The 72,089-nt window shown below is 35.3% G+C and overlaps 1 protein-coding gene across 1 annotated transcript; it reads right to left on the bottom strand.

The window, feature by feature from the left end:
- Nucleotides 1-29,485: 29,485 nt before the first annotated feature.
- On the bottom strand, nt 29,486-33,076 carry GGS23DRAFT_589654 (AAA-domain-containing protein). Its single transcript, XM_051517639.1, has one exon. It carries the CDS (start codon nt 32,942-32,944, stop codon nt 29,807-29,809), a length of 3,138 nt encoding a protein of 1,045 aa, XP_051367272.1. The 5' UTR covers nt 32,945-33,076; the 3' UTR covers nt 29,486-29,806.
- Between the last annotated feature and the right edge of the window lie 39,013 nt (nt 33,077-72,089).

The raw sequence follows: 72,089 nt of genomic DNA, 5'->3' as shown, positions 1-72,089 counted from the left end.
CCTACTTTTAAAGCTACGTTATATCCCTCGCCCGTTACGTTTAATCCTTTTACCGTCGGACGTTATTTATAGAAATTAATAATAAAAGGCCGGTCGGCGAGTATTTCCGTCGACTAACGACGGACCTTCATTACGTCGTTAGTTTATTCGTTTAATAATATAAGGTACCTAACGAGGTATCTTATTAATACTACGAACGCCGGTTCGCTTCTTTTAATACCGTTAAGTACGTAGGTATATAACCTTTCTTTTCTTACCGATCCCTAGCTTCCGATCGTATCTTTAGGTACTCCTACGGTATCTATCTCTTTTCTATTAACGGAATACGTTATAAATTCCGGGACGAGCGGTTTACTTATTTACGGATAAGGATAGATCGTAACCCTCCTCTAGTAGAAGATCTAAGCTAGGCCTTATACCCGCTTATAATACGGGTAACGGAGGAAGAGTTACTAGTTATAATAAACTCGAAGATCGCTACGTTCCGGGGGTCGGGAAGTAAATAAGTTTTTAGTTTTCTTAGTAACTAATAAGTAAGGAATAAAATAAAGGAATTAAGAGGAAAAGAGAGGTATTAATCGGCGGATATATATTACTTCTAGCTTATTTTTAAACGCGTATTTCTTTTCTTTTCCTTTTTCTTTTACTTTTATTAATATAAATTACTTTCCTTACTTTTCCTTTAAATATTAAAATATACCTATATTAAAATATAATAGTTACGTAATATTAAGATATTAATATCCCGGATTCCTAACGATAAACGTAAAGGATAACTTATTTAAGTATAAGAACGCGTTAATCAGCGTTAATAATCTATAAAAATATACTTTCTTTTAAGGTAAGAAATAAAAGAGGCGTATCTATTAGTATTATAATTTAAGGTATTAATTTCGTATATAGGCTATCGGTTTAATAACTATATAACGATAACTTCTTTCCTTTCTTACTTAAGAAAGCGATTATATATTAAACTCTTAGGCTTTATTATTCTTCGATCGGTATAGGTAGGTTATTTTAGGATACTATAGCCTTATCGTATTATAGTAAAAGGGTTATTTATTAAATCGGATCGATCTTTTTAGTCCAGGTTTATTATTAGGTATAACTTCGTATCCTTTAAGCTTCTTATTTAATATTTTTATTATAATTTATACCTCGTCGTTCGGGGCTAATTATTCTTCTTCTTCGTCGTCGATTACCGAGGATATAGGCTCTAGGCCTCCTTTAGCTTAAGGATCGTTAATAATCGTCGATTCTTAGTTTTTATATTTAGTCGGTAGTAGGCGTATAGTTTATTCGTCTTCCTCTAGATTTTCTAGCTCCTAAAACCCGTTAATATTTTAAATAAAATTCCGTAGTTTATAGCCTAAAACCGGGTATAATAACGTAACTTTATCCGGTTCTTTAAGCTTATAACGACTATAGCCTAGATCTTCGGCGATTAGGTACGGTTTCTTCTAATAGTACTTTAATTTTACGGCTATCGACTTATTTATATATCGTAACGTATCGTATAGTAGTACGAAGTCGTCGGTTTTTAGTAGCTCTTTTCGTATCCGGTAAGCGTTTTTCTCGTTTTAATACCGGGTAGCTTCCTTATATTTAGCCGCTAGAACCTTAGCTACGGCTAATATATCTTCCTAGCGTCTTTCGATTAATCGTATACGTATAGCTAAAAGCGATTCTCGGTCCGGGATATTCTTCTAGTTTATAATACGCTAGGTTAGGATAACGGTTTCTATCGGGATAATAGCCTTACGCTTATATATTAATTCGTATAACGACATTCCGTATAAGCGCGTCGAGGTCTTATTTACTTATATAATTACCTTTAATAGATTCGTTTACCTCCGATCGTTATCGTTTATTCCTTTTATAAAACCTCCGCGAATTATTTTATACCTAACCTCGATTATATCCTATGATTATAGGAAATAAGTAATACCGACTTTAACTTTAATACCGACTAGCTTTATTACTTTACGGATTTCCTTTTTATTTTCGGAATTACTATTATACTTAATTACTAAAGATACGTCGTACTATAGGAATATCTATTCCTAGAGAAACTTAACGATCGTTTTAAAATCTATCTTTCTAATAACTCGGGCTTCGAGAAAACCGAATAATTCGTTTCGTACTTCGATTATTACGATAAATGCGTTATTTATTAATATATACTATACGTTTATTACCGAATAAGTAAGAACGTTAATTAACTCGTTATATAAAACGGGGTCGACTTTCCGGATATTATTTCCTTTTTAATATCTAGGATATAATTTAACCTCTCGGGCGACGTATTCGAATATACCACGTTAGTAATATAGTTTAACTATCCGATCGTAGGTTAAAGTACGTTCCCTATAGCCGAAATCCTCGTAGTAATCCTTAACTATAGCTTTACGTAATTTCTCTTAGTCGATAATTCGTCGTATACCTTTATATTTCTCGGGTTTCCTTTATAAGATACCTTCCGAAACGACGTATTTAAGCGCTTCCTTCTTAAACCGGGTTTATCGCTTTTAATATTCTATTAATCGGTTATCTCTTAATCGGATAAGTAATTAAAATCGCGTAAGAAACGTTACTATCTCTTACGACTTTATCGATTATTCTTCCGGCGGTTATAGCGGTAAGGCTTTATCGCTAAATTATTCGACGACGTTAAGTAATACGATTATATTCGCGTATATTATATTAAGCTATATATTAATAAAGTCCTTTATATCGCCTTCCTATTAATCGTCGTCGTCGTCGCTTAGGCCGTTAGGTTTACGTAAAAGACCGTCCGTAGCGGAGTATTTCTTACCGGGTATATATTAAATATCGAAACTAAATATCTTAATATAGGCTATCTACTTAATAAGGATAGCGCCCGAAAAACTAAAGAATCCGTCGTTAAGTTAAGCGATTAATACTTTAGCGTCGGTTTTAAGTACGAAGTAAATACCGTAAAGGTAGTTTCGAAGCCGTCGTAAGGACTTAACGACTCCTAGATACTCTCGTTTCGTAATGTCGTAATTTAACTCCGTCCTTTTCTAGATCCCTAACTCGTATCTCGAAGGTCTAAAGTTACCTTTATTATTATCCTAACCTAGTACGTAACCCTAACCGTTTCTTAATACGTCGACTTTTACTCGGATTAGTTATTCGACGATATAGTTTAAAATAATTAATACCGATACGTTAATAAAGATAATCTTAAGCGAATTTATAGTATATTATTAATCGATACCTTAAATAAAGTATATTTCCTTATGTATTAATATTAGGAAAGGTTTAACGACTATGGCGTAATAATTAATCCATATCCTAAAGAAAACCGTAACACCGATAAAAGACCTTACTTCGTTTATATTCTTATATAACTTCTACTTTAATATCTTTACTATTTTCGCTTCCGAGGCCTTCCTATCGTTTATACCATATAAATATCCGACGATTACCGTATTACCTTTATATTAAATAGACTTAACGGCGCTAATAATAGTATCGGTTAATTCGAAGTTTAGGAAAACGGCGTCGATATTCTCTAAGTATTCTAAGATAAAGCGTCGTATTCCCGGAAAAGCCTCTTAATTATCGTATCTCGATACCGGCCCTTTAATATTAACGTCGTCGAAGAAAGGCTCATACTTAATAGGAACTAAATCGTAAAGAATTCGTATAACGGCTCGGAAAAAAGCGGTAATTAAATTCGTCGCGCCTTATAATAAAGTCGTTATACGTAAAAGGCTAATAAAAGTAACGAACGTAATTAGGTTACGGTTCGTTTCCGCTAGCGTTATTTAGTCGTACCTAAAGAAAAAGTCGACGACTATAAGGATTAGATATATAACGAATTCTTAGGCAAAGAAGTCTTTATCTCGGAATAGGAAGGCGTTACGAATAATTTAGGCGTTAAGTTTTATCGTAGAATTAATAAGTCGTAAATTATTATCTTTTTTCTCGACTACGAACTACGTATTTCGATAAAGGCCGTAACTCTCTTCTAGGATTTCGTTCTTTAGTCGTATACGTAAGACTTCGATTACCCGTTCCTTAAGGGGTATTAGGATAAGGATATCCTTAGCCTACTAAGCGTTATATAGTACCGTCTTAATCTCATAATCGGAATAAACTTTAGGTCGGATTTTCCCGATTTTAGAGAAATCCTAAACTAAGGCTATCTCTCTTCGGTATAGGATCTTAATAAATACGTCTTTCTCTTAATCGGTTAATTCCGTATCTAATAAACCTACTTTAATAGCGTTAAGCCTTTCCGTTATTAATCTAATACCTCGGGAGTTATTAGCGAATCTTAATATAATATTCTTATAAGGTTTATCGCGCTATAATACCTCTAATAGTTCGTACTTCGACTTAACCTCCCCTAATGCTTAATCCTTCTAATTAAGAATTCCTAGCGGTATCTAGCCGTCTAACGGTACGTTATCTACGGGTTAAACTTTACGCGACTTAGGCTTATATATAGTATTAACTAAAAACGTACGTTTAACTTAATAAGCTAATTCCAAAATAAAGGCTAGGTTTCGCCTATATTATTTCGATTCTTACGTCGCGTATCGGATTACCTTCGTAACGGCTTTATTAAAGACGTAAAGGAATTCTTCGTCGCTTAATCTAACGATCGCCTTATTTCCCTTATCTAAACTAAGTTTAAAGGCCGATAAATCCTTAGCTTCGGAGATAGGTACTACCTTTATATCGTCGTTATAAAAGCGGGTATAATTAATTTTAACTTAGAGGTTAACGTCGGTTTCTAAGTACTCGGCTAGAAACGCGTTTTTAGGCTTATATACGCTATTAAAGCGGCCGAAGGTATTAATGGTATTTAATTTTCCTAATCGCCGAATATAAGGCTTAGTAGCGTATCGCTTCTTAAGTTAATAACGAAAGGAACCATTATCCGGGCCGAGCTAAAGTTAACGGTTCTTATAAAGGTACTTTCGTCGAATTCGAGTTTCATACGGGACTAGAAGATAAAGTTTATATTAAGTAATAAGGGGTAATTAACGAACCTATTTTTAACGACGTAAATCGATAAGCGAAGGTAATAATCGGTAAGCTAAATAAGACCGTCGATTATTCCTATATATAGGGTCTCTATAAAGGATCTAAAACCTCGTTATATCGCCTTAATACCGGTTATAAGGAAACGCTACTTCTTTACGTAGCTTTTTACGATCATATTAAACTACGCCCCTATATCGATTACCGTAGATACGAAAGCTTCGTTTCTATTAGGTCCTACGTTAATTATTAGCTTAGGGAAAAGCCGGATATAGTTTTTAATATCCTTTACGATAATAAAATTTACTACTATTTCATTCGAAGGATTAATAAACGAGGCGGTAGTTTACGGTACGCTAGGTATTTTAACGCTTTCTTTCCGATCCTTTTATACTTATTCCTTTATAATCTTAATAACCTTAGGCTAACCTTCGTTAATTTCTATAGCGCGTATCGTAAGGTACTTTATTACTTATTCCGAAAATCCGGGTATGAACTTAATTAGGTCGTCCTACGAAACCTCGAAGCGTTTCCTATTGTTTTTATTAATTTTATCTAGCTAAAACTTTCTTAGTAATTCGTTAATAGTCTTCGCTTTCCTAGCTAGGTCGTTCGAATTCGAAGTAGCGTTTTTACCGGCTTTAGTCGGTCTACGCTTAGGCTATAACGATAGGACTTCTATATCCTCTTAATCGAGTACTTCTCTTTCGATATATTCGCCGTTAGGACCTTTAGCTCGCTTTACTACGTTAACTTCGACTAGATCCGTTTTAATAATATCCTTATAATAATTAATACCTTCGTTATCGATAAAACCCTTAGTTTAATTATAACCTAAGATCTTAATCTCGTATAATTCGTAGTTATATTTACGTTCGATTATTTAAATAACGTTAATTTCCGATATAGCTCTAGGTATTTCTTCTTACTTCGGTATTATATCCTCGTTCTTAAAGTATCGTAGGTCGAGGGATATAAGCTTTAGCTTTTCGGCTAAATAATAATATGCTATCTTACGTACTTACTCTAGAGATTCCTTACTTTAATATACGTAAAATAAGATATAGTAAGCGATCGGTTCTCCTTTATGCTTAGCTTAGGTAATAATCGATCCTAGGATTAGTATTAACTTTAGCTTATCCGGGTTTCCGTTCTCGAGGTAATATAGTCGCTCTTTATTTCTATAGAAGAACCGATTCTAGGTTATATTTATTAGTAACGGGTAACGGATATAATTATAAAGCCGATCGAAAGTACTATAAAACTAATATTCGAATTCTTTATAGTTATTCGACTAAGTTAGTAAAATCCTACTACGTATGCCTCGGTAGTTTAATATAGTATTACGTTTAAAGCCTACTAGGGTTCTCTCGCCGGTTTATAGGTTATAAAGACTTAGGTTCCGAACCGCGTTTACTAGGAACGGATTTTCCTATTAATATTATTAATCGGCGCCGTACGTACCCTTAAGGCTATAAGAGCTACTTTTTTAACGGTAGTTCTACGAAGTTATCTTTATCTTTAAAACGTTAAATCGGTTATAGAAGGCTTATATACTAGCTTCTTAACTAGTACTTAAGTAGCCGTAAGAGGATTTAGGCTATAAGGAAGGCGGTAGTAAAGGTATTTAAAGGCTAGGAGTCGTTAATCGTTATACTATCTATATTATAAGCTTCTCGGGTTTTTCGAAAGTTACCGTTTTTTACTATCGTCGTTCTTTAGCTTAGGTCCTATCGGTAATTTATACTACTATACGACGTTCCGCTTACTTATAAAGCTAAATATAAAGAATCCGATAGTCGATATCTCCGATCTTATTATGGTTATAGTCTTCCGTTTTATAGAACTTTATAATTAGGAATATCCGGAGTTTATCGGTTAGGTATCCTACTTTTTAAGGAAGCTTTCCGTTATCGTTTACGAGCTTAGAAAGACGTTTATAGTTTATAAAATACGTAAAAATCGACTTAGGATCGTTAATTACGTTATCTCGTTCTAGCTATACGAGTTTACGTTTAACGTTAGCTTAGCTTAGTTTATCGGTAATCCTAAAACGGTACTTTAAGGCTATAACGATAACTCTTTAGATCGTTTAATCCTTCGTAACGTCGTTAATACGCTCCTTAATAATCTTAATCGTAATTTATTCGCCGATCTCCTTAATCTTATCGTCGTCGCTTATACGGTAGCGGTTAAATAATCGATCTATCCTTTTTAGTTATTAGGTTACGTTATATTTATTAAACTTAAGCCTAAGGTAATCGGTAGGGTTAGGGAATCTAATAGCTAGTATTACGATAGTCGGGGTAGCTACCGGTATATTCTAATTACTAAAGGCCTTATTATTATTATTCTAAGATAATATTATAGGAATTAGCGGGATAAGTATAAAGCCGCGGGTAAGGGGTAGTTAAGTAGGAGTTTTATCGTCGTCCTCCTTTTCTTCGGGCGGATATAGTAGCGGAAAGTTAGTATCGACTCTTCAGGTTTTTATTAATAATTTAGTCTTTACTACTTCGGGTCTTAATAGCGATTTACTCCGTTTCCTAGCTATAAATTCCGTTTAGTTTAACGATACGAAGTATAAAGTAAAAAGGGGAATAATAAAGGTCTTATTATCTAATATAAAGGTAAAGGTAAGATAGCTATTATTTATATCCTAATACTATTCTTTTAGTATAGGTATGTTATTATTTATTATATTATTCCGATCGATAGGATCCGGGTATTATACGAGCTTCTCTAGTCGGCTAACGCCTAACTAAAGTACGATACGTATTCCCTGGATTAAAAGTTTAACTATTATAAATAAGTCGACGATAATCCCTCTTATTAAGGTCTAGAACTTCTAACGTATAACTTTCGTTAAAGTAATACGTATAAGGGATAGATCCCGAGTAAAGAATCGTACTAGATACGATACCGGTTATAGCCATAGGCCGGTTTCGATTTAACGGGGGTTATTTAATAATATTAACGGTATTACCGCTAGGCGCCGTTTTACGCCTATATTAATACTTCTCGCTATATTAGTTATTAATTAATAATATAAGGCTAGCCTATATATAGGTATACCTATTAACTCGACTTTAGTTCCGTTTCCTTAATCCTTTATATCTACGTAGTTTTATTAATATTAATTTCTAGTTCTCCTTTGAATTATCGACTATTAGTAGCTATTAGTTTATTAATCTTATCTATGCTATTAATGCTAATATCTATATTATATCGTATACTATATCGTCGAGTCGCTATGTCTAGGTATATTAAAATACCTTTAGTATAATAAGTTATTAGTATTTATATATTTAATTTATATTAATTAATAGGTTTAGAGGGAGAAAGAAGCTATTATAAGTTCGGTTAAGGTATAATTATTATTAGCCTTTATTTCTTCTTAATATTAATAAGAAAATAATAAGTCGTAAAGGTTATCGTAATTTATATTAAGGCGTTCGTACGTCCTCTATATAGTAAATAAATAATTATAAAGGAGCTACTCTAATCGCTATAAGCGTTATCTATTCGCGCGAAATATACTATACTATTAACGGTTTAAGGGAGCGGTTAGTATTAAGGGCTAAGTATTATCCCTAATAATAGTTAATATTACGACGAAAGTTTCTTAGGTTTTATAAGTCCCTTTATATAATAAATAAATAACCATACGAGGGTTATCTTAATCGGTATAAACGCGGTTTAGTCGTCGTATTATATCGTAATATCGATAGCGTAAAGGCGTTATTAGTAATTAAAGGCTAAGCATTATTCTAGTAGTAGTAATATCGTTACGAAAGTTCCCGGGCTTATACGTACCTCCTTATAATAGATAAATAACCATAAGGCGGGATACTCCGTTTAACGTAAAACGCGGACTACTTCGCGGGTTATATAGCAGCGCTAACGGCGATCGGTATCCTTTAAATCCTAGTAGCGTAATAGAAACTCCGTAGACTAAGGATTAAGGGGTCGAAAAGTCATAAGGTAGTCGCTACTAAGAAGGAGTAAAGTATACGCGATATTAGAGGCCCGGATAGGTTTACTCGAAAGTATACTCTATTAAAGACTATAATACGTACGATAGTCTAAGATAAATAAAACTAATACCGCTATACTAATCGAAAGATAAGGAATCTAATGTAGTTATTATATCTTAGCTATATCCCTTGGTCGTAGAGATATAATAGTCGCTAGCCCGAAGGCATAAGAGGTAAGGGGTAAAAAGGTATAAAACGTAAAAGTTACTTATTCGGCTATAGCGGTACGACGAAGAAACTTAAGCGCTTATAATTAAAATAAATATACTAATCGGAGAACGACGAATTTAATGGTAAAAACGAATCTTTAATTAAGGTAAAAATAACAAAGATAGTAATCTAGCTAGGTAGTAAACTCAATAATAAGCATGGCATAGCCCGTATTTACGGGAGCTATAGTTACTCTATATAGGCATAAGGCCTATCGTAACGTGTTACGTAATGCATTAAGAGGGCATGTCTTACCGCACCACTACAGTACGGTAGCTCTCGTTCCTATTAAACCCAAATAACCTAATTTCGATCAACTCTGATTAATTAAAAGCTAATTAATTTAATTAAAGGCTAATAGAATAAGTTAGGAAATTAAGCTAACTAGAAGCGATTGTAATAGTAATAAGTAGGTGGTAGGGTAGGTAACTATAACCGTACCTAACTATATCTATGTTACGGAATAGTTAAATAAGCCTTATAAGCCTACATACCGTAAATCGTAAATGTAGTTGTCTACGTTTCACGCGACAACCTAATTAATCCTAAACCTATTTAATCGCTGCTAACTAAGAACTAAGCTAGTTTAATTAACAATTAATAGGAAATAATAGGAAAGATTTATAACAATTAGGTTTGCGGAATTATAACTATAACTAACCTAATTAACCTATTCTTAATTAACTTTAATGAACTAAGAGTTAGCTAGCTTTATTAGGGCTATTAAGAAATAATAAAGATTAATAGTTAGGAAATAGGAACTGTAACGGGGTAGGTAAAATAAACGTAGCTCCCGAAAGAAACGAAATAATAATCCCGTGAAATAACTAATGTAATCGCAATCCCCGTCTTTCTCGTTCATAACTGCTTTACTGATCCTTTTCGTTTGATTCTAATCCTATAAACCAACCTAATATATCTTATTTAAAGCCTGACTATAATTCATTTCTAGTTATTATTCGTCTGGTAATATCTACCGGGCTTCCCTTAACCCTCGATCCCTCCCCTATACGTAGTTCTAAGGGCTCTTAGAGCTCTTCCTACTAACCATTGTAGTGGTGCGGTGGATCTAGCCTACGTAGCCTTTTCGATACGTATTTATATAGGTCGCGTACTTATATTTTCATTAGTTAGACTTAGACCTATAGCTATTACAGCCATTAGCTATTTACTCGTTTCTTGCCATGCCTTTCTAGCTATCCTCGTTGCCCTGCCATTCTAGTCCCCCGTTTCCTAGCTGCCGTTTTAACTGGCCGATTAACGATTATAGCTATTTATAGCTGTAATCTAGGTTGATCGGCACTGGGCTAGTTGTTGGCAGTTGGGTAGCCGTTTCGTGCCTCCGTTAGCGTGCCTACGCTGCTCCTGTTCACCATATATCGGTAAGGGCGACAAGAGGGGTCTCCGAGTAATATCCTATAACTCGTTCCTATCTTATGATTATTTTCCTAGGCTGTTTTATTTAATATCTATTTAATTTCATATCGGTATCGTTTATAGGTCTTCGCGTTAATCGGTACGCTCCCGATTAAGTTCGTAGGTACAAGGTACGTATCGGTTATCTTCTTATAAGGGCATTGTAACATCTGTCAGTTAGAGAGGTAAGGAGAGACCTCCTTAGGTACCGTAACTAATTAACAGGGATAAAATAAGGACAATCGAACTATCAGTAAACCTTTCACGGTTAAAATAAATTAATTAATAACGAGCGGATGCCTTTAAACGCGTACGAGGTTATTGTTATAAAAGGGGGGGGTTAGCGAAGACGTAGTTAGATTAACTAAGGGCGAAAAACTACTATCTAGGTACTGTTAAAAACGAAGACGAAACCGGGTAAAAACGAGTATAGCTCCTCGTCACGTAGGCATACACTCCTAGTAGGAACCACCTAGCTTACCTAAGCTAATCGAGTACTACTATATGTACCTATAGATTGCTTTATACTCTCTAGTAGCTTTCCTTCTTTTCTAGTTAGTTAATATATACCTTCTTACCCGTATTTTATTACTCCTTCTACGAATAACCTATTAACCTAAGCTTAGTTCTCGTTAGTTACGTAATAGTTATAAGCCCGGGGTTCTTCTAAGGAGCTATTATTATTTAGGTTATTCTAGCGTAAGTAAGTAATATATATTTATTTATCTTTTAAATCTTACGATTATATTCCCTTCTTATTTCTATGCCGGTACTTTACTTCCGTATCTAATAATAAATAATCGCTTACTTATTTCGCTATAACGATTAATACGTCCGAATTCTCCTTAGATAAGATTCCTATTAACGTTTATTTACGAGCTTACGATAAGTAGCTACGTTAGTTCCTTACGCTTAAGTCGATAGCTACTTAGTTCGGTATTTAGAAGGACGTTAATCTAGATGAAGCTAAGTTTAACGCTATTCGAGTCGTAATAGGTACTCTTAAGGAGTATATTACTTAAGAAAACGAACTCCTTAAAAAAAACTATAAGAAAGCCGTCTACGAATAGGCGTCGATCCTAACCAAAGACCGAGGAGATTAACTACTAAGGCTTAAGGTACGAATTCGAGAGTAATAAACGGTAGCGTATAATAAGCTCGTTTCTTAATAGATAACGATCGAGGCTTAGGTTATAGTTATTAATAAGTAGCATAAGGTCTTTTATAGCTAGATTCTCGTATTAATTTCTATAGGCTTTCTTAAGGTAGCTAATATAGAGATATAGTTCCTAGACCTTAACCCGACTATTTAAAACCTTATAAAGATCTTCCGTAAGTAAATTACTCCTACCGAAGCCGCTATTAAGACGCTCGTTAGACGAGAATACCGTAAGGTATTTTAAAGAGTAAAGGTAAGTACCTATAATCCCGAGTAGTTCTACGTTATATGGTAACATACCTTCCTTTATATTCGCGCTTATTATATTAACGAAATTAAGGGCGTCATAAGAGTAAAGGATTTCCTCGAAATAGTTAAGGCTAAGATAGTAATCGACTAGGTTATATAGGTATTAATCGCTTTTACGGAAGCTAATAAACTCGGCGAATAATTAAAGATCCTTAAGTAACTAAGTATCGTATTTAGCGCTTTCGCTACCGAAAATAAATAAAAAGGTAAATTAAGTTATAGGATTTTCGTAATAGCCTATTAAGGAACGACTCTAGGAGCGAAGTTAAGTAATAATAGCGGCTAATGAAAAATAACGAGCTACGAATATCCTTATAAATCTAGAAGTAAATCATACTTATAGGTAACTCGCTTTTATAGAATCCTATAGAAGTCCGTTACTAGTTAAACTATACGTAACCTAAAGCCGATTCCGGCTAATATCATACGAAAAATTAAAGCTAAATACGACTTACTTAAGTACGCTAAGCTCCGAAATTAAATTAACCGCTAGGGGTAGGACGTTCCCGTAAATAATATACCTAATAATCGCTCCGGAAACGGGGGAGGAAATAACGCTATTACTTAGCTAGTTAATATTAACGTAATAATAATCGACCTACGTATTATATACCTATTTACTTAGATTAGGATTTACTTTATAATAAACCTAATCCGATACTTATTATCGGAAAGTACCGTCTTCGATAACTATAGAACTATTTACCTTATTAATAATCGCAACCTTCTAATAAAGGAATCGTTCGTTTCCGTTAAAGACAGATAAACGGTCGAAGCTAGTATTACGAGCTTTCCTATTATTAATACGGGTCGTAAGATTATCGAAAAACATATCTTATATTAATCCGGTAAGCCTACCTTTAATTTAAAGTTTAAAGACATCGTACTTATTAAAGATTTTTACGTTAATATTATCTCTAAGGCGAAACTTCGTAATATAGGTATTTAGCTTTACGGTTTAAATTATACTTTAAGGAATGGAACCCTCGAGAAAAGTATTATAATAAGGAAGCTAGAGCGACGCTTTAACTTAGTCTTTTTCGAATTTAAGTAATTCTTTTCTTATTCGTAAGTCTTACCCGTGATATTATTTATAATATTATCGAATATTCTACGTAGCGTAACGTCGATCGTAATAATATCCTATTTCCCGGAGAGAAACGTCCGGTAAAAAAGATCGAGAGATATTACTAAACCGAAAGAAGATTCCGAGGTACTCTAGTATTAGCGAGTAGGGTATCTTAGTCCTAAGGCGCTTAGAGCCTTCGTTAAAAACGCCCGGAACGTTAAGATTAACGGTATACCTATAATTAAGTACGAGTATTATAATTAAGCGATAAATAAGAGAGTAATCTCGCGCCGTTTATTAATATATCGCTTGCTACGTTCTTTTTAAAAGGTATATTAGGATTTATTTAATTACCCGGAAGGTTACGACGGATTTAAGTAGCTTATCGTAATTAGGGATAAATTTAACGAAATGTTATAGGTTAAGACCCTAAAGAGTAAGTAAGGTTTATTAGTAATAAGAATTCTTCGATTCTTTAAAAGATAGGTTCGGAAGTAATTCCGACTTTTAATTTATAAAATACGTTACGATAACAAGCGTTTAATAATAAGTATTAAAGGTATATCCGGATATAAAATCTAGGTAGTAAAAGAAGGTATTAATCTCGAACTCCCGCCGGTTAATACTAAGGAGCTAACCGGTAGGGGTAAGAAAGCTAAATAAATTATTATCGTTAAGTCGATTAAGATAAGGATTAGAGTAAGATTACTAAAGAAACTATAGCCGGAAATCGTTAAAGCCGTAATATATTTAATTAATATTAGCCCTAGTTAAGCTTATAATCTTTATATACCTTAAGAGCTCTTAAATACTTAGTTTAAATAGTACTTTAAATAGTATACTCTAGAGGTAATAAGGGAACTAACGAGCGACTTACGACCGGATTAAAACGGTATTTATATATACGGATATCGCGCGTATCCCTTAATAGGAAAACGTATTTAGGATCTTAATAGGAAAGGGTTTAAGGTAAACCTACGAACTTATATCGGGTATTTAGTAGGATATTATGCTAGTAACTTATACCGAATTTAGGTTCCTAAGCTAGGTAGAGTAATCCTAATTAAGGATATAATCTTTAACGAAGAGACGTTTTATAGCTAGATAAATAAACTAAAAGCTTAATAACTCGAACGGGAAGAAATTAATCGAATAAATCTTTCGATACGTATAAGTAATAACGTTACTTAATTAATTATCGAAGTATTAGATCTATAGGATTCGTTTGTATTATTTAATCGAGAGCTAAGTAGCGAGTTAATTCCCCTCGGGGGTAGCAAGCTTACCTCGGGTAACGAGGATCTAAATACGACTTAGTTCGCCGGTCCTAGCTCGGGAAAGAGGCAGCCTTTAAAAGAAGAACTAGAGATAGATTCCGATAATTTAAAATACGAAATAGCTAGGTTTAAAGACGAATAACCGTAAGAAGTAATAAAATTATTCGAATTAATCGAGTAGGAGATATAAAAGTAACTCGAAGCGGAAACCTAAGAGAAATTAAATAAAGAAGCGGATATATCCTACGGGCTCCCGAGTTTAAGACTTACTTTAATCGTATCCGCGGAAGCTACGGGAAGTAAGAGTATTCCGATAAAGAGTATAAAGTAACTAAAGTTAGGTACGGTTATTAATAAAAGTACCGAAAGTCCGGAGCGGCGAGTATACTTCGCCGGCGGAATAAATACTCGGGAATAGTGAACAGGAGCAGCGTAGGCACGCTGTAATGGAGGCACGAAATAAGGACTACCTAACTACCAATAACTGGCCTAGTACCGATTAACTAAGATTATAGCTGTAAATAGCTATAATCGGTTAATCGGCCAGCTAAAAACGGTAGCTAGGAAAGGGGACTAGAAAGGCAAAGACGATGGCTAGAAAGGCATGGTAAGAAACGAGTAAATAGCTATAGGTCCTAATGTCTATAGGTCTAAGTCTAGCTAATGAAAATATAAGTACGCGACCCATATAAATACATATCGAAAAGGCTACGTAGCCTAGATCCACCGCACTATTACAGCCTCCCTAGTTCAATTAATCCGTAAGGAGTAATTAAACTCCTAACAGCAACAGGTACGGTAGCTCTCGTTCCTATTCAACCTAATTAACCTAATCCCGATCAACCCTAATCAACTAAAAGCTAGCCAGTTTAATCAAAGGCTAATAGGATAAGTTAGGAAAACAGGTAATCCTAAAATAATGGGAGATAATTGCAACTGCAATAAGTGGGTGATAGGGTAGGTAACTAACTACAGCCGTACCTAATCCTAAACCTAAACCTAATTAATCCTAAACCTATTCAATCGCTACTAACTAGGAGCTAAGCTAGTTTAATTAACGATTAATAGGAAATAATAGGAAAGATCTAATAATAAGAATAACTAGGCTAGCGGAGCTATAACTTATAAACTAACCTAATTAACCTATTCCTAATTAACCCTAATTAACTAGGAGCGAGCCAGGTCTATCAGGGCCATTAAGAAATAATAGGGATTAATAGTTAGGAAATAGGAACTATAACGGGCAGGTAAAATAAGCGTAGCTCCCGTAAGAAACGAAAGAAACAATCCCATACGATGCAACGTAATCCCGTCCTTCTCGTTTATAACTAGCTTTACCGATCCTTTTAACTGATCCTAATCCTATAAACTAACTAATATATCTTATTTATACCCGTTCCTAACTCGTTTCTGGTTGTTCTCGTATAACCGTTCTTATATTCGTCCGGCAGCATCTACCGGGCTTCCCTTGACCCTCGATCCCTCCCCTGTACGTAGTTCTAGGGGCTCTGGCTCTTCCTACTAACTATATATCGGTAAGGGCGATAAGAGGGGTCTCTAGGCGTTACTATTCCTATGGCTATTTCTAGGCTGTCTTGTTTAATATCTTATTTATCTCGTATCGCGGTATCGTTTATATGGGTCTTTGATCCTAATCGGTACGTCCCCGATTAGGCTTATAACGTAGGTATAAGGTCTATCGGTATCTTCTTAGTAATTAAGGGCATCGTAGTACCTATCGGTTAAGGAGAAACCTCCCTAGGTGCCGTAACTAGCTAGCAGGGATAAAACAAAGGCGATCGGAGCTATCGGTAAGCCTCTTATAATTAAAATAAACTAATCGGTAAAGAACGAATGCCTTTAAGCGCGTGCGAGGTTGTAAAAAGGGGGTGGTAGCGGTAATAGAGTTAGGTTAACTAAGAAAACGGCTATCTAGGTACTTGAAAAACGAAAACGAGACTAGATAAAAACGGGTATAGCTCCTTTAAAAGAGATAATTAAGAAACGAGGATAAGATAGATTTACTAATCGGCGAACGAGCTTTTAGGTAAGCTAATCAAAAGCTAATGGGAGGGCGTGGTTATTAATGGTCGCTATGGTTATCTGCCCTCCCGTTGATCCTAATGCCTAACCTAAAAATTCAGACCAAAAGCCACGAAAACGGCTCTGAAGCCACGAAAACAGCTCCTGATCAATTGAAAAACAGGGAATCTCCTAATCGTCGTATCCTAAACCTATTAACTACAAAAACGGTCGATCAAAAGGTCGCTCCTAAGGCTAAGGTAAGGTTACGGCTCGAGCTACTAGATAGTCGCTACTAAATAGGAGCAGCGTAGGCACGCTATAATAGAGGTACGAAATAAGGACTGCCTAACTACCAATAACTAGCCTAGTACCGATCAACCAAGATTATAGCTATAAACAGCTATAATCGGTTAATCGGCCAGCTAAAAACGGCAGCTAGGAAAGGGGACTGGAAAGGCAAAGACGATAGCTAGAAAGGCATGGCAAGAAACGAGTAAATAGCTATAGGTCCTAATGTCTACAGGTCTAAGTCTAGCTAATGAAAATATAAGTACGCGACCCATATAAATACACATCGAAAAGGCTACGTGGCCTAGATCCACCGCACCACTACAATAGCCTTTAGAATAATTAACTAAAAAAACTTATGCTTCCTCCGAAAAAGAGGAGTAATATAGCCTATCCCCGTAAACTACTTAGCGTAAGTAGCGTAAGAAAAAGGTCTATCTTCTTATTATTCGTTATAATAAAAGAAAGAGAGGAGAAAGCCCGGAAAGGAATGAAATAATAAGTAGCTTAAGTACTAAAGTTTACGTAACATCGGATAACCTAACGGCTAAGAGTAACCTCTTAAAAGATCGCTAGCTTAACTTCGTAATAGCCTTTTAGCTTAATTAATTAAAAGGATAGTAAGTAAAAAGCTACGACAAATATATTACGCTATACTTAGTTTTCGTAATAGCCGTTAATTAAACGAAGGCCGAGCGATTAGGCGTATCGTTTAATAAGATAAGAATTTATCGCGACGATTTACTTAAACCGCTAAAGATATAAAAGGACCTAGATAAATATTTATTAAGAAAGCGATTTAAAGAAAACGCTAGATCTAAGATTAAGGCCTTCCTACGTACTAAATTATAGCGTATTATTAATCGCGAACGGATAAAAATAAAGCTAATTTTATTAATATAAGTCTTCGATTATAAATTCGACGAAGATAATTTCCTTACTACCTATAAGTCGCGTTTAATAACGCGAGGAAACTTATAGCCTAAAGAATTATTCGAAAGTACTTACGTAATTACGTTAATAACGAAATCGTTCCGTATAATAATAATTATCGGATTTTAATTCGACCTTAAGTTAATTAATATAATATTAAAAACGCGTTCCTAAACGCTATAAGACCGGAAAGCGATTATATACCTATAGAATTACTAAACGGATTTAAGGAAGAGGGAAAATACGCTCTTGTTATAAAAGTAATATACGGGTTTAGAGATTTACCCCTACTTTAATTTAAGGAGATCGAAAGTACCCTTAACCGCCTAGGACTCTAGAGTTCTCTAGAAAAGCCGTACTTATTTTATATAAAAGAATAAAAAGTCTTCGTATTAATATACGTAAACGATATATTAATTATAAACTATAAAAGCTTAGAGGCGATAGTATAAAAGGTAGCTTAAGGATTAAAGGATACTTATAAAACGAAAGAACTTAGACCGGTAAAGTAGTATTTAAGGATTAAGGTAATACGTAATCGTAAAGTACGAACTATAACCTTAATATACGACGCTTATATCGAAGAGATTACTAAACGCTTTAAACTAGCGAATAATAATTAATTTCTAATAATATTATTACTAATTATAGAGTTAATAAAGTATATAAGCGTTACTTTAAAATAATAAGTTAAGGAATACTAGGAGAACGTAGGGTTACTACTCTATAGCGTAATTATAATACGCCTAAACGCCGCTTTCGTAACGTCCTAACTATCCTATTTCCTAACTAATTTAAGACCTTAATACTTTAAAGCGATTAACTTAACGATTAGATACCTATATATTACTCGCTTCCTTAATATTAGGTATAGGGATAAGAATAATAACGCTTAAGTACTCTTAATTAATAATAACGTTTCGTTTATAAACGATTCTAAGTTAAGAAAGTCGTCTTAAGGATACGTAATATCCTTATTTAAAGGTCTAATTATATAAAGAGCCGTTCGCTAGGATATAGTATTAATATCGACTACTAAAGCTAAACTACTTACTTTAAAGTATACGGCTAAGGAAACGATAGCTCTTAAACGTTTCTTTAAGAATATTACCCTAGAGCTAGGAGAACCTTAGAAGGTATATAGCGATAACTAATAAACGATAAAACTAGTAATAAGAAAGAAAAAAAGGATTAATACTAGGCTACGCTATATAAATATATAGAATATATAGCTACGCTAGGAGTATTAAAAAGGTACCTTCGAAGTAATTTACCTCCTTATTAATTAAATATTAATAAACGGACTTACGAAAGCTTTACTACGTTAATCGTTCGAGTACTTTAAAGTATTACTTAACCTATAGAATACTCGCGGAGAAATAATTACGATAATACTTAAAGAGTCGCCGTAAGTACTACCGGTACGTAAATTCTTTTTTTAATTAATTAATATATAAATATAAAGCATTACCGCTATATAGAAATAGCTTTTCTTACCGTTAAATACCGAACTCGTATTATTCTTAAATTCTAATATAGGAAGGTTACTTTAAGATAAAGAATTTAACTACGGGAATAATAAGTAAGGCTAAACTAACGGGATACGTAAGTATTAACCGGTTCGTTCTAGTATTCGATAATTTCCTCGTATAAGCGGTCGGTTTATCGATATAATACTTCGTATAGGTATTATTCGAAAGAAATAAACGCGTAATCGCGAGCGATCTTAGATATTACTTCCTTAGAAAATTATTCCTCGTTCTTAGAAGTTTCTTTTCTCTCTTCCTTTCCTTTAACGTCCTTTATTTTTACGTTTAATTCTTATTCGGAGGCGACGGCCGACGAAGCCGCGCTAGGTATTACGGTCGATAAAGTAACGGAAACGTTACTCGCGTTAGCTAAAGTAATAAAAAGGCTAATAAGTATAAAGCAAGGAGCGGATACGGCTACGGTAATCGATAGGTTAATAACGGAAAGGCTTACGTTTAATTAAGTAAATTAACCGGAATTAACCGCTCCTTAGCGTAACTCGGCGGTTTTAAGTACTACGAATATTTACTTTCCGTTTTAATAAAGCGTAAGAAGCTCTTTTATTATCGTAACGAGCTTAAGGACTTATAAATAACGTTAGCGAATATTAATTAACGTAAAATAAAGCTTATATATTAACCGAGGACTCGATATAAGCGACGATAAAGTAAATAGCCGGTAGAATAAAAGCGTCGGTCTTATATAATATTAACTCTAGACCTCGACGTATAAAAGTAAGAATACCTATAAGAATACGTAGGTCTAGCCGGATAAGTAGCGGTAATAACGGCTCGTACTTTAAAAAGAATCGAAATACTTCCTAATAAACTTATTTTAAGCCGTATTACGTATATAAGCTAAGTAAAGAATTACGCGTCGAGCTCCGTACTTTCGATTACGGAAAATCGAAGTAATTCTTATAACGGAGGTAATAAGAGTTAAAGTAACCGACGTTACGGAAGTATTAAACGAAACCGCTAGAACGGCCGGGTTAGAGGAAGTAATAAGAACGGTAATAATTCCGAGAGCCGAGAAAGCGCTACGGCTTCGTCCTTATCCTCGTTTTCGTTTTACGATATTATTACGGATCGGAATAATAATAATAACGATCGCTTAGGTTATGCGAATAATAACGATATTATTAAAGAACGTAACCTAATATACGCGAGTTTAGGCTCGGGTTTTACGTAAGAAAACCTTACGAGTAATTAATATAACCGGACGGTCGTTTTTCTCGATTATTTCTTCGTATAAAAAGAGGAAGTCTTCCTCGGAAAACTCCTCCTTAAAAAATTCGTCGGTAAAGACCTTAATAACTCGGGATACGGTACCCTAAGGAATACGAATAACTAAGGCTTAGATACGTTACGTTAAAGGATTAAGTACGATTATATCGACGTCGCTTTCGTCGATAAAAAGATCCTTAAGAAGTTAAGCGATAACTAAGGCCCCGGACCTGGGAGTAAAGGATATCCTTCCGCGGTAAGCGGGGCTATCGGCCGAAGCTTTAATATTATCCCCCGTACGAATACGAAAGATAAGCTAAGAACTCGTAGCGGAAAAGCCGAATATCTTCCGCTTTAACGAAGCTACGATATTTTAAAACGCTAATATAATCTTACGAAGCTCTTAAGTATCGGATATATTAAAAGATTATTAATTACGGTATTATATTACTTCCGGTAAATAAAGAATAAGTAATAAACGGATTATCTCGAATAATCTTTTATTTATTAATATAAAGTAATTAACGGTCGCTTTATTATCTTAAAATACTTTAATATTAAGAATAATATATTAATTATAAATAATAACCCTTATCGTAATAAGCTAAGTTATTATCTTACGATCGCTTAATAGAAGTATATTACGATTTATATAATACGCGAGTTACGTTTTACGTAAACTATAAAAGAAGTAAACTTATCTTACGATAATAAATTAATAAAGCTTTATTAATTATATTAACTTACGATCGTATAATTAATAGAATTACTTAATTATAGTTAAGTATATATACCTATAATAAATAACTTAGGGAAGAAAGGAAAAAAGAGAGATACGTTTAATTCGAGAGCGAGAAATCCTAGATATATTTATACCTAACCGCCTTCGTAAGAAAAACGACAGAATCGGTTAATATAAGTAACGCGCGCGAGCGCGCGCGATAGTAATAAAGGAGATTAAATCCTAGTATTAATACTAGAGCGATTATTACTATATTATATATATAACTAACTACCGCTTAAGCGAAAGCGAGTAATTATACGAATAATTATACGAGTAATTATTTTCATTTATAATAAACTATAAAGTACTAAGTAAGGGATACGAAGAATATATAACTTAGGAGAAAATACTACTAGTAATAAACCGGAGCATATACGGATAAGGGGATATAGGGGAGCCTAAGATAAGGTACCTAGTAATCGATTAACCTTAACGAGGTATAACGAAACTAGGGAATAACCCCTTAGGCTATTATCGTAAGTAAAGGACTATAGTTAACCTTACTATCGTAAACTTAACTAGGGGATATGTTACGTAAGCATATACCCCTAATAAGAACTACTTAGCTTACCTAAGCTAATTAAGTACTACTATATATACCTGTAAATCGCTCTATACTCTCTAGTAGCTTTCCTTCTTTTCTAGTTAATTAATATATACATTCTTACCCTTATTCTATTACTCCCTTTACGAATAACCTATTAACCCAAGCTTAGCTCTCGCCAGCTACGTAACATAGCTTAAGTACTAAAGTCTACGTAACATCGGATAACCTAACGGCTAGGTGTAACCTCCTAGGAAATCGCTAGCTCGACTTCGTAATAACCTTCTAGCTTAATTAACTAAAAGGGCAGTAAGTAAAGAGCTACGATAAATATATTACGCTATACTTAGTTTTCGTAGTAGCCGTTAATTAAACGAAGGCCGAGCGATTAAGCGTATCGCTTAATAAAATGAGAATTTACCGTAACGATTTATTTAAACCGCTAAAGATATAAAAGGACCTAGATAAATATTTATTAAGAAAGCGATTTAAAGAAAACGCTAGATCTAAGATTAAAGCCTTCCTACGTACTAAATTATAGCGTATTATTAATCGCGAACGGATAAAAATAAAGCTAATTTTATTAATATAGGTCTTCAATTATAAATTCGACGAAGATAATTTCTTTACTACCTATAAGTCGCGTTTAATAACGCGAAGAGATTTATAGCCTAAAGAATTACCTGAGAGTACTTACGTAATTACGTTAGTAGCGAAATCGTTCCGTATAATAATAACTATCGTAACCTAATTCGACCTCGAAGTTAATTAATATAACATTAAAAACGCGTTCCTTAACGCTATAAGACCGGAGAGCGACCTTATACCTATAGAGTTACTAAACGGATTTAAGGAAGAGGGAAAATACGCCCTCGCTATAAGAGTAATATACGGGTTTAGAGATTTACCCTTACTTTAATTTAAGGAGATCGAAAGTACCCTTAACCGCCTAGGACTCTAAAGCTCTCTAAAGGAGCCGTACTTATTCTATATAAAAGAACGAGAAGTCTTCGTACTAATATACGTAAACGATATATTAGTTATAAATTATAAAAGCTTAGAGGCGATAGTATAAAAGGTAGCTTAGGGGTTAAAGGATACCTATAAAACGAAAGAACTTAAACCGGTAAAGTAATATTTAAGGATTAAGGTAATACGTAATCGCAAAGTACGAACCGTAATCTTAATATACGACGTTTATATCGAAAAGATTACTAAACGCTTTAAACTAGCGAATAATAATTAATTTCTGATAATATTATTACTAATTATAGAGTTAATAAAGTATATAAGCGTTACTTTAAAATAATAAGTTAAGGAATACTAGGAGAACGTAGGGTTACTACTCTATAGCGTAATTATAATACGCCTAAACGCCGCTTTCGTAACGTCCTAACTATCCTACTTCCTAACTAATCTAAGACCTTAATATTTTAAAGTAATTAATTAAACGATTAAATACTTATATATTACTCGCTTCCTTAGTATTAAGTATAAGGGTAAAAGTAATAATACTTAAGTATTCTTAATTAATAATAACGCTTCGTTTATAAACGATTCTAAATTAAGAAAGTCGTCTTAAGAATACGTAATATCTTTATTTAAAGGTCCGATTATATGGAAAGCCGCTCGTTAAGATATAGTATTAATATCGATTGCTAAAGCTAAACTACTTACTTTAAAGTATATAACTAAGGAAACGATAGCTCTTAAACGTTTCTTTAGGGATATTACCCTAGAGCTAAGAGAACCTTAGAGGATATATAGCGATAATTAATAAACGATAAGATTAATAATAAGGAAGAAAGAAAGAATTAATACTAAGCTACGTTATATAGATATATAGAATATATAACTACGTTAGGAGTACTAAAAAGATACCTTCGAAATAATCTACCTCTTTATTAATTAAATATTAATAAACGGACTTACGAAAGCTTTATTACGTTAATCGTTCGAGTATTTTAAAGTATTATTTAACCTAGGGGATACTCGCGGAAAAATAGCTACGATAATATTTAAAGAGTCGCCGTAAGTACTACCGCTACGTAAATTCTTTTCTTAATTAGTTAATATATAAATATAAAGTACTACCGCTATATAGAAATAGTTCTTCTTATCGTTAAATACCGAATTCGTATTACTCTTAAATCCTAATATAGGAAGGTTACTTTAAAATGAAGAACTTAACTACGGGAATAATAAATAAGATTAAATTAACGGGATACGCGAATATTAACCAGCTCGTTTTAATATTCGATAATTTCTTCGTATAAACGATTAACCTATCGGTATAATACTTCATATAAGTATTACTCGAATAAGATAAGCGGATAATCGTAAGCGACCTTAGATATTACTTCCTTAAAAGATTATTTTTCGTTCTCGGAAGATTACTTTCTTACTTCCTTTCCTCTAACGTTCTTTATTTTTACGTTTAATTCTTACTCGGAAGCGACGGCTAACGAAGCCGCGCTAGGTATTACGGTCGATAAGGCGGCGGAAACGTTACTCGCGTTAACCGAAGTAATAAAAAAATTAATAAGTATAAAGCTAAAAGCGGATACGGTTACGATAATCGATAAGCCGGTAGCGGAAGGACTTACGCCTAATTAAGTAAATTAACCGGAATTAACCGCTTTACGGCGCGATTTAACGGTTTCAGGTACCGCGGATATTTACTTTCCGTTTTAATAAAGAATTAAGAGCTTCTTTATTATCGTAATAAGCTTAAGAGCTTATAAGTAACGTTAGCGAATATTAATTAACGTAAAATAAAGCTTATATATTAACTAAGGATTCGATATAAGCGACGATAAGGTAAGTAACCGATAGAATAAAAGCGTCGGCCTTATATAATATTAGCTTTAAACCTCGACGTACGGAAATAAGAATACCTATAGGAATACGTAGGTATAGCCGAATAAATAACGATAGTAACGGCTTATATTTTAAAAAAAATCGAAATACTTTTTAATAAATTTATTTTAAACCGTATTACGTATATAAATAAAGTAAGAAATTATACGTCGAGCTCCGTATTTTCGATTACGAAAGGCCGAAGTAATTCTTATAACGGAAGTAATAAGAGCTAAAGTAACCGGCGTTACGGAAGGATTAAACGGAACCGTTAAAGCGGCCGGGCTAAAGGAAGTAATAAAAGCGGTAATAGCTCCGGAAACCGAGAAAGCGCTACGGATTCGTTCTTATTCTCGTTCTCGTTTTACGATATTACTACGGGTCGGAATAATAATATTAACGATCGCCTAGATTACCCGAATAATAACGATATTATTAAAAAACGTAATCTAATATACGCGAGTTTAGGCTTAGGTTTTATGTAGGAAAACCTTACGAATAATCGGTATAACCGGACGGTCGCTTTCTTTAATTACTTCTTCGTATAAAGAAAAGAAGTCTTCCTCGGAAGACTTTTCCTTAAAGAATTCGTCGGTAAAGATCTTAATAACTCGAGATACGATATCCTAAAGGACGCGAATAATTAAGGCTTAAGTACGTTACGTTAAGAAGCTAAATACGATTATATCGACGTCGCTTTCGTCGATAAAGAGGTCCTTAAAGGGCTAAGCGATAACTAAGGCCCCGGACCCGGGAGTAAAGGATATCCTTCCGCGGCGAGCGAAACTACCGGCCGAAGTTCTAATACTATCCCCCGTACGAATACGGGAGATAGGTTAAGAACTCGCGGTAGAAAGGCCGAGTATCCTTTACTTTAGCGAGGCTACGATACCTTAAAGCGCTAGCATAATCTTACGAAACTTTTAAGTATCGGATATATTAAAAGATCGTTAATTACGGTATTATATTATTACCGGTAAATAATAAGTAAATAATAAACGGATTATTTCGAATAATTTCTTACTTATTAATATAAAGTAATTAACGATCGCTTTATTATCTTAAGATATTTTAATATTAAGAATAATATATTAATTATAAATAATAACCCTTATCGTAATAAATCGAGTTACTATCTTACGGTCGCTTAATAAAAGTATATTATAATTCGTATAATACGCGAGTTACGCTTTACGTAAATTATAAAAGAAGTAAACTTATCTTACGATAATAAATTAATAAAGCTTTATTAGTTATATTAGCTTACGATCGCGTAATTAATGGAATTATTTAATTATAGTTAGGTATATATACCTACGACGAATGACTTACGGAAGAAAGAGAAAAAGAGAGGTACGTTTAATTCGAGAGCGAGAAATCCTAGATATATTTATACTTAACCGCCTTCGTAAGAGAAACGATAGAATCGGTTAATATAAGTAACGCGCGTAAACGCGTACGATAGTAATAAAGGAAATTAAATCCTAGTATTAATACTAGAGCTATTACTACTACTACTATATTACCTATATAACTAATTACCGCTTAATCGAAAGCGAGTAATTATATAGATAATTATACGAATAATTACGCGAGTAATTATTTTTATTTATAATAAACTATAAAGTACTAAGTAGGAGGTACGAAGAATATATAACTTAAGAGAAAATACCACTAGTAATAAACCAGAGCATATACGGATAAGGGGATATAGGGGAGCCCGAGATAGGGTACTTAGTAGTCGATTAACCTTAACGAGGTATAGCGAGACTAAGGAATAACCCCTTTAGGCTATTATCGTAAGTAAAGGACTATAATTAACCTTACTATCGTAAGCTTAACTAAGGGATATATTACGTAAGCATATACTCTTAGTAGGAACTACCTAGCTTACCTAAGCTAGTCGAGTACTACTATATATACCTATAAATTACTCCATACTCTCTAGTAGCTTTCCTTCTTTTCTAGTTAGTTAATATATACCTTCTTACCCGCATTCCATTGCTCCCTTTGCGAATAACCTATCAACCTAAGCTTAGCTCTCGTTAGCTACGTAACACTCCTTTAAAAGAAACAACTAAGAAACGAGGATAAGGATTCTTACTAATCCGCGAACGAGCTTTCAGGTAAGTTAATTAAAAGCTAATGAGAGGGCGTAGTTATAACAGTTGCTATAATTATCTACCCTCCCTATTAATCTTAACCAAAAAAGCTAAGGCTAAAAGCTACGAAAACGGCTCTGGAGTTACGAAAACAGCTCCTAATTAATTGAAAGTTAGAGAATTTCCTAATCGACGTATCCTGAATCTATTAACTATAAAACGGTCGTAAAAGGTCACTCCTAAGATAAAGTAGGGTCGAGCTACTAAGTAGTTGCTATTAAATAGGAGTAACGTAGGTACGCTATAATGGAGGCACGAAACGGCTACCTAATTACTAACAACTAGCCTAGTACCGATCAAACTAAATCATAGCTATAAACAACTGTAATCGGTTAATCGGCTAGCTAAAAACGGTAGCTAAGAAAAGACTAAAAAGGGAAGGGCAATAAGGATAGCTAGAAAGGCATAGTAAAAGGAATAAATAGAGCTATTAGGTCGTAATACCTACAGGTCTAAGTCTAACTAATGAAAACATGAATGCGCGAGCTATATAAATATGCATCTAGAAGGTTACGTAGTCTAGATCTACCACACTACTATAATACTTAAAATTAATAACTAAAGAACTAAAGAAATAGCTACTTAAGAAAAAGGAGATATTCTTTAATCTTATATAGATCTTTATAATTAAATAACTTAAAACTTCTTTCTTACGGGCGCCCTTCTAAGAAAGGCGGCGCTCGCGTAATAGAAAGTAGAAATACCATTTTCTACTTGGTACTTCCGTACCTTCCCCTCTTGTATCTTCTGACCCGTACCTGTTGGTACCCTCCCAACTATGGTTTCTAATAATTGCCTCTTCTTCCTAAGGTATTACTACCTCCTTAGGGGTTTTTTTTCCTTCTTAGAGGTTATATTATATCCTAGAATCCTCTCCTTTTCCTCCGTAGATCTTCCCAGGGGCCTTAATTTACCGGGATACGCCTTTTTTAGTATTTTACTCTTCCCAGAAAGCCTTCCTCTTATCCTTCTCCTCTTAAGATATTACTAACGCTTTGGGTATTATTTAATCCCCCGGTATACCCTTTCTTTAAAGCTACCTTTCCTTTCTTAGGATAAGTTATCCGTTCCCCGGGTTATTATTTTTATTCCTTGGGATATTACTATTTCCCGAAGCGTTATCTCCGTTTCTTGGGATATTATTACTTACCGGGGCTTTTTTTCTTTTCCTAAGGTGTTATTATTTTCTTAAAGCTGCTATCTCGGTTCTTTTATTAAACCGTAAAGCTTTAAAGCTCCGTATATGAAGTCATATATAAGCGTTTTTTAAGTCTAGCCTAACTCTTATAGCTACGAAATCGTCGGTCTATTTACCCTGTTTAAAAATCCTCATTTATTTTCTATTGACGAAGTTCAAAGACTCCGTTTAAAAACGCGTTAAAACGCGCTCTTTCGTTTATTATTAATGCTTTTAGCGCCTTTATCGAAGGATTATTATCCTAATTAAACTTATCGTTTCGTCGTTATTTTGACGCTGTTCCTTTTTTATATCACGCCTTGGGCGTTCTTTTCTCGTGCTTCGAATGCGGCTTAACTTAACTAAGCGCTATATTCTAACGCTTCATTATCTTTTTTTTGGAAAATTTTTTTCGCCTTTTTTAACTACCGATTTCGTCGATTATAAATATTTCTAAACGTATTTATATCGTATCTTTCTCGAAATTACCGTTTAAATCTACGTTTTCTCAGGTTATCGATTATTTCTTAATTATCTTTTATCAGTCCTTTCTCATAATTACTACCAGCGCGTCTATCTAAAAGTTAATACCGCCTTTTTAATTATTAACTTAACTATAAATATAATATCGCCTTTCCTATTATTAATTCCGCTTGTTAAGATATTGATTCGTTACTTATCTTATTAAGTCTCTTTATAAATACTGCTAGTACGTATATCTAAAACTAATACCGCTTTTCTGATTATTAACTTTACTATATTAATATCGCCTTTCCTATTATTGATCTCGTTTGTTAATATACTTTTAAATCGTTACTATTTCTTATCAGTTCTTTTTCGTAGGTATTACCAGCGTATATATCTAAAGACTAATACCGCCTTTCTGATTATTAACTTACTAACTACCGTTTCTCTAGATATTACTTCGCCATTCTTACTATTAATTTCGCTCGTTAAAATACTAATTTCGTAAAACAATTAAAAGAAGGTTTAGCTTTTTATTATTGTCACGTAGCTATCAGTAGGAGCTACGTGCGCGAGAGCGCACGTAGAGAGCTATCTCACGAGCAACGGAAGGAGGAGCGAAAGGAGAGAAAAGGTCTTAAATCTATCTAAGAACAAGCTAAAGGAATAGAAGACAACGGGAGCGAATATATAGGAGCTCCTATTACTAAAGTAAGCAACGAAAAGGAGCAACCTAAAGAGCCACCTGTACGTAATAATTATAGTTTTAAAAGCTATTCGCTAAATAAAAGCCGTATATTAACGATTTAAAGCTAAACGAAGAGAAAATAAAAGGGAAAGTATACTTTATAGGCCGTATTTATAATAGCTAGCCTTATCCTCCGTAGGTACTAAGAGCCTAATTACGTACCATACCCTAGTACTAGCCAGGGCCCTATAATAGGCACAGCCCATAATAAAATCCGTCTTAAGAAATGTATAGAGAGGGGAGGCGGAGGACAGAGAGGAGAACGGTAGTAACTTTCAAAATGCGGTGCATATAACCCACCCACCCACCTCCTGTTATCGATGTGCTACTTACTTAGTTGACCCCGTATGTGTTGACGCCTAGAGTACACCGTGCACAGGGCTGTGAGTTTGATATGACGGGTAGGCTATAAGTGCTACATATCCCCGGCAATAGCATTCGCATATACCTACGGAACAGGCGCGACTATACAGAAAACATCGACAACCTGGTCTCTAGACGAACCCTCGATTCTCGTAGACTAGTATGTAACTACTATATTTATCATTGATTTTCCGTCTTTCGCTGACCTACTGTCCGTTCCTGACCCTCGCGCCTCTCACGTCCACGTCTGTATCCACGGCCGACCCTTTTCCAGTCGCTCTCGCGACCTCAAACCCCATCCCGCGCCTTCTACGCCGCCCAGCGCCCCCATCCCCGTACTTCTCATCGAATTTACGGATCGCCGTCAGTGTCGCCATGTCCTCGCTGACACTAGCCCCAATCTCTCGCAGCGCCTTGTCGAAGTGTCTCTGCCCGAGCACCCGCTTCTTTATCTTTCTCGTCCTGTCTCTTTCCGGATATCCCTGATTTGCCGCTCCCCGGCCCCCTGTCCCCTGCTGCAGCTCCAGCCCCAGATCTTCCTTAACCGCCGCCATCGCTGCCGCCACGCACACGTTCTTCAGATCCGATCCCGAGTATAATGGCGTGCGCCGCGCGATCTCGTCCACTGACAGCGACTCTTCCAGCACCTCCTCCTTGAGATGAATTCGTAGGATCGCCGCTCGGTCCCGCTCCAGTGGTAGGTCGATCAGTAGCTTACGCGGCAGCCGCCGTAACACAGCCTCGTCCAGGTCGAATGGCCGGTTCGTCGCTACCATTATGAACGCCTTTGTCTTATCCATGCCATCCCACTCTCGCAGAAACTGATTGATCGTTTCCCTCCGCGCTCCCACGTCACGTCTGCCCCGCGCGCCTAGCAACGCGTCCGCCTCGTCGATAAAGATTACCATTGGCTCCTTTTTCTTGGCAAGTCCGAACAGCGCTCGCACATTCTTCTCGCTCTCGCCCACGTACATGTTATTGATACTCGCCCCGCTCACTTCGATCATATTTGCACCGCTCTCCTTGGCCACCGCTTTGGCTAGTAGCGTCTTGCCCGTGCCGGGTGGGCCGTATAGGAGGCAGCCAGGGATCCTATCGGTAGCGAGAACACCGTAGGAGAAGGCTTCCGGATGGATCAAAGAGAGCGTAGTCAACATCTTGATTGACTCGATCGTCTCGCTGGGAGCGTGTATGTCTTTAAATGTCGTTCGGATGTCCTCGGCGTTCACGAGGCCTGACCTAAGCCTTTCTTCGTGATCCTCGTCAAGGTCATTAGACTCGCGCACGTCAACAAATCCCCTAGGCTCCTTTTGCTGGTTACTATCCCTAAGGGAACCGATACTCGACAAGTTCGTCTTCAGGAGCTCAAGCCTTCGGATCACGCGGGCGGCTTTCTTAAGAGCTTCGATGCTGAATACGTTGATCGGGTCCTTAGAGTTGCCAATCATGATGGTTGCGATGCGGTACACTTCGGTGACTGGTAAGATACTGTTTGTCCATGACTCTGGCAGTTTTCTCGGATCTATTTCAGTCATTCCGATCAAACCACTACTTGTTGGCGTTTTTCTGCCTCTGAGAGTTTGTTCAACTAGTGTCGATAGCATCCTGACGATGTTCTCTTCGTTCTCCCTAATGTAGGTCTCGGTCTCCCAATAGCTGATAAGGGATGCAACTATTTTCGAAGAGGAATTGGCACGAAGGGTGACAACTCGGTCTACCGCTTCTAGCCTGCGTAGTCCGCTAAGATAAAGCCTAGGCGCTCCTTTCGTAGAGCACGATCCGACTAAGACGATTTTTCGGCCATCCGCCCAAAGCCCATCAACGACTTTTCGGATCTTGCCTACGATCATCGCACCGCACTCTGCATCCAGACTGAGGGCATTGAAATCATCGACGTGGACGATGAGTGGTCTCTGCTCAGCGGAATCCGAATCGGCGGAATGGACGAGCTCTTCGAGAGCTGTGTTGATTTTGAGGTCTTCCCATACCCCGTCTCCTTTCCCCCGACTCGACCCATTCAGAAAATTATCCATTAGGGATGTGTATCTTTTGTTGTCCTTCTTCGGCCTTTCGTCTCTTACTACGATAGTGTCAGGTAGTCGGGTGGTTCCCAACTCACCGCCATCCTCGTCGGTGGCGTGACTTACTTTCAGTTTTCCACTGTTCTCCGCTGCTTTGTATCCCAGCCGTGATACCACGCCGGGTGCCCTGACGATGTCCTGGCCAAGATAACAGCCGATAATGTGCGCGATGTCACAGGCTCTCATGTGTAGGATGTCGGCTCCCAGTTGGACCGCAACATGCTGCAAGATGTCGCGTGATATAAGATAACTCGAGCAGTCAGGAGTATTGATGATAGTTATGGGGCGTCGCATGTCTGGAGCTTTCACGTTCTCCGGGGCCTGAATTATGAAGTCGGCATTGACGGATGTGACGATCTCCTCAATGAGTTCCTCAGGATATAGACTCACACCAGAGGCTTCTATGCGAGCGTCGGTGATCAGCTCATCGATTAGTTGTTGAGCTTGGTTCGACGCAAGTAATGGATTATCATGCGCGGCCTTAGCGTACAGCAGGGCCTTCAGAAAATCCGCAGAACTCGCAACTGAGCTAGATTCGAGGAATGTTGCCGCCGCCTCTTCTCCGGAAACCTTTCTGGCCAGATGTGCCACTGCCCAGAAAGAAGCGGCAATTAAGGCGTCGCCCCTCTTGAGGATGAACCTCCCCTCTGGATCTGATTCTAAGGTTTTGACGGCCTCATTTAAGGATCCCTCCGTCCAGGCCGCGGCATCGAACAAAGATGCACTATGACCTTCTCGCGGATTCTCCGACGGTTTAGAGAATGGGACTCTCTTCAGGAGTATGCGGGGTCCTTTGCCGTGGCCAGAGACATGAAGGTCTAATTGCGTATTTGGTTCTCCATCTTTGAAATGGCGGACGGCTGTTGATAGAAAGGACATCGGTACGGATAAAGGGGGGAACTCCTGGGCCCTACGACTCCGTAAAGCTCGCGCTCGTAAGGATCTACTGCTAGGTTTCTTGCGCCCTTGACCCTCTTCATTTGCCGCTGTACCGTTCTCTCCGGATAGGTCTTCAAAGCCATCCTCACCGCCCACCGTCCCGTTCTCTTTCTCTGGATTGTCCTCGTCATTGCGCGACCCGCTGTTGTTTTGGCCAGAAGCTCTGGTGACGGGCGAGCTGTGGAAGAATCGGCCGGGATGTGTACCTAGTTGTTGGGGTTTCAGTGGTATGAATGCCGCCGAGCGAAAGGCGCGGGTTGACAGAGTACGCATCCGGAGAATTGGCGCTCGATGTGAGCCGGCGGATGCATAGCTTTCTATCATACAAGGAGGTTAGGAGGGAAATCGAAAGTAGGAATTTAAGGTGGCTGACGTTAAAGGCATGGGGTTAACGTGTGGAGCTCCGTGCTACCCATACCGAACCCACGCCGAAAGCTCACCGAGAATTAGTAGCCCACACCTTTCGAAAGTGATTAGCATTGATAAGTAGCGGCTAAAAGGATGAAATTATGAAATGCCAGCCTTTAATTAATATTAATTTGCTTTTTTTCCAAAAATAAATATTATTATACATATTATTAAAATAAAACTTTTATTATAAAAATACAAAATAATATTGATATATTATTAAAAAAATTCTTTAAAGTAGATAGAAGAGTATTCTTATTAATAATTATAAGTATATAAACGAGATTATATATAGTAATAAAGGTAAGTCTTACTTATTGTAACTTAAATAGCGTAGATGAATTATTTAAATTATAACATATGAAAGCATTTAAAAGATTATAATTAATCTATATTTCCTAAACTCGCTTTTTATTTAGTAACATATAAATTATTCTAAAGTTAAATATTATAATTCATTTATTTATTGATTTACTTATATTAATAGAAAAAGTATAATAATTAAATGACAAAGCTTAAAGAAATTAAACTATTTAAGAATAACTATATAATTATAATTAAGTAATAATTATTAGTAATTTTAATTATTAAATTGAAAATAAGATATATTCCTTAAAAAGTTTAGAAAATAGTACATAGATTTTAAAATAAATATAAAAAATTTCAAGAGTCTAAATATAATATTAATGAATTAATTATTACTTAAAAAAGTAATAACTTAATAAGAAAGTAATAACAAAAGTAGAATGTAGTAAGATTAAAAATGAATTCTTAAATAAACCTTTTAAGAAATAATGCTAATATGATTTTAAGAATTATTCATTATATAAAAGCTATATATTAATAATTTTTAACTATATAAATGTCACGGTTTCAGGAGCTGTTCGCTAGGTAATGAGGAGGAGCAGAGCGTACGCGATACTAGAGTCCCGGATAGGTTTACTCGAAAGTATACTCTATTAAAGACTATAGTACGTACGATAGTCTAAGATAGATAAAACTAATATCACTATATTAATGGAAAGATAAGGAATCTAATGTAGTTATTATATCTTAGCTATGCCCCTTGGTCGTAAAGATGTAGTAATTGCTAGTCCGAAGATATAAGAGGTAAGGAAAGAAAAGGAGCAAAGCGTAATAGTTACTTATTCGGTCATAGTAGTACGACGAAGTAACTTAAGCGCTTATAACTAAAATAGATATACTAATCGGAGAACGACGAATCTAATAATAAAAACGAATCTTTAATTAAGGTAAAAATGATAAAGATAGTAATCTAGCTAAGTAGTAAACTCGATAATAAGTATAGCATAGCCTATACTTACGGGAGCTATAGTTACTTTATATAGGCATAAGGCCTATTGTAACGTATTACGTAATGCATCAAGAGGGCATGTCTTACCGCACTACTATAATACCTAAAGAAGAAGAAGAGAGAAAGGGAAGGAAACGTATTAACGATAGAGTTAGATATATCCTTACGATTAACGTTTTAAGAAAGCGCGTTCCCCCGTATACGTATAGAACTATAATAAGAGATACTTTAACTTATAACTTCTTATTATATGCTCTTAGTAAAGTAATAAATACGTACATTCGTAGATTCGTAATTAAACGTAAGCTAAGGTAGGTATTATCGAAGCTTTCCTAAGTACGGTACTTATAACCTAAGTAACGTATTCGACTCTCTCGTTCTCGTTTAACCTTTCCTCTTATTTTTCGTTATTCTACGGTTCCGATTTATTTCCTCTCTTTCTCTCCTTAGGTTTTTTATTTTCGTTTTAATTCGTTTTTCGATTTTTCTCGATTCTAGATTTATAATTTCGTTATTCCTTTCTTTCTCTTATATATATATATATATATATATACTATAAACCCCGCTCTTTAGAAGGAACTCTTAAAATTAAACTAAAGAGCCGCCCTTAAGCTACTCGAGTAGTTTAAGGCTACGGGAATTACCGATGAAGAGATCGCCGAAGCGGCCGGGAAGGCTAAAAACGATAAGAAAAAAGCCGCGACGTATTAATGGATTAAATCGATACCGCCGCCTGTAAAGCTAATAAATAAATAACCCGATGAATCGTTCCGCCGACTACCTTCTACCGAGAAGTTCCGGGATATTAATCGGCTAATCTCTTAGCCTTAATAGGTATCCTACGTCCCGTATTCCCGCCCTCTAAACCAAAGCCCGAAAAAAATTATTAGCCGGTAACTCCGAAGTATCGAAGAAGTTCGGGTAATAAACTAATAACGCTAAATATATATCTCTTAATATTAATAAGATTTATTAATCAAACGTTAAATTAATTAATAATAAAATAATTCGTAACGTTTGGTTTTATTTTCTAGGTAAACTAACGGCCGGCCGGCCCGTCGCGTAAGAGATCCTAAGTAAGGATTTTTAAGAGGTTACCTACCTTTAAAGCTATATTTTACCCTTCGCCCGCTACGTCTAATCCTCTCGCCGTTAAACGTTATTCGTAGAAATTAATAATAATAAACCGATCGGCGAATATTTCCGTCGATTAACGACGGATTCTCGTTACGTCGTTAGTTTATTCGTTTAATAATACAGGATACTTAACGAGGTACCCTATTAATATTACGAACGCCGGCTCGCTTCTTCTAATACTGCTAAATACGCGGATATATAACCGTTCTTTTTTTATCGTTTCCTAGCCCTCGATTATATCTTCGGATGCTTTTACGGCGTTTACCTTTTCTTTATTAACGAGATACGTTATAAATTTCGGAACGAGCGATTTACTTACTTACGGGCGAGGACGGATCGTAACCTCCTTCTAATAAAGGATTTAAGCTAGGTCGCGTATCCGCTTATATTACGAGTAAGGAAAAACGAGTTATTAATTATAATAAACTCGAAGATCGTTACGTTCTAGGGGTCGAAAAGTAAGTAAGTTTTTAGTTTTCTTAATACCTAGCGAGTTAGGGATAGGGTAAGTAGATAGAGAGAAAAAGAAAGGTATTAATCGGCTGGTATATATTACTTTTAGCTTATTTTTAAACGCGTATTCCTTCTCTTTCTTTTTACTTTTACTTTTCTCAATATGAATTACTTTCCTTACTTTCCCTTTAAACGCTAAAATATATCCATATTAAAATGTAATAATCTCGTAACATTAGGATATTAATATCTTAAATTCTTAACGATAAACGTAAAGGATAACTTATTCAAGTATAAGAACGCGTTAATCGGCGTTAATAATCTATAGAAATATACTTTCTTTTAAGGTAAGAAATAAGGAAGGGCGTATTTATTAGTATCGTAATTTAAGGTATTAATTTCGTATATAAGCTACCGGTTTAATAACCATATAAGAATAACTTCTTTTCTTTCTTACTTAAGAAAGTAATTATATATTATATTCTAGGCTTTATTATTCTTCGATCGATATAGGCAGGTCGTTTTACGGTACTATAGCCTTATTATTTTATAGTAAGAAGGTTATTTATATAATCGGATCGATCTTCTTAGTCCGGGTTTATCGTTAGGTAAAACTTCGTATCCTTCGAGTTTCTTATTTAGTATTTTTACTATAATTCACGCCTTATCGTTCGGAGCTAATCATTCTTCTTCTTTTTTATTAATTACCGAGGATATAAACTCTAGGCCTTCTTTAGCTTAGGGGTCTTTAGTAATCGTCGATTCCTAGTCCTTATATATAATTAGTAATAAGTATAAGCTTTATTCGTTTTCTTCTGGGTTTTCTAGCTCCTAAAATCCGTTAGTATTTTCGATAAATTTCCGTAGTTTATGACTTAAAACCAGGTATAATAACGTAACTTTATCCCCTTCCTTAAACTTATAACGACTATAATTTAAATCTTCGGCGATTAAATACGGTTTCTTTTAATAGTACTTTAGTTTTATAGCTATCGATTTATTTATATATCGTAACGTATCATATAATAATACGAGGTCGTCGGTTTTTAGAAGCTCTTTTCGTATCCGGTAAGCGTTCTTCTCGTCCTAATACCGGGTAGGTTTCTTATGTTTAGCTACTAAAACCTTAGTTACGGTTAAGATATCTTCCTAGCGTCTTTCGATTAATCGTACGCGTATAATTAAAAGCGATTCTCGGTCCGGAATATTCTTCTAGTTTATAATACGTTAAGTTAGGATAACGGTTTCAATTGAGATAATAGCCTTATACTTATATATTAATTCGTATAACGACATTTCGTATAAACGCGTCGAAGTCTTATCTACCTATATAATTATCCTTAATAGGTTCGTTTATTTCCTATTATTATTATCTATACCTTTTATAAGGCCTCCGCGAATTATTTTATACTTAACTTCGATTACTTCTTAAGATTACGGGAAATAAGTAATACCGACTTTAATTCTAATACCGATTAACTCTATTACTTTACGGACTTCCTTTTTATTCTCGGAATTATTATTATATTTAATTACTAAGGAGACGCCGTACTATAAGAATATCTACTCTTAAAGGAACTTAACGATCGTGTTAGAATCTATTCTTCTAATGACTCGGGCTTCGAGAAAACCGGATAATTCGTTTCGTGCTTCGATTATTACGATAAATCCGTTATTTATTAATATATATTATATGTTTATTACTTAATAAGTAAGAATATTAATTAACTCGTTATATAAAGCGGGGTCGACTTTCCGGATATTATTTCCTTTTTAATATCTAGGATATGATTTAACCTCTCGGGCGACGTATTCGAATATACCGCGTTAATAATATAGTTTAATTATCCGATCGTAAGTCGATATACGTTCCCTATAGCCGAAATCCTCGTAGTAATCCTTAATAATAGCTTTACATAATTTTTCCTAATCGATAATTCGTCGTATGTCCTTATACTTCTCGCGTTTCCTTTATAGAATACCTTTTAAAACGACGTATTTAAACGCTTCCTTCTTAAACCGGATCTGTCGTTTTTAATACCCTATTGATCGGTTATCTCGTAATCGGGTAAGTAATTAAAATCGCGGAAGAAACGTTATTATTTCTTATGACTTTATTAACTATTCTTTCAGCGATTATAACGATAAGGCTTTATTGTTAGATTATTTAACGGCGTTAAGTAATACGGTTATATTCGCGTATATTATATTAAGCTATATATCGAGAAAGTTTTTTATATTGCCTTCTTATTAATCGTCGTCGTCGTCGCTTAGGGGGCTAGGTTTACATAAGAAACCGTCCGTAGCGGAGTATCTCTTACCGGGTATATATTAAATATCGAAATTAAATATCTTAATAGAAACTATTTACTTAGTAAGGATAACGCCCGGGAAACTAAAGAATCCGTCGTTAAGTTAAGCGATTAATACTTTAGCGTTTGTTTTAAGTACGAAGTAAATACCGTAAAAGTAGTTTCGAAACCGTCGTAGGGATTTAACGACTCCTAAATACTTTCGTTTCGTAGCATCGTAATTTAACTCCGTTCCTCTCTAGATCCTTAACTCGTATCTCGAAGGTTTAAAGTTATCTTTATCGTTATCCTAACGTAATACGTAGCTTTAATCGTTTCTTAATACGTCGACTTTTATTCAGATTAATTATTCGATAATATAATTTACAATAATTAATACCGGTACGTTAATAAGAGTAATCTTAAGCGAATTTACAGCATGTTATTAATTGATACCTTAGATAAGATATACTTTCTTACGTATTAATACTAAGAAAAGTTTAGCGATTATAGCGTAGTAATCGATTTATATCTTAAAGAAAATCGTAATACCGATAAAAGACCTTACTTCGTTTATATTCTTATATAACTTCTACTTTAAGATCTTAATTATCTTTACTTCCGAGGGCTTCCTACCGTTTATACCGTATAAATATCTAATAATTACCGTACTACCTTTATACTAAGTAAACTTAACGGCGTTAATAATAATACCGGTTAATTCGAAGTTTAAAAGAACGACGTCGATATTCTTTAAGGACTTTAGGATAAAGCGTCGTACTTCTAGAAAAGCCTCTTAGTTATTATATCTTAATACCGGCTCTTTAATACCGACGTCGTTAAAGAAAGAGTCGTATTTAATAGGAATTAAATCGTAAAGAATTCGTATAACGGCTCGAAAAAAAGCAGTAATTAAGTTCGTCGCGCCTTATAGTAAAGTCGTTATACGTAAAAGGCTAATAGGAGTAGCGAACGTAGTTAGGTTACGGTTCGTTTCCGTTAACGTTACTTAATCATACCTAAAGAAAAGGTCGACGACTATAAGAATTAAATATATAATGAATTCTTAAGTAAAGGAATCTTTATCTCAGGATAGGAAAGCGTCGCGAATAATCTAGGCGTTAAGTTTTATCGTAGAATTAATAAGTCGTAAACTACTATCTTTCTTCTCGACTACGAATTACGTATTTCAATAAAGACCGTAACTTTCTTTTAAGATTCCGTTCTTTAATCGTATACGTAAGACTTCGATTATTCGTTCCTTAAAGGGTACTAGGATAAGGATATCCTTAGCTTACTAGGCGTTATATAGTACCGTTTTAATCTTATAATTAGGGTAAACCTTAAGTTAGATTTTTTCGATTTTAAAGAAATCCTAGGTTAGGGTTATCTCTTTTTGGTATAGGATCTTAATAAATACGTCTTTCTCTTAATCGGTTAATTCCGTATCTAATAATCTTATTTTAATAACTTTAAGCTATTTCGTTATTAATTTAATACTTCGAAAGGTATTAACGAATCTTAGTATAATATTCTTATGAGGTTTATCGTGTTATAATATATCTAGCGGCTCGTACTTCGATTTAACTTCCCTTAATACCTAATCCTTTTAATTTAATATTCTTAGCGGTATTTAACCATTTAACGGTACGTTATTTATGGGTTAAACTTTACATGACTTTAATTTATATATAGTATTAATTAAAAGCGTATATTTAGCTTAGTAAGCTAATTTCGAAATAAGGGCTAGGTTTGGCTTATATTATTTCAATTCTTACGTCGTATATCGAATTACCTTCGTAACGGCTTTACTAAAGACGTAAAGAAACTCTTCGTCGCTTAATCTAGCGATCGCCTTATCTCCTTTATCCAGACCGAGTTCGAAAGCCGATAAGTCCTTAGCTTTAGAGATAAGTACTACTTCCGTATCGTCGTTATAAAGGTAGGTATAGTTAATTTTAGCCTAGAAGTTAGCGTCGGCTTCTAAGTACTTAAATAGGAACGCGTTTTTAGGTCATTATACGTTATTAAAGCAGCCTAGGTATTAATAATATTTAGTTTTCTTAATCGCCGAGTATAAAGCTTAGTAGCGTATCGTCTTTTACGTCGATAGCGAGAGGGATTATTATCTAGGCCGAGTTAAAGTTAACGGTTTTTATAAAGGTATTTCCGTTGAATTCGAGTTTTATACGGGACTAGAAAATAAAGTTTATATTAAGTAATAAGGAGTAATTAACGAATATATTTTTAATAACGTAAATCGGTAAACCGAGGTAATAATCGGCGAGTTAGATAGGACCGTTGATTATTCCCATATATAAGGTTTTTATAAAGGATTTAAAACCTCGCTATATCGCCTTAATACTGAACAGGAGCAGCGTGGGCACGCTGTAATGGAGGCACGAAACAAGGACTGCCCAACTGCCAACAACTGGCCCAGTGCCGATCAACCTAAGATCACAGCTGTAAACAGCTGTAATCGGTTGATCAGCCAGCTGAAACGGCAGCTGGAAAAGGGAGACTAGAAAGGGGTAACGAGGAGGATGGCTAGAAAGGCATGGCAAGAAACGAGTGAATGGCTGTAGGTCGTGATGTCTACAGGTCTAAGTTTAGCTAATGAAAATATGAGTGCGCGACCTATATAAATACACATCGAAAAGGCTACGTGGCCTAGATCCACCGCACCACTACAATACCGGTTATAGGAAGACGTTACTTCTTTACGTAGCTTTTTATGATTATATTAAACTACGCCTTTATATCGATTACCGTAAATACGAAAGCTTCGTTTTCGTTAGGTCTTACGTTAATTACTAGCTAAAGAAAAGGCCGGATACAGTTCCTAATATCCTTCGCGATAATAAAATTTACTAATATTCTATTTGAAGGATTAGTAAATAAGGCAGTAGTTTACGGTACGCTAGGTATTTTAACGCTTTCTTCCTGATCCTTTTATACTTATTTCTTTATAATTTTAATAACCTTATGTAAACTTTTATTAATCTTTTTAACGTACGTCGTAAGATACTTAACTACTTATTCCGAAAACCTAGGTATGAATTTAATTAGGCTATTCTAGGAAACCCTAAAGCGCTTCTTATTATTCTTATTAATTTTCTCTAGTTAAAACTCTCTTAATAACTCGTCGACAGTGAACAGGAGCAGCGTAGGCACGCTGTAATGGAGGCACGAAACAAGGGCTATCTAACTGCTAATAACTGGCCTAGTGCCGATCAACCTAAGATCATAGCTATAAATAGCTGTAATCGGTTGATCGGCCAGCTGAAAACGGCAGCTAGGAAAGTAGGACTAGAAAAGGATAACGAGGATCGCGAGAAAAGGCATGGTAAAAAACGAGTAAATGGCTGTAGGCTGTGATGTCTATGGGTCTAAGTCTGACTAATGAAAATATAAGTACGCGACCCATATAAATATACATCGAAAAGGCTACGTGGCCTAGATCCACCGCACCACTATAATAGTCTTCGTTTTCTTAGCTTAATCATTCGTATTCGAAGTAGTATTCTTCTTAGCTTTAGCTAGTTTACGTTTCGGTTATAACGATAGGACTTCTATATCCTCTTAATCGGGTACTTCTTTCTCGATATACTCGCCGTTAGGGCCTTTAGCTCGCTTAACTACGTTAACTTCGACTGGATCCGTTTTAATAATACTCTTATAATAATAAATACCTTCGTCGTCGATAAAACCCTTCGTTTAATTATAGCCTAAGATCTTAGTTTTATATAATTCGTAGTTATATTTACGTTTAATTATTTAAATAACGTTTATTTCTGATATAGCTCTAGGTACTTCTTCTTATTTTAATATTACTTCCTTATTTTTAAAGTATCGTAGGTCGAGGGGCATAAGCTTTAACTTCCCAGCTAGGTAGTAGTATATTATCTTACGTACTTATTCTAGAAATTCCTTACTTTAATATAGGTGAAATAAAATATAGTAAGTAATCGGTTCTCCTTTACGTTTAGCTTAAATAATAATTAATCCTAGGATTAATATTAATACTAGCTTATCTAGGTTTCCGTTCTCGAGGTAGTATAATCGCTTTTCGCTCTTATAGCAGAACCGATTCTACGTTATATCTATTAGTAACGGGTAACAGATATAATTATAAAGCTAATCGAAAGTACCGTAAAACTAATATTCGAATTCCTTATAATTACTCGACTAAGTTAATAGTATTTTATTACGTATGCCTCGGTAGTTTAATATAATATTACGTTTAGAGCTTATTAAGGTCCTTCCGTTAGTTTATAGGTTATAAAGACTTAGGTTCCAAACCGCGTTTATTAGAAACGGGTTTTCTTATTAATATTATTAATCGACGCCGTACGTATCCCTAGGGCTATAAGAGCTACTCTCTTAACGGTAGTTCTACGAAGTTATTTTTATCTCTAAAGCGTTAAATCAGTTATAAAGGGTTTATATATTAGCTTTTTCATTAGTACTTAGGTAGCCGTAAGAAGGTCTAGGTTACGAGGAAGGCGGTAGTAGAGGCATTTAGAGGCTAGGAGCCGTTAATCGTTAAATTATTTATGATATAGGCTTTTTAGATTCTTCGAAAGTCACCATTTTTTACTATCGTCGTTTTTCAGCTTAAGTCTTATCGGTAATTTATACTACTATACGACGTTCCGCCTACTTATAAAGCTAGGTATAAAGAGTCCGGTAATCGATATTTCCGATCTTATTATAATTATAGTTTCCCGTCTTATAGAACTTTATAATTAAAGATATTAAGAATTTATCGGCTAGACGTCCTACTTTCTAGGAAAGCTTTCCGTCGTCGTTTACGAGTTTAAAAATACGTTTATAATTTATAAGATAAGTAAAGATTACCTTAAGATTATAAATTACGTTACCTCGTTTTAATGTTACGAGTTTTCATTTAACGTTAACTTAGTTTAGTTTATCGGTAGTCCTAAAACGGTACTTTAAGGTTATAACGATAACTCTTTAAATCGTTTAATCCTTTATAACGTCGTTAATACGCTTTTTAATGATTTTAATTGTAGTCTATTCGCCGATCTTTTTAATCTTATCGTCGTCGCTTATACGGTAACAGTTAAATAATCGATTTATCCTTTTTACTTATTAGGTTACGTTAAGTTTATTAAACTGAAGTCTAAGGTAATCGGTAGGGTTTAGGAATTCAATGGCTAGTATTACGATAATCGGGGTAGCTACCGGTATATTCTAGTTACTAAAGGCCCCGTTATTATTATTCTAAGATAATGTCATAGGGATTAACGGGATAAGTATAGAGCTACGGGTAAAGGGTAGTTAAGTAGGAGTTTTATCGTCGGTTTTCTCTTCGGGCGGATATAAGGACGAAAAGCTAATATCGACTCTTAAGGTCTTTATTAGTAATTTAATCTTTATTATTTCGGGACCCGATAACGATTTACTTCGTTTCTTAGCTACGGATTCCGTTTAATTTAACGGTACGAGGTATAAAATAAAAAGAGGAATAGTAAGGGTTTTATTATCTAATATAAGTGTAAAGGTAAGATAACTATTATCTATATCCTAATACTTTTTCTTTAATATAAGTGTGTTATTATTTATTATATTATTTTAATCGATAAGGTCCGGGTATTATACGAGCTTCTCTAGTTAGTTAACGTCTAATTAAAGTACGAGGCGTATTTCTTAGATTAAAAGTTTAACTATTATAAATAAATCAACGATAATTCCTCCCATTAAGGTTTAGAACTCCTAACGTATAACCTTCGTTAAAGTAATCCGTATAAGGGATAGATCCCGAGTAAAGGATCGCGTTAGATACGATACTAGTTATAGCTATAGGCCGGTTTCGATTTAACAGGGGCTATTTAATAATATTAGCAGTATTACCATTAGGCGCCGCTTTACGTTTATATTAGTATTTCTCGCTATACTAGATATTAATTAGTAATATAAACCTAACTTATATATAGGTATACCTATTAACTCGAATTTAGTTCCTTTTCTTTAATCCTTTATATCTACGTAGTTTTATTAATATTAATTCTTAATTTTCCTTAAAACTATCGTATTACGTAGATCGGGAAAGCTACGTAGGTACTGAGGTTGCTTCTTAGGAGTAACGGAAGGTAGGAAGAAGAAGGTAAATTAATTAACTATTTAAGAAGGAAGGAGATGAATAAAGGAGATACGAGCTACCTATATATAAACGATAGAGAGCTACGAGTTATATTATATAAGCGAGCTAGGAGTTATATTAAGTGTTACGTAAAACGTAGACGCCTACATTTACGCTTTGCGGTATGTAGGCTTATATAGGCTGGTTTAATTGCTACGTGACATACCCCCTAGTTTTTAAATACCTCTAGTAGGTGGGTAATAACTGCTACGTCCGACCGCCTTTTTAGGGCCCCTCGTAGAGAATTGAACCCCCTACCTCTTGGCGCGACGCCTTACTGCTAGTTCTAGTCTAGCTCTGGGGCGCTGCGCAAGGGGCTGCTTTTTGCCATGTACGTATAATTGAGGGAACCGAACCACTAAGCCACTGGTACCTTTGGAGCGTTAACCGGGCTTATAACTATTACGTAGCTGGCGAGAGCTACGCTTAGGTTAATAGGTTATACGCAAAAGGAGTAATGAAATGCGGGTAAGAAGGTATATATTAACTAACTAGAAAAGAAGAAAAGCTATTAATGAATATAAAGCAATCTATAGGTATATATAATAATACTTAACTAGCTTAGGTAAGCTAGGTAGTTCCTACTAGGGGTATATACCTACGTAATATATTCCTTAGTTAAGCTTACGATAGTAAGATTAATTATAGTCCTTTGCTCGCGATAATAACCTAAGGAAGTTATTCCTTAGTCTCGCTATGCCTCGTTAAGGTTAACCGATTACTAGGTATTCTATCTCGGGCTCCCTTATATTCCCTTATCCGTATATACTCCGGTTTATTACTAGTAATGTTTTCTCCTAAGTTATATACTCTTCGTATTTCCTTTTTAATACTTTATAATTTATTATAAAAGAAAATAATTATTCGTATAATTACTCGTATAATTATCTATATAATTACTCGCTTTCGATTAAGCGGTAGTTAGCTATATATATAATATAGTATGTTACGTAACTAGCGAGAGCTAAGCTTGGGTTAATAGGTTATTCGCAAAGGGAGTAATGGAATAAGGGTAAGAAGGTATATATTAACTAACTAGAAAAGAAGGAAAGCTACTAGAGAGTATAAAGTAATCTATAGGTATATATAGTAGTACTCGATTAGCTTCGGTAAGCTAGGTAGTTCCTATTAGGAGTATATACCTACGTAATATACTCTTTAGTTAAGCTTACGATAATAAGGTTAACTATAGTCCTTTACTCGCGATAATAGCCCAAGGGGGTTATTCCTTAGTCTCGCTATGCCTCGTTAAGGTTAATCGATTACTAAGTACCTTATCTCGGGCTCCTTTATATCCCCTTATTTATATATACTCCGGTTTATTATTAATAGTATTTTCTCCTAAGTTATATACTCTTTATATCCCTTACTTAATATTCCATAGTTTATTATAAATGAAAATAATTACTCGCGTAATTATTCGTATAATTATCCGTATAATTACTCGCTTTTAATTAAGCGGTAGTTAGCTATATAAGTAATGTAGTAGTAATAATAGTTACTTTAGTATTAATACTAGGATTTGATTTCCTTTATTACTATCGCGCGCGCTCGCGCGCGTTATCTATGCTAATTAATTCTACCGTTTCTCTTACGAAGGCGGTTAAGTATAAATATATCTAGGATTTCTTGCTCTTGAATTAAACGTACCTCTCTTTCTTCCTTTCTTCCCTAGGTTATCCGTTATAGGTATATATACTTAATTATAATTAAATAATTCTATTAATTACGCGATCGTAAGTTAATATAACTAGTAAAGCTTTATTAATTTATTATCGTAAGGTAAGTTTATTTCCTTTATAGTTTACGTAAAGCGTAGTTTACGTATTATACGAATCGTAATATACTTTTATTAAGCGACCGTAGGATAATAACTTAACTTATCGCGGTTAAGGTTATTATTTATAATTAATATATTACTCTTAATATTAAAGTATCTTAGGATAATAAAGCGACCGTTAGTTACTTTATATTAATAAATAAGAAGTTATTCGAAATAATCCGTTTATTATTTACTCGTTATTTATCGGTAGTAATATAATACCGTAATTAACGATCTTTTAATATATTTAATACTTAAGAGCTTCGTAAGATTATATTAACGCTTTAAGGTATCGTAGCCTCGCTAGAATAAAAGGTACTCGGCCTTTTCGCCGCGAGCTCTTAGCTTATCTCCCGTATTCGTACGGAGGGTAGCGTTAAAGCTTCGGCCGGTAGCTCCGTTCGCCGCGGAGGAATATCCTTTACTTCCGGGTCCGGGGCCTTAATTATCGCTTAGTTTCTTAAGGATTCCTTTATCGACGAAAGCGACGTCGATATAATCGTACCTAGTCTTTTAACGTAACGTACCTAGGCCTTCGTTACTCGCGTTTTTTAAGGTATCGTATCCCGAGTTATTAAGCTCTTTACCGACGAATTTTCCGACTAGTAATCCTCCGAGGAAAACTTCCTTTTCTTATACGAAAGAAAAATCGAAAAGAATAACCGCTTAACTATATTAATTACTCGTAAGGTTTTTCTACGTAAAACCCGAGCCTAAACTCGCGTACGTTAAATTACGTCTTTTAATAATATCGTTATTACTCGCGTAACCTAAGCGATTATTATTATTATTATTCCGATTCGTAGTAATATCGTAAGACGAAAACGAGGATAAGGACGAGTCCGTAGCGCTTCCTCGGCTTCTAAAGCTACTACTACTTCCGTTACTTCCTTTAACCCGGCCGCTCCGGCGGTTCCGTTTAATACTCCCGTAACGCCGGTTATTCTAGCTCTTATTATTTCCGTTATAGGAACTATCTCGGTTTTCCGTAATCGAGAATACGGAACTCGACGCGTAGTTCTTTATTTAACCTATATACGTAATACGGCTTAGAATAAGTTTACTAGGAAGTACTTCGATTCTTTCTAAAGTACGAGTTATTATTACCGCTACTTATCCGGCTACGCTTACGTATCCTTATAAGTACTTTTACTTCCGTACGTCGAGGTTTAAAGCTAATATTATATAGGGCCGACGTTCTTATCCTATCGGCTATTTATTTTATCGTCGTCCGTATCGAATCCTCGGTTAATATATAAGCTTTATTTTACGTTAATTAATATTCGTTAACGTTATTTATAAGTCCTTAAGTTCGTTACGATAATAAAGAAATTCCTTACGCTTTACTAGAACGGAAAATAAATATCCGCGGTACCCGAAACCGTTAAGTCGCGCCGAAGAGTAATTAATTCCGGTTAGTTTACTTAGCTAGGCATAAGCCCTTCCGTTACCGGCCTATCGATTACCGTAACCGTACCCGCTTTTAGCTTTATACCTATTAATCCTTTTATTCTTTCGGCTAGCGCGAGTAACGTTTCCGCCGCCCTATTAATCGTAATACCTAGCGCGGCTTTGTCGGCCGTCGCCTTTAAGTAAGAGTTAAACGTAGAAATAAAAGACGTTAGAGGAAAGAAAAAAGGAAAGGAAACTTCCGAAAACGAAAAGTAATCTTCTAAGGAAGTAGTATTTAAGGTCGCTCGCGATTACGCGCTTATTTCTTTCGAGTAATACCTATACGAAGTATTATACCGATAAACCGACCGCTTATACGAAGAGATTATCGAATATTAAAACGAACCGGTTATATAATAAGATCCTAAAGCCAGGTAATAAGTATATTCCCGTAATAACGTAAATAAGCACTTACCTTCTAAAAGGATAAAAAGGCGAGTACCTAGCGATAGGTAGTCGCCTATATAGCGAGGAGCGGGGTAAGCTAAAACGGTTACCGCCTAGAAGGTATCCTCGTACCGGTATAAGTACTATAGTACCTTATACCTTAATACCTATCGCGCGACTTCCTATCGCTTCCTTATAATTATCCCTCCTTAAGTTAAGTAATCGTTCCGATTACGAGTCGATATAATATCGCCCGCGTTATATTATTAATCTTATTAATTACTTTAAGGTATTAAATATTAAATTAGGCTTTATTAATATAGCCGGTTAATTCTGCCGATTAATACCGCTAACCGTTATTTCCTAGGCGTATATAAAATTTTTCTACCGTTACGCTCCCTCCTCTCGACTCTTTCCCTTCTTCTTACCCGTCGGTTTTCCTCCTTTTCGTTACGTTCGCTTATCTTATCCTCTTTTAATTAAATAACTAAATAAAAGCCGTCGAGCTATCCTCGTATTATTATTTCTATTCCCTTATTTTATTATTAATACGCTTACGATACGCCGTCCCTTAATCTCCTTTTTCCTTCTTAAGCTAAGCCCGGCGTAGTATAGTCGAAGCGCCGTCGCTAATATAGCTTATAACCCGCCTACCGAATACGCTACGCCGGTAAAGAATACCGACCTACCGTATATAATTTATTTCCGGTATCGCCTAAAGTACTTCGAGATATCGTTCCGCTCCTTATATATATTTCCTAACGCCGCTTCCTCGAAGTACGGCCTTTATACCTACCGCCGTAAGGAATATATCCCGGTAAGTTATTATTATAACGCGCGTCCCGGACGCGTTCCGCTAACGTATCAGTATAACTAACTAACGGTATTACCGGCGATACGCGCGGCTTATTTACTATAATTAACTTTATTAATTGCTATTATACGGTAAAAGTTAACGAAAATAACGAGCCTAGCGAGTTCGTATATTCCTCCGACTTACGAAACGCCTTAGCCGCCTCCGTCTACCGCCTTCTTTACGCTTTCGAATAAATAGAAAAGAGCTACAAGGCTAGTTTTTATAAGAATAATATTAAGCGTAATCGCGCGATACGTTATCCTTATAATAACGACGCGTTATCGACGCGTTAACGTTTATCGTATATATCGCGCGTATTAATTCCTATATATAAAGGATTTAGAAATACGAGTTATAAGTAATAAACCGCCGTAACCTCTTCGCTATCCGCTACCCGTACCTAGATCCCGAGGCCGTAAGTAACCTCCGTTTCGTATATACCGCGTCGTTTAACCGTTATCTTTAAAACGACGCCGCCTTTACTTAGTAATAACTTTAGGTTACTTACCGCTTAATAAACGACGACGTAGGCTTCTTTACTTAAATTAACGCGAAAGACGCGTTTATACGCGAGTTAAACGAAATTATAAAGGGATACCTAATTAATATAGAATATTTTAGCGACTAAGACGAGTTCCCCGACCTTTCCGCCGACGATTAAACGACGCGCTAGTAACGTAAAGCTAGGCGCGGCTTCCTTTTTAATTTTCCTATCGCTACGGTAACGCCTTAATATCGTTTTAGTAATACTTTAATAAAACTCCGGCGTTTTATCGCCGTTCCTTTATTCCGCCTTCGGGTATTTTTATAAAGTAATTCTTAGGTATTCCCTTTAGGGAAATTTTAAAATCCTTAGTTTTAAGGCGACTTCTTTTTCCGCCTTTTTTAATCCTTTACTTCGAACTACTTAATTTTAACCGCTACGTTATCCGTATCTTTCTTCCGAACCTATTAGTTATATTTTAACGACTAATCCGTTTATTTTATTAAGTAAAAGGTATCCTTTTCCTTTTATCGCTTTCCCCGGATTTCTTTTACCTCTTATTCGTCGTCGTTTTCTTCTAGCTCCGGTATAATTAAAAACTAAGGCTCTTATTCTTACTTTTCTATCTTTTAAAGTTTTAGTAAGGAAATAAGGAAGACATTATATAGCGATTAATATTTTTCGGGTAAGGCTAAGCGATACGCCGCCGATCCGATAGTATCGAGAATCCGGAAAGGTTTAATAAATCTAGGTACTAACTTTAGGCTTATGCCTTTAAGCTTTAGGTTCTTCGTAAAAAGCCTTACTAGGCTTCCTTTCTTTAGCCTAAGGGATTTATAGCGTTTATTATAATACTTCGCTTACGATTCGATAGCCTTTTATTAATATAATCGTACCTTTTCGCGTATATTTTCTAAGATCTTTATCCTTTCTTTTACTACCGGTACTCCCCTTTTAAGGACGTCGTTCCTAACGTTAAAGTTTATTACTAAGTAATATCTTATTAGGGATATAAATAATAATAATCCTATTATTACGTTCCTTACGTTATTATAAGTAAATTATACTTCGCTTAATATACTCGGCTAGTTCGCTTATATATCGCTAACGAAATATCAGAGGTAGTATTCTAATGTCTAATTTATCCTCTTCGTTTATCCGTTTATTTACGGATAATACGCTATCGAAAGCTTTCTTTTTATCTTCGAATAATAACATAAGCTAGACTAAAAGTCGCTCGTAAATAAGCTTCCTTTATCGGTAACTATCCCGTCTAAGTAACCGTATCTTATATATATCTTTTGGTATAGTAATTCTATTAATTCGGCGGCTAATAAAGTAATAATAATAAGGAAGAACTTTATTATCTTCGTATAGCGATTTATTATTACGAGGATAGCGTTTATCTCCTAACCTCGATATTAAACTTCCGAGAATCCCGTTATAAAGTCCATCGAGATCTCCTTCCAAGGGTCGGTTAGTAGGGATAGAGACTATAATTCGTTATAAGGGCGATACCGAAGCGCTCGTATCCCTTAATAAACCTAATACCCCGTAACCTATTCTTTTATATCTAGCCCTATACCTCTCTAATAATACTTACGTAAAAGGAACTTATAAGTCCTCTTCTTGCTAAAATATCCCGTTAAGGAATCGTTATAATAACGCATTATAAGCTTTTTCCTAACGCCCGGTTCCATAGGAATATAAACTCGGCTTTAATACCTAACTAACCTATCTCTATCTACCGCCTATAAGAAGCTATCGGCTCTAACGAAGCTATCCGTTACCTCTAGCTCCTCTCTTCGCCTTTTAAGCTTAAGGTTACTTTTCTAAATACGTTAAAGCAATATCCTTATAGTTTCGGTAACGTCTTCGTATACCGTCTCTTAAATTATTATCTCGCTAGCTCTTCGCTTACGGATCGTTTATAAAATATACCCTAAGTATTCTCTCTTAAAGGGTTCCTTATTTTTATTAGATATTTCAATTACGGCTAGCTTTACTTTTAGTAATAATAGTAATTCCGTTTAAGCTCCCTTTTCTTTATAATAATCGAGTCGCTTCGACGGCGCATCGACGGAATTACGTTTACCGCTACGATATTATATTACGAAATCGTAAGGTATTAATTATATATATTACCTAACCTATCTCCCGTTAAACCTAGGTTATCTTATAAACGTTTAAAGATTATAATAATCCGATAATACCTCGACGGTATATCGACTTCCTTATACGTAATACCTTTAATATTTAAATAATTCTACGACGGCTATTAGCTCTTAATTAGGAGTATTATATTAAAGCTCTACGCCTTTAAACTTCCTCGATTAAAACGCGATAAAGTAATATAAGCCTTTCTCGTTTAATTACGATAGGATCGCCGATATAACGTACCCGGAAGCGTTAATTTCGATCCTTATACGCGCCTCGGGGTCGAAGTATCGAAGTAGTAGCGCTTTCGTAAAAGCGTCGCGTAGCTATCGGAACGCTAATACCTCCTCGCCCGCGAGCTAGACTTTTCCTAGTTTTCTTCCGTTAATACTTCCTTTTAATAATTCGTAAAAGGGCTTTACTATACGGGAATATCCTTCTATAAATCTACGGTAGAAGTTATAAAACCCTAGAAATTATTATATCTCGTAAAAGGTCGTAAGTTCTAGCTAGTCTTTAATAATATCTACCCTTTTTAGGTTTATCGAAACCCCTTCCTATGATATATAAAACCCTAGGAATTCGATACTATCGCGATAAAAGGAATACTTCGCTACGTTAGCGTAAAGGTCGGCTTTTCGTAGCCTTTTAAAGACTTCACGGAAATTACGCGTATAGGTTTCTCGGTCTTATACGAAGATAAGGATATCATCGAGATACGCTATATAAACGATATCGATTAACCCGTAAAGCGCTTTATAGATATAATTTTAAAAGGTAATAAAGGCGTTAATTAGTCTAAAGGATATTACTAAATACTCGTATTAGCCGTATCGGATCCGGAAGGCGGTTTTCCATTCGTCGCCCTCCTTAATTCGTATTTTATAATACGCGTCTTTTAGGTCTATCTTCGAAAAGATCTTCGCTCCCGAAATCCTATCGAGGATTTTAAATATAAGGGGAAGGGGGTATCGATTTTTAGTCGTTAGTCGGTTTAACCCCTTATAATCGACGTATAGCCTTAATCTTTCGTTCTTCTTAAGTACGAAAAGAATAAGGGCTCCTATAGGACTTTTCGATTTCCGTATACGTTTAAGTTTTAGGTTTTCCTATATATATTCTCGTAGCGTATCGAGCTCGTTTTAGGCTAGAGGATATATTAGGCTATACAAAGGCGCGAAATCCTCCGGCGTTTCGATAGCGTAGTTAGCCTATCTATAAAAGGGTAATATAGCTACTTCCTTATCATTAAATACGTCGATAAAGTCTCGTAGCTCCTCGGGTAAGTCGTCGGTACGCCCTAGTATCGATACCTCTTTATCGGGTAATGGAATAAGTTCTAGTAATTAGATTATTACGAAAACTCTTACTTCGTTTTTTCGTACGTATTTTACGAATTAATAAGGTTTTATAAGCTCGTACGTAGGTTTTATAATTTTAAATCATTATCGACCCGCTTTCGTATCGAATAAGATACGCTCGTCCTTTATTATCGTTATAAAAAGTAATATAAGGCTCTCTTTTAGTTTAAGGTCTCGGTCGATCGCTATATACGGGCGTTTTAGCGTCTTTATTATACTCTTATTATTAGTAATTCGTATCGGTATAGTATATACCTCGTAGCTTAAATACCGTAAGTCGCTAATAGCGCGTAGTACCGGCGCTATAAATTTAACTCGCTAAAGCCTCGCCTACTTAGCGAACTTAATGTTAATATAATTTATTTTAACGCCCGAGTCGAAATCGAGGTATATTTTAATAATAATTAATACTCTTACTATAACTTTAACGTAAAACCGTATTATAACCCCTATTAACGGATACGGCTTTATAGGTTAGGATATACCTAAGGAACTTAGGCTTTTCCCTTTCCTTTAACGAGGCTACCGATATAAGGCGAATTTCTCTTAAGGCACCGGTTAGTTAAGTACGCCTCGCTATTATAAATATAATACCTTAATATATTCCCGTCTTAACCTATCGGGTTCTTTTTAAGCGGAATCGTATTATCGTCGTATCGCTAGCGTTCCCTTAGCGTAGCGGTATTATTACCCTTATTAATCTTCCGCGGGGATATATCCTTCGTATCGTTTCTCCTTTTCTAGGTCGGGCCTTAAATAAACTTAGCTACTTATTAGGTATCCTATTTAATCTCTACTTAGTCGACGATATTTACGCGGCTCGTCGGCCTTTCGCTACCGAAACCCTTTAGGTATAACTTAAAAGATACGTAGAGTTTAACGTAAAACGTTAAGGCCTTCTAGCTCTTTAACCTAGGTTCGCTTTAGTTTTTAATCGAGCTTAAGTAAATATCGAAATCCCGCGGAAATTAATTAGAATATTATCGAGCGTTTTCTATTTAATCCGCTAGCTTATATTCGCGGTTAACCGCGTTCTTTAAAAGAAATAAGGCCTACGTTTTAAATTATTCGAAGTCTTCGAACGCTACGTTTCGTTATACTTACGTCGGTATTTCGTTCGTATAGCGTTTCTATAATACTCTTGCCTTTAATTCTATATAACGGATAGCGTATAGGATCCGTTTCTATATCGATTTAAACTTTTTAAGGGCGCTAAGGTATATAAGGTCGAGATCTCCTAGCTATTTTTCGAATTTCCTAAAGCTAAAGTCCCTTTAAAAGATAAGGGTTCTTTTTATTTTAAGGTCGGGGCCCTAGCTACCGTCTAACGAACTAATATCGTTTCGATAACGCCTATCTTTACCTAGGCGTTTACTAAAGTTACCGTAAACCTCGTTCTTTAGTTCCTTAAAGCGTTACTAGGCTTCTTTAAAGGCTTTTAGCTAATAAATCTTTTCTTTAACCTTTCGGAGGTTCTCTTATAAGGTATTTAGTTTAATACGAAAGCTATTACTCGCTTCGCTTTCGTAAGTATCGCTCTCTTATTAACGAAGCCGCTCGTTCCGGAAACTACTACGAGTTACTTGCGATTCGCTTCCCGCGGGCTCGTTACCGCTTCCTTCTATAATACGGACCATCCTTATTAGGTAGCTTTTAAAGAAGTACTTAAATTATAATAAGATCCTAAAGCTAGGTAATAAGTATATTCCCGTAGTAACGTAAATAAGTACTTGCCTTTTAAAAGAACAAAAGGACGAATACCTAGCGATAGGTAGTCGCCTATATAACGAGGAACGGGGTAAGCTAAAACGGTTACCGCCTAGAAGGTACCCTCGTACCGGTACAGGTACTACAGTACCTTATACCCTAGTACCTATCGCGCGCCTTCCTGTCGCTCCCTTACAGGTTAATACTTACGTATCCCGTTAATTTAGCCTTACTTATTATTCCCGTAGTTAAGTTCTTTATCTTAAAGTAACCTTTCTATATTAGGATTTAGGAGTAATACGAGTTCGGTATTTAGCGGTAAAGAAAGCTATTTCTATATAGCGGTAATACTTTATATTTATATATTAGTTAATTAAGAAGAGAATTTACGTACCGGTAGTACTTACGGCGACTCTTTAAGTATTATCGTAATTATTTTTCTACGAGTATCCTATAGGTTAAGTAATACTTTAAAGTATTCGAACGATTAATGTAGTAGAGCTTTCGTAAGTCCGTTTATTAGTATTTAATTAATAAGGAGGTAGATTATTTCGAAGGTATCCTTTTAGTACTTCTAGCGTAGCTATATATTCTATATATCTATATAACGTAGCCTAATATTAATCCTTTCTTTCTTCCTTATTATTAGTCTTATTATTTATTAGTTATCGCTATATATCCTTTAAGGTTCTCCTAGCTCTAGGGTAATATCCCTAAAGAAACGTTTAAGAACTATCGTTTCCTTAGCTATATACTCTAGAGCGAATAATTTAGCTTTAATCATTAATATCGATACTATATCCTAGCGAACGGCTCTTTATATAATTAGACCTTTAAATAAGGATATTACGTATCCTTAAGACGACTTTCTTAACTCAGAATCGTTTATAAACGAAACGTTATTATTAATTAAGAGTACTTAAGCGTTATTATTCTTATCCCTATACCTAATATTAAGGAAGCGAGTAATATATAGGTATCTAATCGTTTAATTAATCGCTTTAAAGTATTAAGGTCCTAGATTAATTAGGAAATAGAATAGTTAGGACGTTACGAAAGCGACGTTTAGGCGTATTATAATTACGCTATAGAGTAGTAACCCTACTTTCTCCTAGTATTCCTTAACTTATTATTTCGAAGTAACGCTTATATACTTTACTAGCTCTATAATTAATAATAATATTATCGGAAACTAATTATTATCCGCTAATTTAAAGCGTTTAGTAATCTTTTCGATATAAGCGTCGTATATTAAGGTTATAGTTCGTGCTTTACGATTACGTATTACCCTAATCCCTAAATATTATTTTACCGGTCTAAGCTCTTTCGTTTTATAGGTATCCTTTAACCCTTAAGCTACCTTTTATATCATCGCTTCTAAGCTTTTATAGTTTATAATTAATATATCGTTTACGTATATTAATACTATAGTAATGCGGTAGATCTAGGCTACGTAGCCTTTTCGATGTATATTTATATGGGTCGCGTACTCATATTTTCATTAGTTAGACTTAGACCTATAGATATCACAGCCTACAGCCATTCACTCGTTTCTTGCCATACCTTTCTAGCCATCCTCCTTTGCCCTTTTTCCAGTCCCCTTTCCCAGCTGCCGTTTTCAGCTAGCCGATCAACCGATTACAGCTATTTACAGCTATAATCTTGGTTAATCGGCACTAGGCCAGTTATTGGCAGTTAGGCAGTCCTTGTTTCGTGCCTCCATTATAGCGTACCCACGCTACTCCTATTCAATACGAAGACTTCTCGTTCTTCTATATAGAATAAGTACGGCTCCTCTAGAGAGCTCTGGAGTTCTAGGCGATTAAGGGTACTTTCGATCTCCTTAAACTAAAGTAGGGATAAATCTCTAAACCCGTATACTATTCTTATAACGAGGGCGTATTTTTCCTCTTTTTTAAATCCGTTTAGTAACTTTATAGGTATAAGGTCGCTCTCCGGTCTTACTACGTTAAGGAACGCGTTTTTAATGTTATACTAATTAACTTCGAGGTCGAATTAAGCTACGATAGCTATTATTATACGGAACGATTTCGCTACTAACGTAGCTACGTAAGTATTCTCAAGGAACTCTTTAGGCTATAAATCTCCTCGCGTTATTAAGCGCGACTTATAGGTAATAAGGAAATTATCTTCGTCGAATTTATAATCGAAGACCTATATTAATAAAATTAGCTTTATTCTTACCCGTTCGCGATTAATAATACGCTATATTTTAATATGTAAGAAAGCCTTAATTTTAGATTTAGCGTTTTCTTTAAATCGCTTTCCTAATGAATACTTATCTAAATCCTTTTATATCTTTAGCGGTTTAAGTAAATCGTCGCGGTAAATTCTTATCTTATTAAGCGATACGCTTAATCGCTCGGCCTTCGTTTAATTAACGGCTATTACGAAAATTAAATATGGCGTAATATACTTATCGTAGCTCTTTACTTACTATCCTTTTAATTAATTAAGCTAGAAGGTTATTACGAAGTCGAGCTAGCGATCTCTTAAGAGGTTACTCTTAACCGTTAGGTTACCCGATGTTACGTAAACTTTAGTACTTAAGCTACTTATTACTTTATTCCTTTCCGGGCTTTTTCTTCTCTTCCTTTTACTATAACGGATAATAGGAGGATAAACCTTTTTCTTACGCTACTTACGCTAAGTAGTTTACGGGAATAGGCTATATTACTCCTCTTCTTTAAAGGAAGTATAAATTTCTTTAATTAATTACTTTAAAGGCTAGTCCCGAGTATTTATTCCGTCGGCGAAGTATACTCGCCGCTCTAGACTTTCGGTACTTTTATTAATAGCCGTATTTAACTCTAGTTACTTTATACTCCTTATCGGAATATTCTTACTTCCCGTAGCTTCCGCGGGTACGATTAAAATAAGTCTTAGACTCGGGAGCCCGTAAGGTATATCCGCTTCTTTATCTAATTTCTCCTAAGTTTCCGCTTCGAATTATTCTTATATCTCTTATTCGATTAATTCGAATGGTTTTATTATCTCTTACGGTTATTCGTCTTTAGACCTAGCTATTTCGTATTTTAAATTATCGGAATTTATTTTTAGTTCTTTTTCTAGAGGCTATCCTTTTCCCGAGCTAGGACCGGCGGACTAAGTCGTATCTAAATCCTCGTTACCCGAGGTAGGCTCGCTACCTCCGAGGGAAGTTAGCTCGCTACTTAGCTCTTGATTAAATAATACGAGCGAATCCTATAGGTCTAGTACTTCGATAATTAATTAAGTAACGTTATTACTTATACGTATCGAGAGATCTATTCGATTAATTTCTTTCCGTTCGAGTTACTAAGCTTTTAGTTTATTTATTTAGCTATAAAACGTTTCTTCGTTAAAGACCATATCCCTTATTAGGATTACTTTACCTAGCCTAGGAACCTAAATTCGGTATAAGTTACTAGTATAATATCCTATTAAATACCCGATATAAGTTCGTAGGTTTACCTTAAACCTTCTCTTATTAAGATCCTAAGTACGTAAGGGATACGCGCGATACCTGTATATAAAGATACCGTTCTAGTCCGGTCGTAGGTCGCTCGTTAGCTTCCTTATTACCTCTAGAGTATATTATCTAAAGTATTACTTAAACTAGGTATCTAAAAGCTCGTAAGGTATATAAAGATTATAAGCTTAGCTAGGGCTAATATTAATTAGATATATTACGGCTTTAACGGTTTCCGGCTATAGTTTTTTTAGTAGCCTTATTTTAATCCTTATCTTAATCGATTTAACGATAATAATCTATCTAGCTTTCTTACCCCTACCGGTTAACTCCTTAGTATTAACCGGCGGGAATTCGAGATTAATGCCTTCTTTTATTACCTAGATCTTATATCCGGATATACCTTTAATGCTTATTATTAAGCGCTCGTTATCGTAACGTATCTTATAGATTAAGAATCGGAATTACTTCCGAACCTATCTTTTAAAGAATCGAAGAGTTCTTATTATTAATAGACCTTGCTTACTTTTTAAGGTCTTAACCTATAACATTCCGCTAAATTTATTCTTAATTACGATAAGTTACTTAGACCTATCGTAACCTTCCGGGTAGTTAAATAAATCCTAATATACCTTTTAAAAAGGACGTAGCGAGCGATGTATTAATAGACGGCGCGAGATTACTCTCTTACCTATCGCTTAACTATAATATTTGTACTGAGGAGGAGCAGAGCGTACGCGATGCTAGAGACCCGGATAGGTTCACTCGAAAGTGTACTCTATCGAAGACTATAGTACGTACGATAGTCTAAGATAGATGAAACTAGTACCGCTATATTAATTAAGAGATAAGGAATCTAATATAGTTATCGTATCTTAGTTATGTCCCTTAGTCGTAGAGATATAGTAGTCGCTAACCCGAAGGTATAAGAGGTAAGGGAAGAAAAGGAGTAAAACGTAAAAGTTACTTATTCGGTTATAACGGTACGACGAAGTAACTTAAGCGCCTATAACTAAAATAAATATACTAATCGGAGAACGACGAATCTAATGATAAAAACGAATCTTTAATTAAGGTAAAAATAATAAAGATAGTAATTTAGTTAGGTAGTAAACTAGATGATAAGTATGGTATATTCCGTACTTACGGGAGCTATGGTTACTCTATATAGGCATAAGGCCTATCGTAGCGTATTACGTGATGCATTAAGAGGGCATGTCTTACCGCACTACTACAGTACTTAATTATAGGTATACCGTTAATCTTAACGTTCCGGGCGTTTTTAACGAAGGCTTTAAGCGCCTTAGGACTAAGGTATCCTACTCGTTAATGCTAGAGTATCTTAGAGTCTTCTCTTAGTTTAGTAGTATCTTTCGATCTTCTTTACCGGACGTTTCTTTCCGGGAAATAAGATACTACTACGATCGACGCTACGCTACGTAGAATGCTCGATAGTATTATAAATAATATTACGGGTAAGACTTACGAATAAGAAAAGAACTACTTAAATTCGAAAAGGACTAGGTTAAAGCGTCGCTTTAGCTTCCTTACTATAATACTTTTCTCGAGGGTTCCATTCTTTAAAGTATAATTTAAACCGTAAAACTAAATACCTATACTACGAAGTTTCGCCTTAGAAATAATATTAACGTAGAAATCTTTAATAAGTACGACGTCCTTAAGCTTTAGATTAAAGGCAGGCTTACCGGATTAATTTAAGATATACTTCTTAATAATCCTACGACCCGTACTAGTAATAGGAAAGCTCGTAGTACTAGCTTCGACCGTTTATTTATCTCTAGCAGGAACGAATAACCCCTTTACTAAAAGGTTATAATTATTAATAAGGTAGATTACTTTATAATTATCGAAGACGGTATTTTCCGATAATAAGTATCGGATTAGATTTATTATAAAGTAGATCTTAATTTAAGTAAATAAGTATATAATACGTAGGTCGAGTATTATTACGTTAATATTAGCTAGTTATGTAGTAGCGTTATTTCCTCTCCCGTTTCCGGAGCGATTATTAGGTATATTATTTACGGAAACGTCCTATCCTTAGCGGTTAATTTAATTTCAGAGCTTAACGTATTTAGGTAAGTCGTATCTAGCCTTAATTTTTCGTATGATATTAACCGGAATCGGCTTTAGGTTACGTATAGTTTAATTAGTAACGGACTTCTAAAGGATTCTATAAAAGCAAGCTACCTATATATATAGTTTACCTCTAGATTTATAAGGGTATTCGTAGCTCGTTACTTTTCCTTAGCCGCTATTATTACTTAATTTCGCTCCTAAAGTCGGTCCTTAGTAGGTTATTACGAAAATTCTATAACCTAATTTACCTTTCTACTTATTCTCGATAGCGAAAGCGCTAAATACGATACCTAATTACTTAAGGGTCTTTAGTTACTCGCTAAGTTTATTAGCTTCCGTAAAAGCGATTAATACCCGTATAACCTAGTCGATTACGATCTTAGCCTTAATTATTTCGAGGAAATCCTTTATTCCTATAACGCCCTTAATCTCGTTAATATAATAAGCGCGAATACGAAGGAAGATATATTACTACGTAGCATAGAATTACTCGAGATTATAGGTACCTGCTTTTATTCTTTAAAGTACCTTACGGTATTCTCGCCTAACGAGCGTCTTAATAATAGCTTCGATAGAAGTAATCTACTTACGAAGGATCTTTACGAGGTTTTAAATAATCGGGTTAAGGTCTAGGAACTATATCTCTATATTAGCTACCTTAAGAAAGCCTATAGAAATAAATGCGAGAATCTAGCTATAGAAGACCTTATGCTACTTATTAATAACTATAACCTAAGCCTCGATCGTTATTTACTAAGAAACGAGCTTATTATACGCTACCGTTTATTACTCTCGAGTTCGTATCTTAAGCCTTAGTAGCTAATCTCCTCGGTCTTTAATTAGGATCGACGTCTACTCGTAAACGGCTTTCTTATAGTTTTCTTTAAGGAGTTCGTTCTCTTAAGTAATATACTCCTTAAGAGTACCTATTACGACTCGAGTAGCGTTAAACTTAGCTCTATCTAGATTAACGTCCTTCTAGATACCGAACTAAATAGCGGTCGACTTAAGCGTAAGGAACTAACGTAGCTACTTATCGTAAGCTCGTAAGTAAACGTTAACTAGAATCTTATCTAGTAAGAATTCGGACGTATTAGTCGTTATAGCGAAATAAGTAAGCGATTATTTAATACTAGATACGAGAGCAAAGTACCGGTATAAAAAATAAGAAGGGAGAATAATCGTAAGATCTAAGAGATAAATGAATATATATTGCTTACTTACGCTGGAATAACCTAAGTAATAATAGCTCCTTAGAAGTACCCCGGGCTCATAACTATTACGTAAAACGTAGACGCCTACATTCACGCTTTGCGGTATGTAGGCTTATATAGGCTGGTTTAATTACTACGTAACATTAGGTAAGCGAGTAACTAGAGAAGAAGTAAGGAGCTATATATAGGTAGCTCTTTACGTAATATACTCCTTAGCTAGGCTCGCGATAGCGAGCTTAGTTAAATAATGATAGTAGCTTAGCCGAAGGGCTCGCGATAGTTAGCTTAGCTATCCTCCTAATAGAAGTCCTAGGTTAGCTCGAGCCTTACTCGCTTTAATTACTTACGCCTTTATATAATACTTCTAATAACTTAAAGTATCTTCTTAATTAATTATTATATTAGCTCTTTTTAATATCCCGATAAAAGAGATATATCGTAGCTTTCGATTAAGTATATTTACCGTATTCGTTATATGCATATAAGGGCTCCTATTACGTCGCTTTATATTATTATTATCGTACGCGAACCCTCTCGTAGCTTTACTAGGTTAGTACCCGGTAACGCTCCTACCTATACTCGAGCTTTTATACTATAAGAGAAAATTCTCCTACTCTTTCGTAATAGCTTTTTCTCTTTTTTCTTTTCTTTTATAAAGGTATATCTAAAGCTAATTAAATACGCTCCTTTTTAATTCTTTATTACTTTCGATTACGAATACGACTTATATATTACTTTATTCGTTCGTACTTTATTTAAGTAGGTCTTTTCTTTATTACTATACTTCCTTACTATCGCTTACTCTCGTAACGAACTTATAATAGGGTATTAACGTAAGCTATATATTAATATAATAAGCGCGAAGCGTAAGATAAGCTTGCGTTTTTATAATATTAATACGCGTATAAGCGATTAAACGCTAATAGCTTGATAAAATATCCGACCATTCTAACTCCTACGAGATCCTTACTAATATCGATAGCGCGGTTAAGATATTAAGCGACGGTATAAGTTAATTCCGTAGCTACGCCTAGATATTCGTCGAGGAGCAAGCTTACGACCCCGCTATATCCAACCGAGCTCCGGCTGAATACGTAAAGCTAGTTATTTAATTTATTATTATAAAGGAAGCTATCGTTATTTCGAATATTCCGGGTACCGCTAAAGCTATTTCTATTATTATATCTAACGCTACCGAAAAACGACGTAATACGTTTCTCGATATTACTATCGCTTACCTTAATAGCTTTACCCGCGATATCGCGGTTAATACGTATATTTCGGTAGTTATTATAAATAACTTTCCTTTTAACGCCGGTATTAATAATCTCTTTATATACCGCGATAAAGAAAAGTAATCTATCTACCGATATATAAATTAACTTTCGTATTATAATTATTATAAATTATAAGCCTTTAATTAATTATTTACTTTAGATTTCCGACCGAGGTTTAATTATGGTATGGAATATTACGGAGCTCCGTTCCTTCGAACGTCGTATCGCCCGACGTATTCTTTCGCTTCCTCGAGCTCTCCTAGCCGAGCTAAAGCTTAAGGCCGCTATACGTAAGCGGGCTCGTAAGGAAAGTAGCTTTAAAGGTAAGGCTCGTAAGTAGCGAATTCGTTATATTAAGCGGGAATAAGTACGTAAAGATTTAAAGCGAGAGGGGGTTCGTCGCGTTATTCGTAAGTAAGGGGTTATAAAGCTAGATAATAATAATAATACTTCTAAGTTTATACCTCGGGACGTAGAAATTACGGATAGCTTTATAAAGGGCGACTCCGGAAGCGACTTAGAGGTAATTATTCGAACTATCCCGGGATTCCGTTAAGCGTTTATTATTATAATTAAATAAGAACTAGTAGTCGTTCTTATTTCGAAAGCTTAGGCCGCCGCTATATTAATAGCTCCGAAGGAAATTATCGGCGAGTACCGAGTACTTATAGAGCCGTTACTATATATATTAGGTATTTTTACGAGAGTTCGAGGCGAGGAGAATAATTTCCCTACTATTATTACCGCTATCGCGCCGACGTTTATTCGCTTAACGAGAGCCGGCGGTTCCTTTTTTCTTTTAAGTTACGGATAATTTAATAATCGCTCGTTTATCGTTAATAATATTATACCGAGTTTAGGAAAGCGTTATCGCGTTAGCGCTACCGTTATTTTAATTCTCGTTCCTAACTTAGTTTCGTTCTTTATATTCGCGCTTAAAAAGTAAACTTCCGGTAAAGGTAGCGCTTTTAAATTCGAGTTAATTCCTATCGTTACTCTTATTACTATCTATTAATTAACCGAGCTAAGCTTTATCCCGGTTATTCGCGTTCCTCGGGAGTTTTTAATACGATTTAATTCCTAGGGAGCTACCGAATCATCGTTTACGTCTAGAGGAATCAGACGAGCTACCCGAGCTAGTAATAATATAGCCTTATTATTTTTTATTATTACTAAGGAATACGGCCCGCGTAATAATATTCCTTATTATTAGTATATTAATAACGTTATTTAATATCGTTCGACGGGAAAGTGTTTTTAATCTTTAGCTTTTATTAACTATTACTTACGTTATTCGCGTAGTTATTCTTACGTAGCTTTATAAATATTTCTTAAAGCTATATAAGCTTTCGTCGTAAGTTAATTAATTATAGTTACCCTCGCGTTATACGTCTTACTTAGCGGCTCGTCGCCGCTTAAATAATAAACCTTAACTCTAAGGTAGTAAATTCCGAGCTTCCTTTATCGTAGGTCGCTTTTTTAATTATATTACTTTAAATTATTACTTTTCGCGAGGAAATAAAGGAGTTACTTCGTTAATATTATTCTAAATAATAGCGTTAGCTTATATTATCGCTTGTTGCCGAGTCTTTACGCGGATAAGCGACTACGGATACTTTCGCCTAGGACGGTAGCTTTCTTGTTAAACGTAGATAGGTTTCGATTCCGACCCGTTCCCCTCGTAGCTCCCGTATTCGTAGTAGTTACGCCCGTAGTAGAGGTATCCGATAACGAACTACCCGTACCTTTCGTAGGTTTATTCGTTTCCGTTTAAGTTCTTAAGTTAATATTAAACGAGGAACTACTTCGGCTTAGAGCTTTATTCCTATTATTACTAAGCCCGATATTATTAAATTAAGCTTTAAATAGTTATATACGATTTAGTAATAATAAAACTAGCCGTACCTTAGTTCCGGTTAGGGTAAGTAATCTAAAGAATAAATATAACCTTAGAAAAGGTACTAAAGCCGGTAGCTCTAAAGGTCGTTAGGTTTTCGGGAGTTTTAAAAGTATTATATTAGCTTTATTAAATAAATTAACTCTTTCGTTAAGTAGTAAAATCTTATTACGCGTAGATTCTTTTTAGATTAATACCCTTACGTCGCTTTCGAGTAAAGTATATTATTTTAGGTTAGTTTTTCTTATAGTTAAATTAAAATCCTACGTTACTTTCGTATTATTTAAGAGCTTTAATATCGTTATTTCTCCTCTTACGTCTTAGAGGTTAAGTAACGATTTAAAGTACTCGAATAATTAGCGAAGAAGAGCTTTAGTTAGTTCGTCCGCCGGTATCTGCCTTATAAGTAGATAGAATACCTCGAAGAAGCCCTTTTATCGCTTTTATCGGAGTTATAAGTATTATATATCTATATAGCGGAGCCTTATATTAACTCTTTCCTTATTTTCTACGACTAGTTTAATAGTTTATTAATTATCGCTATAAATAATTTATAGCTCTTTTAAATTTAAAGTAATGTTCCTAAAGAAGCGCTTAAGAGCTATCGTTTCCTTAGCTATATGCTTTAATCCTAGGAGCTTAGCTTCTGTTATCGACGTCGAGATTATAACTTAGCGAGCTACCTTTTATATTATCAGGCCTCTAAAGAACGATATAATATAGCCTTATAACGATTTTCTAATTTCTGAATCGTTTACGAAAGAAGCGTCGCTAGCGATTAATAACGCTTATATATTATTACTTTTATCCCTATACCTAATACTAAGGTAGCGCGTAGTATAAAGGTATTTAATCGCTTAATTAACGGCTTTTATATATTAAGGTCCTAGGTTAGTAAGGAAGTAAGAGAGCTATAACGTAATAAAAGCTACGTTCGGGCGGGTCATAATTACGTTATAAAGTAATGACCTTACTTTTTCCTAATATTCCTTAATTTATTACTTCGAAGCGACGCCTATAAATTTCATAAGCTCGATAATCGGTAGTAGTATTATAAGGAACTAGTTATTATTTATCAAGTTAAAGCGACTTACGATTTTCTCGATGTAGGCGTCGTATACTAAGGTTATCGTCCGGTTTTCGCGATTACGTATTACCCGAATTCCTAAATACTAGCTTATTAGCCCTAACTCTTTTACTATATAAGTAGTTTTTAACCCTTAAGCTACCTTTTAAGCTATGGAATTATTACTTTTATCGTATATAAGTAGTAGATCGTCGACGTATATTAATACAAATACTTCTTTTATTAGTACATAAAATATATATAGCTCTTCCGGAGAGCTTTAGAGTCTTAAACGGGTAAGGGTACTTTCGAGTTCCTTAAACTAAAGTAGGGGTAAGTTTCGGAACCCGTATATTACTCTTATAGCGAGCGCGTACTTCCCTTCTTTTTTAAATCCGTTTAATAGCTCGATTAGTATTAAGTCGTCTTCCGGTCGAGCTACGTTGAGAAAAGCGTTTTTAATATCGAATTAATTTACCTTAAGATTAAAATAAGCCGCGATTATTATTATTATTTGGAAAGATTTTATTACGAATATTACTATTATAGTGGTACGGTGGATCTAGGCTACGTAGCCTTTTCGATGTATATTTATATAGGTCGCGTACTCATATTTTCATTAGCCAGACTTAGACCTATAGATATCACGACCTATAGCTATTTACTCGTTTCTTGCCATGCCTTTCTAGCTATCCTCGTCTTGCCTTTTTTAGTTACCTTTCCTAGCTGCCGTTTTTAACTAACCGATTAACCGATTATAGCTATTTATAGCTATAATCTAGGTCTAATCGGTACTAGGCTAGTTATTAGTAGTTAGGTAGCCGTTTCGTGCCTCCGTTAGCGTACCTACGCTACTCCTATTCAATAGCGACCACCTAGTAGCTCGTCCTTACCTTAGCCTTAGGAGCGACCTTTTAATCGACCGTTTTATAGTTAATAGGTTTAGGATACGACGATTAGGAGATTCCCTATTTTTTTAGTTAATTAGGAGCTATTTTCGTAGCTCCAGAGCCGTTTTTCGTAGCTTTTGGCTTTTAAGCCTTTTCAGGTTAGGATTAACAGGGAGGGCAGACAACCATAGCGACCATTAACAACCACGCCCTCCCATCAGCTTTTAATCAGCTTACCTAAAAGCTCGTTCGCCGATCAGCAGGAATCCCTATTCTCGTTTCTCAATTGTCTCTTTTAAAGGAGCTATACCCGTTTTTACCTAGTTTTGCCTCCGTCGTTTTTCAAGTACCTAGATGGCAGTTTTTCTCTTAGTTAATCTAACTCCGTTACCGCCACTACCCCTTTTTACAACACGCGCTTGAAGGCATCCGTTCTTTTACCGATCGATCTATTTCAATTATAAGAGGCTTGCCGATAGCTCCGATTACCCTTGTTTTATCCCTTCCAGCCAGATACGGCACCTGGGGAGGTTTCTCCCTAACGATAGGTGCCACGATGCCCTCAATTGCCACACGAAGATACCGACAGACCTTATACCTACGCCACAAGCCTGATCGGGGACGTACCGATCAGGATCAAAGACCTATACAAACGATACCGCGATACGAAACAGATAAGATATTAAACAAGACAGCCCAGAAACAGCCACAGGAAAGAAACGAGTTATAGGTTAATGCCCGGAGACCCCTCTTATCGCCCTTACCGATATATAGTTAGTAGGAAGAGCCTAGAGAGCCCCTAGAACCACGTATAGGGGAGGGATCGAGGGTCAAGGGAAGCCCGGTAGATACTGCCGGACGAATATAGGAACGGTCACCAGAAACGAGTCACAGAAACGGGCATTAAACAGGATATATCAGTCAGTTTACAGGATCAGGAATCAGTTAAAAAGGATCGGCAAAAGACAGCCATGGACGAGAAGGACGGAGATTACGTTGCATCGTATGGGATTATTTCTTTATTTCTTTCGGGAGCTACGCTTGTTTTACCTGCCCCGTTACAGTTCCTATTTTCCGATTAATCTCTGTTTCTTGGTGGCCCTGATGGACCTGGCTCGCTCCCAGTTAATCAGGGTTAATCAGGAACAGGTTAATCAGGTCAGTTTACAGGTTACAGCTCCGCCAGCCCAGTTGTTCTTGTTATCAGATCTTTCCTATTATTTCCTAATGGCCTTTGGAGTGAACTGGCTTAGCTCCCAGTTAGCCACGGTACCGATCAGGTTCAGGATTGATCAGGTTCAGGTTCAGGATCAGGCACGGCTGCAGTCAGTCACCCACCCCACCACCCACTTATTACTATTACAATCGCTCCCAGTTAGCCCTATTTCCTGACTTATCCTATTGGCCTTTAATTAAACTAGCTAGCTTTCAGTTAATTAGGGTTAATCGGGATCAGGATCAGGTTGAACAGGAACGAGAGCCACCGCACCTATTACTATTAGGAGTTCAATTACTCCTTACGGATCAATTAAACTAGGGAGGCTATAGTAGTACGGTAGATCTAGGCCACGTAGCCTTTTCGATGTATATTTATATGGGTCGCGTACTCATATTTTCATCAGCCAGACTTAGACCTATAGATATCACGACCTATAGCTATTCACTCGTTTCTTACCATGCCTTTCTAGCTATCCTCGTCTTGCCTTTTCCAGTTACCTTTCCCAGCTGCCGTTTTCAACTGGCCGATCAACCGATTACAGCTGTTTACAGCTGTAATCTAGGTCTGATCGGCACTGGGCCAGTTGTTGGCAGTTGGGTAGCCGTTTCGTGCCTCCGTCAGCGTGCCCACGCTGCTCCTGTTCACTATATACGTTAATTCGAGTAATTCCTTCGGAAGGAGATTTCCTCGCGTAACTAAACGCGATTTATATTTATCGAGATAATTATCTTTATCGAATTTATAATCGAAAACTTATTTTAACGATATTAATTTAATTTAAGCTTAGTCGCGATTAATAACTTTTTAAACCGTAGCGCTTAGAAAGGTATTTATTTCTAACCTAGCGTTTTCTTTAAAACGATTTCCTAAGGGGTAACTATTAAGCTCTTTCTACGTTTTTAGGAGCTTAGTTAATTTATCGCGATAGATTATTATCTTATCGGGCGCTACGCTTAGTCACTCGGCTTATGCCTATATTAAGGTAGCTATAATAATTAAATATAGCGTAATAAAAGATTAATCGTTTTACGTTTCGTCGAGCTAATTAAGTAAGAATATAGAAGTAAATTCGAACTAATTACGGTCGTTCGTTAGATCGATTAACTTATTCGAAGTTATGCCTAATATAAAAGCGCTAGTATTAGTCTATCCTTTATTTAATCCCTCCTTTTCGGGACTTTTTCCTCGCTTCCTCCGGCTATAACGCGTAGTTAAGGGATATACTTTACGGTTATATTTTCTCCGCTTTTTTTTAGATAATAAGGATAGATTTAATAACTCGTTAAGCTCGGATTAAGTAGATAGCTTTCGATTCCGAAAGATATTAAGCTTTTTATTAATCGTCGTTCTATTAGGATAATGCATTACCCGATCGGTATTAGTTTCTACGCGATTTTCCGTTACGATACCTCGCTTTAGTCGCGAAGGGCTCCCTATAGGAGCTCTCTAGCCTCTAAACGGTCCCGAAGGAGATTCTGGTATTAGCCTAAGACTCGGGAGCCTACTAGGTTAATCCGACTTTTCCTTATTCCCTTACTCCGTTAGCTCTAGAGCTTGGGATTCCGCCTTAAGTTATTCTTATATCTTTCTTTTTTAATCGAATAATTCCAAGGATTCTTTTATGGATTAAATCGGAGCGTCTAAAGGCGTCTACGGTCGATCGTTTAAAGGTTAATCGTTTATAAATCTAACTTTCTTTTAGATTAAAGTAACGGATTCTTCTTCTTCTAGAGCTTTCTCCGGTTTAGGTTTACCTATTCCTAAGTTCGGGTTAATAAACTAAGTTATATTTAAATTATCGCTCGAAGTAAGCTCGTTATTTCCGAATTAAAGTAACTTGTTAATAAACTTTATAATAAAGAAAGCTTACGAATCCTAAATATTTAAAGCTTTAATAATAACTTTCGTTATATTATTAATAACTTTACTTATAAGGTCGATCCGGTTTAACTTCTTTTAAGTAAACTTTTCGGTTTATAGCTCTTTAGACTTATCGTAAAACGTTTCTTTATCGAAAACGACGTCTCTAGTTAGCATTACTCTTCTTAATCTAGGAACTTATATACGGTATAAGTTAAATATATAATATCTAATTAAATAACCGACGTAAGTTCTCGGTTTAACTTTAAATCCCTTTTTATCGAGATCTTAAGCGCGTTTTCCTAATAAAGGATACGCGCGATATCCGTACGTATAGATTCTATATTAGTTTAGCCTTAAGTCGTTCGTTAGCTCCCTTATAAGCGTAGGTATATACTATCTAAAGTAAACGATGAACTAGGTATTAAATAATTTATAAGGCGAGCGAAGATCGTATATATAGCTCGGGCTTATATTTATTAGATATACCGTAGCCTTTACGTACTTAAGCCATAGCTTTTCTAAAAGCCTTACTCTTATTCTTATTTTAATCGATTTAACGATAATAAATTATCTAGCTTTCTTACCCTTACTAGTTAGCTCTTTAATATTTACTAATAGTAACTCGAGATTAATACCTTCTTCTTAAGCCTAGATCTTATATCCGGTTAGGCCTTTAATCTTATTTATTACTTATTTATTATCGTATCGGAACTTATAAATCGAGAGGCGGAACTATCGTCGTATTTATCTTTTAAAGAATTAAATAATCTTCGTAACTAAGTAACTTTATTTATTCTTAAGGGTTTTTCCCTAAAGTATTCCGCTATATTTATCTTTAATAACGAGTATTTATTTAAAGCCGTTATATCCTTCCGGAAAGTTAAATAAATCTTAATATATACGCTAAAAAGAGCGTAGCAAGCGATGTAATAATAATCGGCGCGAGATTACTTTCTTACCTATCGTAAGCCTATAGTACTCGTACTTAAGCGTCGGCATACCGTTAATCTCGATATTTTAGGCATACTTTACGAGTATTCTAAGCGCCTCCGGGCTAAGGTACCTAGCTCTAAGGTACTAGAATTACTCGGAACCTTTTCTCGGTTTCATTTAATCTCTCGATTTTCTTTATTAAGTCTTTCTTTTTTTAATAATCGGAATAATAATAAGTAATATTATGTTATATAATATTATTATAAATATATGTAACGATATTATAAAAAGAATTTATAAGTAAACGGAAAATTACTTAAATTTAAAAAACATTAGGTTATAACGACGTTCGAGATTTCTTATAATAAATCCGTTCTTAATCGATCCCTAGTAAAAGGAGTAATTAAAACTATAGTACTAAATATTAATAATAAGAAGCTTTACTTCGGAAATAATATTAATATAAAAATCTTTAACGAGAATAACGTCCTAAAGTATAAGGTCGATCGTAAGCTTACCCGACTTATCCTAAAGGTAGTTCTTAATAACGCGAGTATTAATACTAATAATAAAAAAGCTCGTAATATTAGCTTCGATAGTCTACCCGTTTCTAGCGGGAGCGAACGAACCTTTAATTAATAGATTCCGGTTATTAATAAGGTAAATAGCTCCGTAGTTATCGAAGATAATACTTTCGGAAAGGAGGTATCGTATTAAATTTATAATAAAAAATACCTTTACGCTAGAGGTTATATAAATAATACGTAGGTCGATTATCGTTACGTTAATATTGCCGAATTATTTATTATTTTTATTACGCTTATTCCGAGGAGGATTAGTTTCGAAAGAGCTACCTTAACTAAGAGCGGTAATCTTTTATTCGTCGCTCTTAATAAGAGCTTAGAATAAAGTAAAGTCGCTTAAGTTATACCATTATTTAATAGCTAGTTTTATATCGTCGAATATATACGAGATTTATCGTAACGTCTTACCGGTAATAATAAATTAAAAGTTAACGTATACTTCCGAAGCTTAACGATATTATTTATTATATAAATACTTATTAGCTTTAGCGTTATCGGTTAAATTATTAAAGCTATTAAAGCTACTAACGTTAGTTCTTCCGGCTTTATATCCTAAAGTAGTTTTTTAATACGTAATTAATATGTAAAGGCCGATTTACTTATCTTCTTATCCTCGGAAATAAAAGCTCCGAATATTTTACTTAGTTTTATAAGGAAACGTAGCTATCGTTTAAACCGGTTTACCGTAATTAGTTTAATAGTCGCGCGAATAGCTTAGTTTAAAGCGATCTTAGCTTTAATAGCTTCGAGGAAATCCTTCGCTCCGAGTACGCCTCGGATCTCGTTAATATCGTAAGCGAGAGCTCGGTAGTAAGCGTTATTTTAAGCGGTAAAGAATTACTCGCCGTAAAGGATACCTACCTTTACCTTTTATAAGACCTCGCGGTATTCCTAACGAACGAACGTTTATATAGTAATAAAAATAAGAGCGAGGTAGTCGCGGAATAATCTTATAATA

The sequence above is a fragment of the Durotheca rogersii genome (genome assembly GCF_024521655.1).
Source record: "Durotheca rogersii strain YMJ 92031201 chromosome Unknown GGS23scaffold_53, whole genome shotgun sequence".
Taxonomy (NCBI): domain Eukaryota; kingdom Fungi; phylum Ascomycota; class Sordariomycetes; order Xylariales; family Xylariaceae; genus Durotheca; species Durotheca rogersii.
The sequence above is the reverse complement of the archived record's forward strand: the minus strand, read 5'-3'. Positions and strand labels throughout refer to the sequence as shown.

Coding starts and splice junctions, on each gene's coding strand:
- GGS23DRAFT_589654 (XM_051517639.1), bottom strand. CDS start 32,944: ATGATAGAAAGCTATGCATCCGCCGGCTCACATCGAGCGCCAATTCTC.